The following is a 72089-nucleotide window of genomic DNA, read 5'->3' on the forward strand; positions in this document are numbered from 1 at the left end:
AAATAGATGGTCCCGAGTGACCAAGACGCTCATGCCATAAAGAAGGAGTTAAGGCCGCAAAAGTTGAGGGTGAAGCATTATTGATAGTGGTGGTAAGAGGATAAAGATCGCCCTGACTGTCACACCTCATTAGACGCATTCCCGTCTGATAATCCTTCACAGAAAACCCAAAAGGATCAAATTCAACACAAACAGAGTTATCAGTGGTAAATTTGCGAACAGAAACTAAGTTTTTAATTAATTTGGGAGCATGAAGAACATTTTTAAGAGCTAAAGGTGGGTTAGGGGATGACAAGGTAGTATGACCATAACCAAGAATCGGAATTGACTGACCATTACCAACTAGGATGCCACGACAATTGAAAATAAGAAGAGAGGTTACCTTGTCCCGATGTCATGTGAGAAGTTGCTCCCGTGTCCATGTACCAATTTGAATCAGGAGGTGTGAGACCAAGAGTGTACATAGCGGCCTCAATATCAGTGGCCATAGGCTGCCCCGAATCTGTCACATAGGCCTGACGCCTTGAACCCAACACTCATGGGCCTGAATGCATAGCCGGTGGCCTGGGAACATTTGTGGGCCTAACCCACTGCCCTGTAGAAGGATACGGACAAGGGGGAAACTGCCACCCCCACTACCATGGCCACGGGCCCCATGGCTGCTGCTGCTGTACCTGCTGTCGTGGACCCCCACTGCCACGCCGACCACCGTGGCCACCACCTGAGCCCTGGCCGCCGCCGCGGCCACCAGTCCGACCACCGGATTTTTTTCCTGAATTATTATTAGGACGATTTTGAGGTTTTTTTCCAGTATGATTATAAGGGGAACCATGATTATTATTATCATCCATATCATTAGTGGCAGCCACCATAGCAGTGGTGGAGCCGGTGGTATTAGTTTGAGCAAGTCCGACCTCCTCTAAAATAAGCATAGAACGTGCTTGATAAAATAAGGGAAGAGGAGAAGTTTGACGAATTAACGTACCAACAGTAGAGTATGCCGGAGTGAGACCGAAGACTAATTGAAGAACAAGACGATCATTAGACACAGGGGAGCCCACGTTTTTGAGTTGATCCGAGAGCTCTTTGATGCGTTGGCAATATGCCGACACGGTGGAGAAATCTTCCATTGAGAGATGAGAGAACTCTTGTTCTAGGGCCACTGCACGGGAGTTTTTGTTGTCTTGGAATATATCTCGGAGGCGGTTCCAAGCATCCATGGCGGTGGCATCCGGTTCAATGATGGTGTGAAGGAGGTCAGTAGAAATGGTGGAATAAATCCACTGGAGGACAGTAGCGTCCAAAGTAGCCCACAACTCCGTTTCGGCCGCGGTGGAGACGGTTTCCGACGGTGTCTTAGGTGGTAGTATGTGGTGCAGAACCCGGTGGGATCTAGCATGGACCTTAAACAACTCCGCCCATGTAGCATATTGTACATTTTCCATCTCTAGAGGGATAGGGATATTATTCTTAATATTAGAGACGGCAAGAGCGGGATGAAAAGGAGAAGAAGATTTGGATCCAGCCATGGCAGACGTGAGGAGGCCGGCTGGAACTAGGCGGAAGACGTGAAGAGGAAAGAGAGAAGAGAGGAATCTTCTATTATTGGCTAACTGATACCATGAAAGAATATAATCCCTTGATTATTCTCATTATCATAATTAGTTTATATACATGAGATTAGGAGTCAATCTAGGCTATACATAAGGAAACTAACATATTGTTACCTAAATACAAGGATTACAATTAACCTAGAATATTGACAAAATAATAATAAAATTTACATAGTTATTATTCTAACAGGTTCACTAGTTTTAGGTATGAGGTACGGGTTTGGAATGAATAAAACCCATACCTAGTGTTTGTTTAATTTATTTCTATATTTTAAACCCATACCTCAAACCCATACGGTATGGAGTTTAGAAACCCATGGGGGGAGGTGGGTATGGCTCATACCTTACCTCTAGGTATCAAATAAAAGAAGATTTTTCATTCCTAAATGAAACCAAACACAAGGTATTAAGTATCAAGTTCCAAACCCATACCACTTTAATTTCATTCCTGATTCCAAACCCATACCATTATATGAACCAAACGCCCCCTCAACGGTATCACCACTAAAACGAACTAGAAACAAACACAACTACCACATCAAAGAATAAAATAACACCAAGCTCACTAACTGAAAAAACAGCAAACTAAGCCCAGCAAAAACCACCTATGAGTCGTGACTCCCATCTCACATGAAGTGCCAAAGCCCCCACAATCTTTACTAATAAACCAAGGTATGCTCCATAAATCTGGGTATTAATAACATCAAATTCTGCTGGATTTTACAGCAAGTGCGTAGTCTATAGCAGCATTAACAAATTAGTCAATTCTAGAAACGGTAATGTTATGGTTGATTTTTCAGGTTGATATTAACGCAACGACTCAAAGTCTTTGACGCTGTGACACAGGACCAGCTGCATCAAGATGACATAGAGACTGAGTCAATGAAGCTCAACAAACTTTATTTGCTCCGGGAAAGATGGAGCTAAGTTAGATCGCGTTCTGCCAACGGAATAAAGGGACTTAGTAGTTGCACAAAATAAGGAGTTGGTTACAGTTGAAGGAGCCTTGAACAGAGAATCTCCGAGATTCCGGAAAATAACCGTTGGAGCAGATTTAGTAGGAAGCAGTAGTATTTAAGTAAAGAAAAAGTCATATAAAAGATCACTTGATGCACGAGAGAAAAAATACATAAGAAAAAGGCAACGTCTATTCTTATTTCAATACAATCATTTGTTCATCTTGGACGACGATCATCGATAGTGGACTGGTGGAATCATCTCCACCCGCGGATTTGAGCCACCTTCATTGGGATTTTCCGCGTCACCATTTCCTTGTATCATTCCCTTGTACTTCCCCTTTGCAATAACTTCTTATTCTGCTCATATAAACATCTGGTTGTTGTGTCCCTAACTTCAATTCTGCCGTAAGGCGAATTTTAGCATAAACAATTTGGCGCCCACCGTGGGGTAACAGCCAGATCAATTGCTTTCTCTCAAAATCGACCAAAATGCCTGAAGCAATGAATCTCGACGAGATGCAAAAGCTCTACGATCAAATGAAGGCAGAGATGACATAGATGAAAAAAGCTAATGAATGTTTGTCCTCTGATTTCTCCTCATCCCAAGAAAAAATTCAGAAGCTATAAGAAGAGTTAGCTTCAACCAAGGCATCCAAAGCTAAGCATCGTGCTAGTATGGAGGATATCCCTATCATGATGCAACCCTTCACTGATTCCGACAGCGTCGATTCTGATGGCGACGAGGAGTTCGCAAAGGATGACTCCTTGAACGATCCCGAGAAAGTCAATGAAACAGAAGACGGAGATCCTATGGCGAATCGAATGATCCTGATTGAAAAGAAAAATCATTGCCTGATGAAGCTTATGTCCCAACTTCCAGGGGAACCAACGCCCGGTATTGTCGAGCATCCTGATGGCTATGTAGCGTCGCCGTTCGTGGAAAGGATTTCAAAGGATGCACTTCTGAAAAAGCTCAACCTGCCTGTTCTCATCGCCACATATGATGGTTCAACCGATCCCGGCGAGCATGTCGCCCAATATAAGCAGCGAATGTGGCAAGCGTCTATCACCTGGCATCTCGTGGAAGCCTGCATGTGCAAATCTTTCGAAGCCACGCTGACTGGCCCCGCTCTTAAATGGATCGGATCCCTCAAACTAGGAAGCATCATCAACTTCTCCACCTTGGTCAACAAGTTCTACGATAAGTTCGAAGGCAGCCGCAGCTTGGACAAGCAGACTAGTGATCTATATGGCGTCGTGCAAGGACCAAGAGAATCTGTCCGCAATTATTATAATCGATTTAATAAAGAAATGATTAGTATTAAAGACTTTGACACCTAAACTGCTATCGAATGTTTCAGGAAAGGATTGATTCTCCGATCGAAGCTGTACAATCGCCTGACGAAGTATCCATGCCATACATTCGAAGAAGTCAAAGCCCGAGCAAAGGCGTAAATGCGTGTGGAAGAAGACACTAGTAGAATAAATGCTATTTTCTACGGTGATATTGTTGTGGTTTTACCTATACGCAGCAATATAACACGCAAAAAGAAATAAAAAAAATAGAAATTGACAATATTGTTGCGGTTCCCGCCCAAAACCGCAGCAATATTGTCTAACGGTTATCATTTTAAAAACATGTGGGGCCCTGTACAGCTAATATTGTTGCGGTTTTCACGTAGGACCGCAACAATATCATTAAAAAATATTTTTTTTTAAAAAGTATAAACTATGCAGTATGCGTGCATCGGGTAGGGTTTTTTCAATCTCATTCTTTCATCCTCTCAACTTCTCACACGAGGTTTTACTTCCTCTCAACCTCACCCTTCGCTCAACCTCACACTGCTCTCAACCTCTTATCTCACCGATCCTTCCTCGGTCGTTCTCAACGACTAACACCAGCGCTTCCTTCTCTATCTCTTCCGGTTGTTAGTTCGTCCTTCGTCGACCCTTCTTTCGTTCCACTGAAACTTAAAAACGTTGCCCAAAATATTTAGGGTTTTCTTTTCTCACGCCCTCCGTTCGTTCTTTCGTCGACCGTTCATCGTTCGTTTGTTCTTTCGTCGGTCGTTCATCCTTCATTTGTTCTTTAGTCGGTCGTTCATCGGAATCTGGTTCGTTCTTCGTCGAAATCTGGTTCGTTCTTCGTCGAAACGTGGTTCGTTCTTCGTCGATCTCCTGTTCGTCCTCGCAACACTCGTGGCTCATGGCTCTTCGTCAACACTCGTGGCTCGTGGCTCTTCGTCAACACTCGCTGGTGTTCTTGGCGCCGGTCATCGCGGTAGGTCGCGAGTTTCTTCGATATTTTGGGCGATCTTTCAGTTTCTTAATTTCAGTTTTATTTTAGGATTTTTTTTATTTTTAGTTTCTTGTTTTTTTCATATATTTTTTCTATAATTAGTTATTTAGTTGTAATTCTTGTTTTTTTATTTTACCTTCTAATTTTTTTGTATTATTTATGTAACTAGCTTTTTTGTTTTTATATATTAGAGATTCATATGTCATTTTATTTTGAGTTCATTTGCGAATTGGTGGATAGTGAATGGGTTTGTTGCCTGATTTTAATCTTTCAAATGTGACTGCAAAATGCAAAAATAAATTTTTTTTTTTGGTTACCAGGACCTATTGCTGCGGTTTTGGGCCAAAACCGCAGCAATAGTTGGACATATTGTTGCGGTTTTGGCCCAAAACCGCAGCAATACTATCTGTTAAATAGATAATACATAATAATATTGTTGCGGTTGGCCTAAAAACCGCAACAATATTTGTAGATATTGCTGCGGTTTTAAACCGCAGCAATATTATTATTACCTATTGCTGCCCCCTTAATTGCTGCGCGTGCAAAACCGCAGCAATATGACACTTTTTTACTGCAGCAATAAGCATTTATTCTACTAGTGAGATGATGTTATCCTCAACACCATTTCTAGCCGTTATGCACTCGAGAGTTCAGTAGATCGCAAATTTTACGCCTCAAAGAAGAGCAATTAGCGAAGCCAACCTTACAACCGTCCTGGTCAAGTACATAACGTGAATGATATTGTTGACAATGCAGGAACTAACTCAAAGACAGAGCAACCATCCTATCCCGACCTTGAATCTTATGGATTCTCTGTCGATGTCGGGGGCATAGTAAATGTATTAACCAAGATCGGAGCGCCCGTCCATTGGCCACGAAAGACTGATCGCGCAGACGCACAGAAAGATCAAACCAATTGGTGCCAATTCCATCATGATCACGGTCACAAGACGGAAGAATGTATTGCACTGCGACGCGAAGTCGCGTTCATGCTCAAGAAAGGCTGCAAGACCTACTGAGCGACAAAGGAAATCGTCCTTTGAATGGAATCCAGCCAAACCTATTCCACCTACGTCACCAACGCGTGTTAGGGTAATTAACGTGATTTCAGGTGGATCTGATGTATGTGGACTAACGTATTCCACAGTCAAAAGGCTAGCAAGAGAGGGTCCCGCCTCATCCACTGTTCCTAAATCTTGCAGGTCTGAAGAAGAGTGTAGACTGTAAGCGATGGCAATCACCTTTGACGATGATGATGTGTGCGACGCGGAACATCATGACGGCTTAATTATCTCTTTGACCGTCAGCAATTGCTTGCTACGACGCATGCTAGTCGACGAAGGCAGCTCAGCCAACATTATTTTTAAGAGCACTCTTGAAGGTATGGGTTTATGTGAAAAAGATATAACTAAAAAGTCTATTGTCTTAGTGGGTTTCAATGGAGAAGCCCAGCACACTGTGGGAGAAATCACACTGGCAACCCTGGCCAAAGGCGTCAACTTGCCAACCAGGTTCAATGTCGTAGACTGCCCATCCGCCTATAATATCATCCTTGGAACGCCATGAATTCACAAGATGAACACAAGCCCATCAACATATCATCAGACGCGGAAGTTCCCCACTAAATGCGGGGTCCAAGAGATAAAAGGCGAACAGAAAGCCGCACGAGAGTGCAACAGCTCATCAGTCAAGCTGCCAAAAGCGCTAATCTAGCAATTAGCGGACGGATTAGTGCCCGATGAGCAAGACGTAGACGAAGTGGTGCTCGATCCATCCTTTCCAAACCATGTCGTCCAAATAGGAGCGAAACGATCGCAAGAAATGTGCGACTAGGTAATTAACTTTTTGAAAATTAACAAAGACTGTTTTGCCTGGTCCCACAAAGACATGGCAGGTATCATTCTAGACTTCATCACGCATAAGCTCAATGTTGACTAAGAGCACAAGCCGATCAAGCAGAACCGACGAAAGTTCGCACCAAAGCGCAATGAAATCATTAACGACGAAGTGCAGATACTGATTGACGCAGGTAAGGTGCGCGAAGTAAAGTATCCTGATTGGCTAGCTAACGTTGTAGTCGTAAGCAAGAAGAATGACAAATGAAGGGTCTGCATCGACTTCACGGACCTCAACAAGGCTTGTCCCAAGTATTTATTTCCCTTCCACATATAGACGCTATGGTCGATGCCACGGCAGAACGTGAGCTCCTGACATTTATGGATGCATACTCTGGCTACAACCATATATTAATGCACCCTGATGATCAAGAAAAACGGCTTTCGTCACTGATAAAGGTATCTATTGTTACAAAGTTATGCCGTTTGGACTTAAAAATGCAGGTGCGATGTACCGGCATTTGGTCAACCAAATGTTCAAAGACCAATTAGGCGATACTGTGGAAGTGTACATCGACGATATGCAGGTGAAATCAAAGCAGGTGAATGACCACGTCCAACACCTTTCAGAAGCCTTTAACGTCCTTTGCAAATACAGTATGAAGCTAAACCCTACTAAATGAACATTTGGAATTGCTGCAGGAAAATTTCTGGGCTATGTCGTGACGCAACGCGGAATTGAAGCTAGCCCTGGTCAAATTAAGGCACTAAACAACATTCAATCTCCAAGAAATGTTAAGGAAGTGTAGAAGTTAATTGGACGCGTCGCTGCCCTAAATTGCTCCATATCAAGGTTGGCAGAAAAGTGTCATTTATTCTACGATGTGTTGCGTAAGAACAAAAGTTTCGACTAGATTCAGAAGCATGAGGACGCGTTGCAAGCACTCAAGCAATATCTTGCCTCCCCTCCGTTATTGTCAAAACCCTGCGACGGTGAGACGCTGCAGCTCTACTTAGCAGTCAGCAACATATCTGTCAGCGTCGTCCTGACGCGAGAAGCATAAAATCAGTAGCTTCCGATTTATTACGTCGGTAAGTCTCTATTAGACGCAAAGACCAGGTATTCGTCCTTAGAGAAACTCATTTTAGCTTTAATCACTGCTGTCAAAAAACTAAGATATTATTTTGAACTCACATTGTTGTCGCTATGACTAATTATCCGATAAAGTCTGTCTTGCGACGACCCGAATTAGCAGGTCACATACGCAAGTGGGCGATAGCACTCAGTGGCTATGACATCCAGTACCTTCCTAGAATATCAATCAAGTCGCAAGCGTTAGCCGATTTTGTGGTTGAATTTAACCTTGAGCTAGAGAAACTCGCAGAGGATGAAGTCGCACAGATTAATCAAGTTAGCCATGACGCATGGACCTTATTTGTTGATAGATCTGTCTAACTTTCGTGGTGAAGGTCTAGGTATGGTTCTAAAGTCGTTACAAGGGGACAAGATAGTACGAGCCATCTGTTGCGAGTTTAAAGCGACAAATTATGAGGCTGAATACGAAGCATTAATAGCAGGGATGACCCTGGCAAGCGACTTGGGGGCAAAAGCATTGAAAGTATATAGCGATTAATTATTGATAGTCAGTCAAATCAAGGGCGAATTTGCAGCAAAGGACTCCAAGATGATGTTGTACCTAGAAATCACTCAAGAAAAGTGTAAGATGTTTAATCCTTTTGCAGATTCCCAAGGATTAGAATACTTAAGCTGACGCATTAGCTAATCTCGGATCATCTCTAAGAGACGTATCCTTCAATTCTGCTCCCATCATCCACTTAACAACTCCAGCAATAACTAAAGACGCTAATAACCTTGTCGCGACAACAGAAGAGTGCGTTCAAATTGACGAAGAGGACAACCTTGTTGCTTGCGACAACGACCTAAACGCTGTTGACGATGACGCAGCGACTGGCAATCCTATTGTTGAGGAGTTAACTATTAGTTGGATAAAACCATTTTACGATTACCTTACTAACGACATACTTCCAACAGATAAAGCAGAAACGCGTGAAATTTGCTTCAAGGCGTTAAGATACGTCATCACCCAAGGGGTGTTGTTTAAAAAGTCAGTCGTAGGTCCTTCCTTGCGTTGCTTAGAAAAGAATCGGTGGGACAAAGTCCTAGAAGATCTGTACAAAGGGACATGCGGAAACCATTTAGGAGAATGCAGCATGTTCATTAGAGCATTACGTATGGGTTATCACTGGTCCACAATGAAGCAAGACGCAATCAGGTATCTTACCAAATGTGATAGTTGTCAACGACACGCATGTATGACGCATAAACTTTGTGAAGTTTTGCATCCTTCTTTAACTCCATGGCCTTTCATGAAATGGGGAATGGATATAGTTGGTAAATTACCTCCAGCCCGAGGACAGAAGGTCTTTATGTTAGCACTAACTGACTATTTTTCTAAGTGGATAGAGGCAGACTCCTTTCAGCAAGTACGGGATAAGGAAGTTATTTCTTTTATATATACTAACATTATATGCAGGTTTAGCGTCCCATCCGAAATAATATGAGACAATAGGTTGCAGTTTATTAGCGACAAGACGAAACACTTTTGTGACGAATGGAACGTTACATATTAACATCAACACCTGGATATTCACAAGCTAATGGTCAAGCTGAATCCAGCAACAAGACAGTCATTGACACGTTAAAGAAATGTCTCACTGCAATGAAAGGAAAATGGGCAGAAGCATTACCATCTATCTTGTCGGCAAATCGCACAACGCCACGCACCGCGACAGGACAAACACCATTCTCGCTGGTCTACGGATGCGAAGCTGTCTTGCCAGCTAAGGTAAGTATCCCAACTACTAGATATGGTTTAATGACAGAGCTGCAGAACCTTGACGAGCTGTTCAACGACCTGGATACCATAGAAGAACTGCGAGATGCAGCGCTAGTTCGCATGGCAGCACAACAACAAACAGTGGCATGAAGTTTCAATAAAAACGTCTAAGCCAAGTCTTTCTTCGAAGGCGACTGGGTACTAAGAAAGGTATTTCAGAATATGCAAGAGCTTAATGCTGGTAAGTTAGGACCAAAGTGGGAAGGACCTTACCAGATTAGTAAAGTCATTGGCAACGGTGCCTACCAATTGACCCGACGCGACGGAAGCATGGTACCACATAGCTGGAATGCCACTCACCTTATAAGATACTTCTTCTAGCTAAGAAATCTGTGACATTTTGTTTTGTTTATGTTCATAGATAATAAATGACAAGGTTGTCATCATAGTGTCGCTGATGTTCAGCGACATTGTTTCACCGTGTGTTGATTTTTTTCAGGATGTTTTCTTTATCATCGTTCAAATGTCGTAACATTCTAATGACGTGACAAATAACTATTTACTTTTCCTAGTTCAATAACAACGAATCATGGATGACATCATCAACGATCTCTTTCTTTTCCAATAAGTTCGTTACTATGGCTCTCTTAAATACAATATGCGTCGATTAACCGTAGTGTTCTATGAACCCGCCCTCCTTGTCGCAAGTAAGTACATGTGTTTTTTTTTCGTATGATTAAGTTTGTCACTCCTGGAAGACAGATGGTCTAAACTTGTGCGACAAAGATAGGCTTACTTAGCGCCTGATTTTGCCGTAAGAATGTTAGAAAAACGACATACATTAAATGCATAAATACTTAGATTAACAAAGTAAATTGTAGTCTGGACGACCAAAATCATAAGTGCTAAAGTTATGACCACTCCCATGAGTGGCCCAAAAAGACATAAACATAAGTCATTCTCATGAGTGACCCAAAGCAAAGTATGTTAAAACATTCTAAGGTTCAAAAGACAAACAGATGAAAAAGACTTAAAGACTAAGCGTCTGGAGTCTTGCAAGACTCCTTTTCCATCGACGCAGCAGACAATGGAATGTTAGCCGCCAATTCCTTCTCTGTGTCTAGGCCAGGAGGGATGTCTGACATCGTAAAAGCAGCACAGGACGTAGTCTTTCCATCAACACTTCGAGGAGAATCTGTTGTAGCCATTAGCTCGTCCGGCTTCATCAAATTCTTGATGCCCCCTAGGCACTAAAGGAAAAGATCTATATCTTTTTGTGGTGTCCACGATGCAGTCTTCTTCATCATATGCTGGTACATCAGCTTCGCCTTCACCTTCGTAGTCACCTCAGCTTCGAGCAAATGTAGCTCATTTTTCTGAGCGTCAACCCGAGCCTGAAGTGCCTTAATTTCCAGCGCGACGCTTTCTCCAGGTCGACAGCCTTTTTACTTATCTCCTCTAGATCTTTACCGTTTTTCTTCAGCGTCTCTTCCTTCTTCACCATATCCGCCTGATTTTTCTTCAACTATGCGTCCTTGTTTTTCATTTATTTCGAGCTCGCATTTGTCAGCCTTGAGTTTCATCGTTTGGTGACCTTTCAGTAATGACGACATATCCTTCTTCGCCATAAGAAAGTGTTGCGACGCTTGCGTAACGAAAAATCAAAGGTAAGTAAACAGTTGTGATTTATTCCTAGTGTCAATAAAAGGAAAGAAAAACAAAGAAAACAAATCTGGAAGTTGAGCTCTAGGCCATCTGACATCATGCGAGGGAGAGTATGTTCTTTTGTCCTCTCCTCAACGCAAGGAAAAAGGAATTCTTCCGCCTCTGGCCAAATTGACCTTTCCAATAACATAAAGTCATTGGGCACCGTTACGGTGTACGATGGACCTCCCTTGTATGGGGGAGCCATAAATTCAGTCTTGCGCGCCTTGGGCACAGTTACATGTTCGTCGTCCTCCAATTAGACGACAGTAGTGTTATTCTTGCTTATCGTCGTTGCAGACGTCGTCACATCATACATTTCCCTTTCTCTGTTTCTTCTGCGTAGCGTCTCCGCCAGCACTTGACTGTCCATAGAGCCTCTAGGACACGATTGGGAAGAATCTATAAAAGATGAGAAGTCGTTATGCTTATGAAGTTTACGGCAACGACGAAAGATGAAAAGTGACGCAAGAAAAACTTATCAGTAGCCATGGATGAGCAGCTGTTCTGATTGGCGAAAAGGATCCTCCTGAATTGTCTTTCTTCCTCTGATGCTTCCAAAAACTTCTCGCATAGCCGCGCAGACTCGTCGCAATGAGTCAATAGTTTTGGGTTGTAAGAACAGTGTTAACGACGCGACATGCTAATGAACGATTAAAACATTACTAACCTTATGTATTCCAGCCACCAATTAACGCCTTTCCAATCTCTCCCAGAGAAGACTCTTCACAAAGACCTATCTATTTTTCTAGCCTCTGTCGTTTGATTGGACTCCACCAACCAACGTCTCTAGCCTTGCCTTGGCGTGAAGGCTTATTCTTTTTTTGCTTTAACCCTAATTTCGTAGCACAACAATAGGCCGTGAAGAGTAAAAGCTTCCTCACATGACGTCGTCACTCTATCAACGACGCTCAAGATCCTACGAACTTGGGGCATTATTTGTTGTAGGCTAATCTGATAAATTTGCATGAGGTCCCTAGCTATGGGAGAGAAGGGTAAGAGAAAACCTATCTTAAAAGGATATTCATAGAGGACCACCCAATTGCTTGGGCACATCTCAGGTTATTCGTGGGGCTCTACATTCCTAATCACAGTGTCGGTTGGAAGGTTCCCTAACTCTAAGAATTTCATCATATCTTCCTCAGACATATTGGATTGTGTACCTCATACTCAGTTTTCCTCTCCGCCACTTTCTCCTTTCCCTTCGATTTTTCTTGGTTTTTTACAAAATTCCTAATGCTACGCCTATTAGGAGTCATAAATGAGACTAGAGAAAGAAAAATTGAGAAACAAAGTGCAAGCAACAGCGAAAATTTACCTGGTATTGAAGAACGATTCCGACGAGAAGCAGCGGAGAATTCTATAGTAAAATCGGATGTTTGAGGAGAGAGAAAAAGATGGCGTGTGTTTGAATTGCTTAGGCACGATTTTTATAGCTCTAAAAGTAATCATTAGATTAGCAACAGATAAGTATTAATTGCATGGTTTTTTCTTATCTTTTGTGCGCTGGCCCTTGGTTTACTTTTGATAATTTTTATCAAAATCAATTGCTTGCTCATTATTTCCTATCTGTTAACAGGCATTCTAACGCACTGACATTTGTATTGACCTTTGTGTTTTACATCTGATGAAAATTTGTATTTGACTAACAATTGTCTTATGGATCTTGGACTATCCCCATTTCAACAATTGAGGGCAAACTGTTATGGCTGATTTTTCAGGTTGACATTGACGCAACGACTCAAAGACTTTGACGTTGTGACACAGTACCAGCCGCATCAAGATGACACAGAGACTGAGTCAATGAAGCTCAACAAACAGTCCGAGAAAGATGGAGCTGAGTTAGATCGCGTTTTGCCAACGGGAAAAAAGGGACTTAGTAGCTGCACAAAATAAGGAGTTGGTTACAATTAAAGAAGGCTTGAACGGAGAATCTCCGGGATTCCGGCAAACAATTAATCGTTGGAGCAGATTTAGTAAGAATTAGTAGTATTTAAGTAAAGAAAAAGCCATATAAAAGTGATAGAGTATAAATCTATTCTTGGGGCCTCAACCATCAGCTTAAGCTTTTGGTTGAGTTGGTCCCTTGACATGGTATCGGAGCCAGCGTAACATAAAGGTCACGGGTTCAAATCTCATCCACCCCCTCCTTTCTAAGTGAAACATTTAGCGCCAGGTATGAGAGACCTGTGTTGCATCCACACTTCAAGCCCAAAGGGCTCTTGCGTGAGGGGGCGTGATAGAGTATAAGCTGATGGTTGAGACCCCAAAAATAGATTTATACTCTACCAAAAAGCTAAGATCACTTGATGCACGAGAGAAAAAATACATAACAAATAGGCAACTTTTACTCTCGTTTCAATACAATCATTTGTACTTAGATTTCAGAACTTAGTTTGTAATGATTGTTGTTCATCTTGGACAACGGTCATCGACAGTGGATTGGTGGAATCATCTCCACCCGCGGTTTTTACCCACCTTTATTGGGATTTTCCGCGTCACCATTTTATTGTGTCATTCCCTTAAATTTCCCCTTTGCATTAACTTCTTATTCTGCTCATATAAACATCTGGTTGTTGTGTCCCTAACTTCATTTTTGTTGTAAGGCGAATAGCAAAACGAGCAAAATCTAATGAATAAAAAAGTTGATGTTTAAGTAAACGTTTTGAAAGTGCGCGTGGGATTAGATCGTCGGGTATTTGGTGAATACATACTGAATATGCTTGTCAATCTGAAGTCCTGTGCTCCCTCCGCATTGACCGGCCTTGGTCTCACGACCGTATCTTTGGGGGCCCACTTCTATCTAATTACAACTAGTAGTATTATATTACCTCCTGACTTAGCCACAGTATAGCACAGCTAAATAAATTGATTTAATTACTTAATCAAACAAGTATTTTAGATAAATAAAACAAATAAAGTAAAAGGTCTCTTAACTATTAAAAGAAAGAAGCAAGAAAAAGGTCCGGCCACTAGGCTATACTATTATATATATGAGCATGAAATTCAGAGGACTGCTTATATTTTACAAAAAGAATTAGTATGTAAAATGTCTTATAGTAATAAAGTTTTGGATGTTTATTGGAAAGTATTAATTTAGTGGGGGGCTGTATGACCTTATGTTGATATGTAAACGCAAGTTTCATATGTCATCCTCTTTTAATGAGGCGCTCTAATTTAGATCTAGATATGTTCCTTTACCTTGTGTGATAGGTAATCTAGAAGAATACATACATTTAAAAAAAATTGTGGCGTTCTCTAATTTGATGGTTGAGAATCAAGGAGGTTTTGTTCATGAGGTTTATTGTTCATAATATCATGGTGTGTCAGGATTTTGTGAGACGTTATAGTGGACAAAGAGCTAGGCCTAGTGTATCGTATGAAATTAGATATGAAAAGAGTTGAGACTTTCATCGGGAAATGTTAGAACACCTAAAGTTTTCAAGTCATTTTGTTAAGCTTAGCATGGTTTATGTGAGAACCTCTAAATTCTCTCTTATGATTAATGACTCCTTGCATCGATTTTTTGAAGCAAAAAGGGGACTTAGACAGGGGTTTCTATCTCTCCCCTTTTATTTGTTCTGTGTATGGAATATATGTCTACGATTATGATGAGAGTGTTTAATAATATTCATCAATTCTCTTTTCACCCTTGACGTAAAAATATCAAGCTTAACCACTTGGTGTTTGCTGATGATGTGATACCATGTTGTAAAGGTGATTTTCCTTCCGTGCATTTGATGCTTCAAGCTTTTCAATTATTCTCTGATTCTTCTGGATTAAGAGTCAATGAAATAAAATCTAAATTTTACTCAGTGGGTGTTGACCAATATGACATCCAAAGATTTAAAGATGCTTCTAGGTTTTGGCAAAGCAAGTTGCCTTTTAAATACCTTCGTTTTCCCATTTCTACAAAGAGGGTGTCTATTTCAGAATGTCATGCAATGGTAGAGAAGATGTGTGCCATGATTAAGGTGTGGTAGTCAAGGAACTTGTCATATACTGGTAGATTTCAGTTTATAAACTTTGTGCTCTCAAATATATAGATTTATTGGGCACAAGTTTATATGTTCCCCCATACAGTGTTGTAGGAAATTGAACAAATATGCAGAGCCTACCTATGGCATGGTACTTATTTAGCATGAGGCTGAAAATGTAGCTTGGGGGAGAGTTTGTTGTGATAAAAGAAGCAGGTGGATTGGGAGTGAGAAAAATTCAATTATGGAATTAAAGTTGTTATGATGAAGTAAACAAGATACTTTGTGTATCAAATGGGTCAATAATGTTGTGTATGTCAAGGAAGAAAATTGGTGGAATTATGCTCCCCAATCAGGGTGCAGCTGGTATTTGAAGCAAAATTGTAATTTGAAGGAGGAAGCTAAGTTAATTTACAATGAAACTAATCTTAGGAACATGACTAAGTTCTCTATAAAACAATGCTATGAGAAGTTGTTGGCAGGAGTCGGGTAATTATAGGTTAAAGTCGTATCACCTAATAAAAAATAACATAAGGTCCACTAACCAGTAGTCAGAGAAGTCAGGACCGAATCCACGGTTAGAAAGTTTTATTATTATATATGAACTCTAATATTATACTAAAAAAATCAGATTGAAGATGGTTGTGTTACTGAACTAAGCAAATAACAGAAATAAACACGAAGGTATAAATCAATTAATAAAGTACTAGGATTATGGATCGCTATGCATACAATTCAGGAAATCAGGAACGAATAACAACCACCTAATAAGTCAAATTATCTAGGGCATATGTAATTTCTCTCGAATATTACCTCCCTCAAAGATCACCTAGCCGCTCTCGCATGGTCAAGAGCCACTTTGCCTAATGATTGAAAGCCTATACGATATCTCTCCTCTCCAAGCAGATTAAGTATTGCGATATTAGAAATATAAATCAGGCCTAACTTATAAATCTAGCATGAACGATGCAACCCCAGGAAACAATTAAAATATAAGGCAATTAGACTAATCTATCAATCCCTTATTGCATACATAGAACCCCACAATCCTAGAAATAATAAAACTACTCACTCATAATTATGAAAGCAATAACAAAATCAATATAAAAACACATACTTTGAAACATTGCAAATAACTAAGAAAGTAATCTAATAAACAATAGAGAAAGTAATAAAGAAAGATTACCAAATTGACGAATTGTATTGAACTGTTGAATAATCCAAAAGACCAAAAGTTTGATCTTGAATTGAAAGCATAACGCAATAAACTAGGGTTCTTAAATCACTCTCTAGAGAAAACTAATGTTAAAACTAAGATAGATAATAGAAACTCTAATTTTGCTATCTATTCAAGTCCTAAAACCAATAAGAAAAAGTCTTAAAAAGTAGCTCGGAATTCATAATTAAGCGTGTGGCGGGTCGTCGCCCGACCCGGCCAAGTATACCCTGTGCAATCGGGCTTCAAAAGCAGTAGGAACAACATGAAAAACACAAGCGCCCGATGCAATTGGGCCGACTCGCCCGATCATATCGGGCCGCCTGTAAACTCAGTAGGGTGCGCGACAGCAGCTCCATGGGTGCCCGACGAAGTCGGGCCGAGCCGCCCGATTGGACGTCAATAGCAAATTACGACAGGGCGTGAACGTCCGATCGGGTCCACAACAAAGGTTGCATGTGTCTCTTGGGCGCCTGATCGAGTTAGACCGCCCGATGGGATCGAGCCAGGTCTCTTTTCCTCGTTTCTTGGCTCCAAGTGCCAAGTCTCCAGCTCTTCTTTTGCTCAAGGGTCCCGAAAAGTGTCGTCGAGACCTCAGGACTCAGTATCAACCCTCTCCAATCCAGTGTAGTGATCATATAACAGATGGAAAATAGGGAATAGTTCCCTAAAACTTGCAATTCGACACAAAACAGTAAACTACAACTAGATGGAGAAAGTTAGTACAAAATGGCTCCTAAGAGCATCATAAGCATCCTTTTTAGCATATAAATAAGGGGAAAAAACTCTATATACAATCATAGCACCAGGCAAATATGGGAAAAATAATGGGGGTCCTGTACAATTTTCTTAATAAGGCCCTTCATTTGTAGTTCAAAAAAGATAAAAGTATAAGAATCGTATTTACAGCTGGCTAATGGTGACTATCTTCAAAACTTTAAACAACAAAACTTTGATTAATTTCATGTTCTCATTATTACTTCCCTTACATTTTTACTATTGATCCAAATGTTTTTTTCTTTTGTCTAATATTCAAACAATTAAAAATAGATATATTTTGAGGCCCTCATATTTTGAAGGCCCTATTCTATCGACGTGATTGCATGGGCCAAGAACCATTCCTAATTGTTGGAAATGTTGATAAGGTGCATTGGGACAGATATTTGTGGAATAGGTTGCCAATTCCAAAACAAGGTTTATCTCTTGGCTTATAATGCAAGAAAGGCTCAGAAGTGCTGACAGATTGAAGTGTATTGATTTAAGAAGTGATGATAATTGTATCCTATGCTCTGGGAAGGAATCTCATAGACATCTTTTTTTTTTAATGTGCTTTTGCTAAACAATGTATGTTGATGGTGCAAAGCTGGCTTGGGGTGGCTCACTCCCAGAATTGGTTTAACAGGTTGCTGATCTTCGTGTCTAAAAGACGAGCACAGTTTCAGAGGAGAGTTATTGCTACAGCCTACTGTGCTCTAGCATATACACAGTTTGTTGCTGTTAAGAATATGTTTAATACTGCCTAGGAAGATTTATGTTTCAGATAAGAATTGGTTTGAGGATTCAAAAGCAGATATTGTATAGTTTGTGTTTGTTGCTTGCCCTATATGAAGGGTCCAACTTAATTGGTTCAGTTTTTCTAGGTAGAACTTAGGTTGTATATTGAGTTTTTTGGTGTTAGATAATTTTTCTTACTTAGCGAGAAAAAAAGTTATACTCCATCTATTTTCTTTTGTTGTTTCTACTTGAAATTTTTTTGTAACAGAAAGTTGGTCAAAATACGAAGAACTTTGAAACGGAAGGACTACTAAATATTTATAACAAAAAATTTTATCCTCTATGTTAACTACCTATAAGTTAAATTTGATAATATAATTCCACTCACCATGAATACTTTCTCCTCAACTACGTTAGTACTCTTAGCTTCCGATCTTTTATTATAATCGGGATTCAATTATGAAGGCCGCTTTAATAAACAATAATAACAACAATTCGGTGAGTACTCAATTGTGTAATTTCAAATTTATTGTCAGATTATTCAAAATATACTAGGAGGTCATGTTTTTTCTTTTTACGGGTTAGGGCCTTAGGGGTCATATGTAATACTCCTGTACGAGGGGTTAATCTATTAAAATGATTCTCTATGAGGAGGTATTTATCATAAATAACCCCCTTACAGATTATGTTATTCTCTCCGAGGAGTTATTTATCATAAAATAATCTCATCCATCTTCTCTCAACATTCTCATTTTCTCACTTCTCTCAAACTCTCAAGATGAAGGTATTATATACTCTTGGGAAATATTTATTTAAAGAAATTACCCAATAAACATGTTTTTCATCGAACTAAATATATTAATAAAGCTTAGTTTTAGTTTTTGATTAAACACGGGATATTCCATAGTACTTAGATTAATAGTAAAAGATGCTCCTTTTAACCTAAAGAATAAAGATCATGATATCAACCCGCTGACTACTGAGGGCTCTTTGGGATTAGAAGTCACCTTCCTTTTAAAGATTCAGCTACATGTTGGTTAAAAATTGTAAGCGTCTGACATACTAGTTGAACTAGCGATCTACAAAAAAGCTAATTCAATAGGGTCTTTCTCCTTTCCGAAATACGCATCAATCACCATATTAGTGGTTCAACATCCATTACTACCCATATCTCAACGGTTAACTTTTCAAGAAAATTTTAATTATCTAAAAGCGGTAATTCACCAAAAAGAAAAATTGATAATGAAATTTGCATTAATTAGAAACACAATTATACACTAAAGATAGTACATCCATACTAAAAACAAAGAAACTAATTAAACTGAGCATTACTTACTCTTACATAACAAGTACAATAACATAAATGACCGGGAGAAAATTGCTCGATTTGGAGGACTATGATGTTGGATAACTATGTTGGAGCTCTTCTGATGGTGGTTGACAATCGCCATAAACATGATGGAAGTAGGGGGAGGAGTGGACTGATTACACAACCGAGGCAACAAAGAACAAGCGAGATGTGGATCTCGCAACATGACCAATTCACGTGACCTTCTACCACATGAGATTTTTGGAAGAGTCACATTCCTTTTGTGACTCAATACCCTTTTGAGTGGGTATTTCAGGCTTCTCCTTTGAGGAGAAGCTCAATTGAGTTGACACGCTATAAACCCAAATTGGGGAGCCGCCTTCACATATCTTTTGTCAAGGCAATGATTGTTAGATCTCGAACAATCATCTTATTTTCAAAATCGGAGAAAACAAACCCCAGACATCAATCCTAAAAACAATAAAGCAACAGCAAAAACCTTGACCAACCACACAAATCATACCCAACACCTTGAAGACAAGGACCACCTCCAGCAATTAATAAATTTATCAAGCAGATCGAGTAAGCAAACAACAAACTCATACTAACACAACTCAGTACCAAAAAAAAGAATGCGGATAAATAAACAACTAAAGCCGACACTCAGACGACAGTAAGGATAGTAACTCGACAAAGGGGAAGGGAAAGGGAAAGCCAACAAACACGAATGGGGACGAGGAAGGGGAGACGCACTAAGACACTAAACGGAACAAGGAAAGGAAACACGTACCAACTATTGCTTCCTTAACGAGCCAGGCTAACAGACAATAACTAACATTAGTGAGGGTACGAGGAAGGGGACACTAAACCTCTAAACCTCAAGACTAGAGCAATGGAACGGGAACCTAGAAACTAACTACTTTAGCTTCGAACCGGGGAGCAGGGAAGGAAAACGTAAATCCTAAACCTTGAAACACATAAATCAAGGGGATGAGGAGGGGGAACTACAGTTACTGTGACAAGCTAAAAAGCCGGGGAGGGAAAGTTACCGGCACGCAATTTGATGAAGAAGAACAAAAACCTACAGACCGCAGGTGGTGCGACGGAGAAAAGGAAGCAGGGAAAGGGAAAGGGGAGGTTGAAGCACAAGAAAGAGGAGGGGAAATGGCGGAAGTAGGGCGTCGTGGGGGAACAGTGGGCAGGGGCGACGTGGGATTGGGTGGGGGAAAACAGGAAAAGGGGAAAAACTATCCTAAAACTGACGCTAAACCTATGAAGCACCAACGGGGCTAGGCTCGACAGCAACGAGACTGGACACCAACTACCGACAAGCCTAGAGCAGTAGGCGACGACTGAGATTTAGGTTTAGGTTTTGGACGTGTTTAGAGAGAGGGGGCTTGCACGTGTTTTTAACTGTGCAGTTTTTTTCTATATCAATGAGAATCATGTTGAAGATCAAATATTGTTTGTTGTTTGACAAAAAAAAAATCACTAATGATTTTAGTTTGATTCTTCAACTAAATTCACCAAATTAATTTTGAAGAAAAGGCTTTATATCAACATCATCACTAATTAGTCGTGGCTTTTAGTTTACTTAACTTAACATGATCATAACGTTAATTCATTCCCCTCAAAAAAATACGTTAATTCAATTGTTGTAAAATTCCATAGACAGAAGCATTAGGGCGAGGAAGTTAAAAAAAAAAAACAAAGAAAAGAAAATACGTTAACATAATTACATCCCAAAGTGAGATAAGTAGCAGCAAAATCTCATGATGTAGCTCAATTTCTCTCTAATATAATCTTAGTATTTAGAACAAACTCGCGGTTTCAGAAGAGGATGACCTCACGAGAAGTGTCAAAACTATGGGCGACAAATCTAAAATAATGGTGCAAACATGTACATCAACAAAATCTATATTAAGTATACACCATTACGCTAGCTATACTAATTCGTTAACAGGAATGAGGATGCTTTTAACACGATCGCTGAAAAACGAAGGAAAACAAATTTGCTGAGAAAAATAAATGAAAAAAAGGGAACCCGTTATGTACACCAATCAAAAATAACTTGTCTTAAGAAAAAGCACAACAAAATGCTTATGTGCAAATATAGCCAAGATTTCCTCTATGCTGGATTCAAATCGTGAGAAGCTTGGCCATGCCATCTGCATTTGGATAGTGAAATTGGTAAGCACTTCATATGATTTAGCGCACATATCAACGCAACAGTAAACAAAGAGAATCTAGACTCGCCTTGAGAGCAAAAACCTCGCAAGAGGGCTTATATTAGGATTTGAAAGGAACTCTTTGCCCTGTAGTTTCTTTTTGCTATCAGCTTCTGATAACATATTCTGACTGTGATCATTGTTGCTCCTAGAGAAGATGTGGACTGCCAGCTCCTGCAGATCCCTCAGAGAAGGATCCCTCGAACTGCAAACGTGACATGTATTTGGATGATGCAATGATGGAATTAAACCATTCAGATTTCAGATACTAAGTATACACAAAGCTCAGCGTTTGTACCTTCCAAGCCGATGGAGCAGCCTGCTGACAAGGACTTCGGAAGAACCGGGCTTTGTCCGCTCCATATCAATAAGGGTGTTTCTTACAGCATGACCATACCCTTCTGCGTCATCACCAACTACCTAACTCATATAATGAAACTACTTTGTGAAGATTCTCATGAAAGATTCTAACATATGAAAACAAAATAATCAGTGTTAAAGAATCGGATAGTTGTATAAAACTACCCTTCAAAGAAACCTCAGCTGACACATTCCTGATGGTTCTCAGTAAGCTACAGATGGCTGTAGCTGAGCCACATTATAGTCATATGTACAGCAAACTGTCACTTGGGGAACCACCAATGAACATGATAATAATGGTGTGTGAAAAAACATAATCAAAACCAACCTCCTTTACTGAAGGGATGAGCAGGGCAGATAATGAAGCAGATGATGTCACAGTTGAAATTTTTGCATTTTCTTCATCATCGCTTGTTGGACGTGATCTCAAGAAAGTTTTCTGAGCATCCAGATAGTCACGACCCCTACAACAACAGCGACAATTGTAAGCAAACAGGTACACTAGCAACAAGTAAAAGTGAAAACTTCCAGATGTACCTAGGAGATTCGGAACTATTTGAAATTTGATCTGTTCTTCTGTTTTCCTGCAAATCTTTACTGGCTTTATTCACTACAGGCCTTTCCCGATTAACACCTTTCTTCAAACCTTTTTGCATGGCCGCCTTTGCCTGAAACAACAAGAGAATATCAGGCTGTATGCCAAAACAGCAGTATAATTACACTTCTCCCGCTCCAAAACTAATGCAACACTTGCCTTTTTAGTAGTTTTTTAATTATGGCAACGCTTCTATATATGGAAAAAAGACATCCCTACACATGGACCACTTACACTAAACCACTCTTCTCTCTCCTTATTTTAACAGAAATATTAACACAATACCCCCTACAACCAACTCCCTCCCAAATCTCCGTGCCATATGCAAGTTTTGCATTCTTTGTGGTGTGGACGTAGTATTTGCCAGAAATTTACTCCTGAAAAGTAAACTACAAATTTACAAAAAAAGTTTAGGCCCAAAATACTTTGCCAATTATCATGCTTCTTTTGAGCCAAAAACCAAGACAAAGATATAGGATCCCAAACTTAGCAAAAACGTTCACAAATACTTCTTCCGTTTTTTTTATAATCATACCAATTAGAGTTTCATGCATTTACAATAATACCAATTAGAGTTTCATGCATTTACAATAATACCAACTAGAGTTTCATGCATTAATATACCACTAATATCTTCATTTATTCTTTTGTAAAATTTTAAAAAGCATATATTTTGGAAGTATATATATCACTAATATAATATGATCCCACATGGCCACATGACAATATTCCCCTTAGATATAAATCCCAAAAAAATGGTCAAGGAATGTGTGATTAGTGTAAAAATGCAAATAGTACAATTATAGAAAAACAGAGGAAGTAATACAAAATTTATCAGTTCCCCAAAGCTAAAAACTAATAATGATATTCGTACTAAAAATATGAAAAAGAGGGTAATACAAGAGTATTATATGATAAGTAAAGAACCTCAGACAAATTAGTAGCACTGTCTTCAAAAGAGGAGGTAGAACTTCTCTCTGGCATCCCAAGTCTTGACTTAGGCGTTCGAGGAGATTCTGGGTCATCTCGTTGGCCACGAACAACAAGAGTGCCACTAGTGGAGGCATCCTCATGAGAGGCATAAGTGCTGCCAGACTGCATTATCCATGGAGGAAAAGCTTCTCAAACAAGTACAAGGTAAAAAAAAAAAAAGGATAAATCTATATTAGCCATCAAATAGAACAATTATGATTACAGGTGTGCTTTGATCACTGCGATAAGAAGACGAATGTCGTCCCCTAGGAGTTCTTACAACAACAGTTCCTGATCCAGTAGAAGACCCATCTTCCTGTTAAAGAGGGAATTAACTTGTATGACTTCATTTCTTCGGTGATGAAGCAAAACAGAAGAGGTGTAGGGAGAATAATCAAATGACAGATCCAAAATGTATACTCATGTTGAACTATCCTAAATCAATTCTAAAGGTCATAGATGAACCAGAAAAGTGCATGCATTAAATTTGCTTTCTTATCCCTTCACATCATCCATATATCAATGAGAAGTTAATCAATCAGAATTAGATATCGAACTTTTCCTTAAAATACATAGAATATAAAGACTCCATCACCCTAATTTACCCTCAAAGCATGTATTTGTTGCAGCCTAATTCATGGGCATCTATTCTAGAGGGCCAAAACTCCATAAAATCATTGGCTAATAATCCTAATAGTGTACACTTGTTTGGAACCAGAAAAAAATTGTTGCCTGTACTAATATCCATTTAGAACAAGCAGAAAGAACAGAAAAGGGATTCGATGTCTGGGGAAAAAGCTTTTCAAAGTGCCTTCCTGTGAAATAACTGAATCTGAATAATGAGATAAAATATGATGCAATGTTATTAAAGCAAGTTTGAATAACTGAATATATAAACCATTTATACAACAGAGTGCCACATCCTAGAACACTATCCAGTTGCATTTATAGGCAAAATCCTCATTGACCTTTTTCATTTTCACTTCGAATATTATCAGCGTCTTCAGAAAAGCACATGATGCAAGCAAAGCAACCAGACAACAAAATGCAGATTTCAAGAAAGAGGGTGGTGAAAAGAGAGTTATAACCGTACATATTCAGGGAAACTATTCTGTTTTTCCTCGTCTCCGGAGTATCTACCAAGGGAAACCTCTGATGATTCATACAGCCCATTTCCTGATCCAGATAGCCATTGATTGTCACCATCGTAAGTTTTTCTTGGACTAGGCTCACTATTTGAATTGTCTTCACGCCTTGCCCGCACTGGAGGTGGTCTCACCACACTTCGAACTGTTCCAGTACTTTGTGATCCTCCAATACTGAAGTCCCATCCTGCATTCCTAAATGTTTTTCCCTGATTACTGAGGTAATCAATGTCAGTCAACTGGCATACTGGATAAAGTCAAAGTATGTGACTTAAACTTTCAGCCCACCTGGCTCGAACAGTTTCATCTTTTCTTGGCTCTCTGGTCACCTTAACAGTGTCAGAACCTTCAGCAAAAGCTTTGAAACCATTTCTAACATTTTCACCATCATCCTTTATTTGATACTTGGGGCGTTCTCTACACCAACAAAAAGAAGAGAAAATCAATACACTGCCTAAGCTAAGCAGTAAGCACACAGCACACCAGTTCATAAATTCAGCCACTTCAATTCTATGTCTAATTTTCACGGGAAAGATGTATGGTACTTGTAACATACATATAAGTCATTACATCACAGATAGTAGAACACACCTTATTCTTTCAAGAAGCCTGGGACTTCTCCTGGCATTTCTAATAAACCTGTATTTCAATAGTTCCTTGGCACTAGGCCTCTGAAATCAGAAGGGGAAAAAAACTAAGTACTGATTGCCTGACACAACAATAAACAATATTGAACCATATAATTTGTATCATGAAACATCAACCAAAAAGCCAACGGAAAGCATATCAGGTATTTGCTGCTTAAAAGGGAACTTGCCTCAGCAGGAACTTTCCTCAAACACAAAGATACGAATTCCTTCATGGGACGAGAGAAATGCTCATCCAGCTGCATATCAAAGAAGCAAACATATTAGATTTTGTAAACCTCAGATATTCCATGCTCATAAAAGGAGAAACATAAACTACAAATAACATTGGAAAAAAGATTTTAGCTCCTCGCGGAAAAGGCAACTTTTTATGGGTAAAAGAAAATTGCAATTATCAAATATCAATCCAAATCTATCCCTAACCAAATGTGGTGAGAGTTCAGAAAATAGATATGGCCATATTGGCACAATTGGAAGTCTGTAACTGCAAAAGAATATAAAAATTTATTCTTCTTCACAGTATTCAAAGTAACCAGAACTGAAAGGAATAAAAATTTGAGAATATGCTATTCTATTTATCTAATACTCCCTCCGTCTTTTATTAGTTTACCCCTTTCTTTGGGGAACATTTGCCGAGATACTAATTCGAACCTTAATATCTCTAATTTTCGATAAGCAAAAATTACAAAAAGTTGATATTTGGATAATACACATTGAGACGAATCCAACAAGATCTCATATGACTATATTTTTTCTTAAATACAAATTACAAAAGATAGTCAAAGTCATGTATATGAATAGTGTCAAAAGTCAAAAGGGGTAAACTAATAAAAGACGGAGGGAGTATATTCATTAAGTTAACAAGCACTTAGCAACCTGAGGTGGATTTTCCCGAGGTATTATAAAAAGAACTCTCATGGGATGGAGATCAGCAAGGGGAGGCTCCCCCTTTGCCATTTCAATTGCAGTTATGCCCAGGGACCATATATCCGCCTGCAAATATAATTTCCACAATTGTCAAGAAAAAGAAAGAAACACGCAGATGAAGAAAAAAGGTACTGCATAGGATTTTCAGTGCGCCATAAATAGAAGAATAACATCATTAAGGCTAAGCAAAAACTCATGAGATTACCTTCTCATTGTAGCCTTCTGAATTCTGAATTACTTCTGGAGCCATCCAAAATGGTGTTCCAACAAAAGTCTACCATTAACAGAAATATTTGATCAATATTAGTGATCTATAAATAGAATCTGCCGAAGAAACAAAGTGGCATGCACAACAGCACAAGTAATCAACAAAACAAACAGTACAATGAAGATGCTGATTCAAACAATAAGCAACCATAAGAAAACTGAAGAACATCTTCAAGATGTTAAACCATGTACTCAAAAGCATTCAACATTCTATCTTAAAACTCCAATTTTGAAGCCACATTATCAAGGTATCATTCTCAGAGTCCTTCAAGATAATTCAACATCCAATTCAACCGTTGAAACTTTAAAAGCCTGATGGTTAAAAAGCCTACACAGGATACAGTTTATGGGTTGCGCAAAATAACACAAATAAAATCATCCAGTCTCCAAATGCAGCTAAAATTTAATCAAAATATGCTATGAAATATATCAACCACTTCCCTTAAGACCTAATACAACGCGTAGGTTTGTAGGATGATGAATGGAATGACTAGAACAAATGCAGGAAAAGAACAGATTTGCAAGCAACTTTAACAAACTTTGTCCCCAAAACAAACTTTGTCCCCAAAACCCTTTCAGTCTCCATAATGATACATCTTTGGAAGTATAGTATCATATTTCAAACATGAGGGTGTCGCAATTGTGAACCCTATGGTGAGTATAAATTTCAACCAAAACATTTGAGCATAAGTTGTGAACCTTATAGTTGAAGCTTAATTTAAATGTTCAGGCAACCTATGAGAAAGGCGCTTTTAGCTACATCCTTTTCATCTACATAGTAAACCAACTAAAACTCCGTAAAAAAAAAATTAATCATTATCAGCAGGCATGCAGAAATCAGATAAATGAGTATACAGGGGTTAGTAAATAGTGAGCCATACTCCACGTCGCATAATACCTTTCTCCGTGATATTGTTTTTGTCAATTGTGCAGAAACCCCAAAATCTGCTACCTAAAGACAAGACAAAAGAAGCATAAGAAAATGACAAACTAATAACATCATATACTCCATGTTCCCGCAACAAAGCTTTCTAAAATTTAAACATAGGTATTTGAGAGGATTGATACCTTAACATCACCATTCTCAGACAACAAAATATTTGCGGCTGCCAAAATAAAAATCCTCACTTTGTCAGAACATATAAAAACTCGTAGCACCTGGTCCCTAACTAGTAATAATAAATTCTATACAATACAAATTCCACCATTTCCACCAAGCTCTTCCTACTTTCCATTTTTATCCCTTCCATGAAACTATTCCTACGTTTTCTTGATTACTAATTTGGTCAGTACTTTCTCTTTTATCCTCACCTTTCCCACTAGTTCGCCCCACTTAATTTCAGTCTCTCACACTACATTCTCTCTCCTACTGAAAAAATAAAAAGGTCCTACTTTCATTCTCTCTCCTCCTCGCCTTGATATATGGAGCTACAGTAACCAGGAAGATCTTGGAAGACAGAGGGCCTATTTGGGTAAACAAAATAAAATAAGAACTCGAAGGCCACTTAATAGAGCACTGACCTTTGATATCTCTATGGATCTTTCCTTCAGCATGAAGGTAATCGACAGCATGCAGTAAGTCACGTAAGATGCAGGCTATTGACATTTCATCAAGAGGGGGACCTGACTGCAGCTGCAGAGGCATGATTAAATTCAGCCAAATACAATATGTTTCCAGTAGGAGGACTAAGTCCTACACCGGACAACGAAAAACAGAAACAAAAGTCAATAAACGGACTAATGACTTCCCCATGACACCAGTGAGAGGAATCCAACACTAGCATGTGTTTCCTTAAACCAATATAGAGCAATGATATTAAAAGAATATTTCACTTATTAGTTTAGGACCCTGTAATTGTTCCATTGACCCTGACCAGTATACCAAATACTAAAAAGGACCCCCAAAGGCTTTAGAGTTCATACAGATTACAGAACCATCTCCTTAAGCTTAACTGCTTGAGTCACTGTAACCAAAACAAAAAAGAAAGGTTCGCACATAGACTTTCAAGTCGAGTACCATCAAGCATCTACATAACAATGATGTCTATTTCACGAACACAAACAGAAGTTGATTGTTGGTCCACAGCACTCCACAAAATCCAAACAAACTGGATTCCAGGTGCAACAATTGGATACAAAAACTAAAATCAATTGTAAGTCCTAGAACTAAGAATCAAATAAATCATGTGTAAACCTCATTTTCTGATCAAGAAAATTTTCTCCATTGAAGCAAGAGTCAGAAAACTTCGCCATCAGAATCTCGATAAAATTAACTGCATCACCAACATCCAGAAGAACAAACAAGTAGCAAAGAGACTCAATTTCCTCTACAATATATTTTTTATTTTCAGAAACAGCCAATGACTGGAATTTGTTCAACGAAAAATGGCACATGCAAGGCTGCCTACCAGCTAAAAGCTCCTCGTGTTTCTCCCTTATACTAATAGTTGAACTCATTCTGTTAGAACCTCGTTCCTGTACAGTGCTAATGAATGGGAGATATAGTTGAATTCATTACTATCCAAGCCTATGCTGGTGTGTACATATACAGTACAATTGAATTGGAGAGTTGACATAGCAAAAGATTCAAAAAAGAGGAGAAGACAGACCTACATCACAGAAGCATCTGATTTCAAGCTACATATATAGCAACCTTGAGGTTATTGCATTAGCTTGTTCATAGGTGTTGTACAACCGTGGATCAAGCAAACAAATTACAGCACGATAGAACAATAACAAAACAATTTAATAGCACTGGATTAATGAACATGTAGTTCCGTGTAAAAGTGCATACAAGACCCGACACCCGGAGCATGATGTGCAGTGTGATTTTGAAAGCCCAAACAGTTCAAAGTTTTAAAAAAAAAATACTCTAGAAGATACAGTTCAGAATAAAGTACTTATCTCATCTTCTATCATTAAGAGCATAAAATTCATGATAAAAGAACATGATTGTATAAAGAAAATATCTTTAACCGTGAGCATATTGCACATCATGCTTCTGAGTGTAGGATCTAATACAACTTCTACCTAATTTAACCAGTCTATAGAACGTGCAGCACATGGATAGTCCACAACAATGATGACATTGAAACAGAAAAGAGAAAAAGTAATAATGAAGCAAGAAATAGATAATAGTAACCTACTAGGTCAGCGACAGAGCCACCAGCCATATATTCCATTATTATCCATAATTTTGTTTGGTGGAGATAAGAGCCATAGTACTCAGTGATATACTGCGAGCGGCATTGTGATAGAACTGATATCTCCTGCTTGGTAGAGCAGTATTATAAGATAAATAATAGATAAATGATTGCATATGAAATGTAGTTGCCAAAGTTTGAGCATCTAAGATGTACCTTCTGAATGTCCTCAATATCATCCTCACTGAAAACCCCAACAGAAAATAAAGGGAAAAAAAAAAAGAATCAATCTTATGGAGCATAAAACAAATTTGCGGATCACAATTGGATTGGGCTCAGGAAAATAATAGAAACATATTTAACCAGCAACATGGTATAGCAAGCATGCAGCAGTAAAGCAAGACATATTTCCCATCTCAGCCTGTTTTGTCAGTGCAACAGATGATTTATATAAGGCGAAAAGAATATCACAAAGGTACAATGCACAAACAGAAATACATTATAAAAAAAAAAACTATTTAGCCAACTGGATTATCTGTACAATAGCATCAAAAGCAATCAAACAAGTTAGCATTACACTCAAACACAAGGATTCCTCTTTCTCATATTTGAGAGTTGCTTTCATTCCACAAGCTTGGCCCATTGGCCAGGTAAACGACTTTATAAACTGATAATCGTGTTACTTTCGAAAGAGAAGCCTAAACTACACTTTATCTTAAGCTTTCATAAAAAGCCACACATCATTGCTCTTGACAATATATCACTAAACCACCATTCTTTATGTTGATAAAAAAAAATGTCTCTAAGTCCAAAATTCCAATTACTGACAACACACAAGTCAGGGCAGTAGAGGTTTAGGAGACTACTGATTTTAGAAGAAGTTGGGGGAGGTCAAAACTGATTTTCGAGGAAGTTTGGGGAGTACATTTGACCTTATTCTCATGCAATAACCATCACATACCATTAATGATATCCTAGGGAAAAAAAATATATCAAATAAATAGAGACATCAATTGGTGCCACGACAAGCTGCGAGAAGCCTAGAGAGACAAAAACATTGACGAGGGATGCTACAACATACAGCCACTTATAATACATATCTAGTCCTCAAGGTCTATTGAGTCCTTCACTGAAATCAGTTTTGAAACCCCCCCCCCCCAACTTCTTTTAAAATCAGTAGTCTCCTAAACCTCTACTGCCCTAACTTGTGCACGCTCTAGATGACAGACCATCGTTTCTCTCTAATCTAATCCTCAATGTCTAAAACAACCCTCATTTGAATCATTTCAAATTCTATCTCTTAATGTGTTACCATACATCCATCTCATGCGCTTCACTGCTTCCGCATATTTCTAATAAGATCAATCCTAAATGCCCAACACTGGATTTTACTTTCAAATCTAGACGTATACCGGCCACCGGTTGGACCGACGCGCAACCAGGATATATTGAGAGCAAACACCAATTCTCCTGGCGGGCGAGGGTCCCCCTTGTGACCCCCCTTTGCTTCCCCCCTTAAACAAGCATTTTGACTTCCCCTTGCTCTCTTTCTCTCCCTTTTTGAGTACGAGAAAGGAGCAGGGGCAAAAATAAAGCTAGAGTCTCACAAAATCCGCCCTTCTCCATTCAAGCACTCAAGCTGAATCCTAAGAGTGACATCTTCGTCAGTATCCTCATATTCCTCTATAAGATTGACCAAAGGTATTTACGACACTAACTGATTGGCAACTTATTTCCATCTAAAGTTACCACATCCTCAATTGATACACTCTCATTACTAAAATTGCACTCCATATCAGGGAATTAAAACTCTCCCGTTCCGTTACGGCCGTTCTGTAACGGATTTTGGATTTGCCGTTCCACGAAATCCCGTTACAGAACGCCATAATAAAATTCACGTACTTCTCGCCGCGTTGTCCATTCCGTAACGCGAACTCGCCGCGTTAGAACGATTTTATCCCCGTTACATTCGTTCTTTTCATACATTGGCCAAAAATTTTTAATGATTTAATTATATAGTTGAGGAAACATGATATTCTATTACATTTGATTATATTATGTTGTAATAATGCTTCATAAACTATAAAAATGCAAATAAGGTTAAAACATATTAATGTGAATTTTTTTAAAAAATTCACGCCGCGTCGGCCGCGAAACGTTCTATTTCGCCGTTACAAGCCGTTCCCGCGACAACGTGACCGTTCCCGCGAACGCGTCCGCGAGCGCATTTTTTTCCCTGCTCCATATACTTTGTTTTAGATAATGAAATTGCACTCAAATACCCGCGAGATATTAATCCTTGCCTCTCACGCTCTACTTTTACATTAACCCCATCTCCAGTCTCATCTACCAATCTAATATCATCACCAAAAAAAAGATATAAATAACAATATTTCATCCTAAATATGAAGAGAAAAGGACCAAATACAAATCCTTGATGTAGTCTTGTCGTAATAGGGGAATCATCTTTTACTCCTCCACATATCCTGACATTTGTTTCGCTTCCAAGTACATATCCTTAACTAAGACAATATATTTACAAGATATACTCTTCTTTGATATTGCCCATCAAAGCACGTTTCTCAATAACTTATCATAAGCCTTCTTTAGGTCAACAAAATGATATGCAAATCTTTCTTCCTTGCCTATATTCCATCTTATGTCTCATCAGAAAAATGGCCTCTATATTGGAACTTCTTGGCACAAATCCACATTAATTCTCCAAAATGCTCATACACTTCCACCATCTATATTTTATTATTCTCCCGTAATCTCAGAGTATGACTTATGAGTTTTATCCCCATCAAAGCACGTTTCTCAATAACTTATCATAAGCCTTCTTTAGGTCAACAAAATGATATGCAAATCTTTCTTCCTTGCCTATATTCCATCTTATGTCTCATCAGAAAAATGGCCTCTATATTGGAACTTCTTGGCACAAATCCACATTAATTCTCCAAAATGCTCATACACTTCCACCATCTATATTTTATTATTCTCCCGTAATCTCAGAGTATGACTTATGAGTTTTATCCCCTAATAATTTGAGCAATCTTAGGCATCTTCTTTGTTTTTATAAATTGGTACCAAAGTGTTTTTCCTACAATCCCTGATCCCTCTCTCCTGAGCTAGTGATCCTTCACATAATTTACCATAGGGAGATCCCTGTTTAAAATTGGTCCTATTCTAGCTATTTTATGGACTTCTTTATCATCCTACCTTAAATCTAATTTTTTTCCGTACACCTCGGCTCCCAACAAACCTTTGTCTTTGCTTATTGAATGACTTATTTTGCCTTCTCCTCGACCTCCTAGTGTATTTTCATTTCTACATTTTCCTTGGTCAAGTTGCATTCTCTTTTTCAACCCTTACTTTTACGTCCTTGTCACTTCTAAATAAGGGGTTGAAAAGGTTTCACACTTCTTTGTTACTTATTATATTGATCTTTGGTAATAATTAACAAGTACATGAAGCTTACAAAGACTATCGACCACTCAATGTGTCACAACATATATGACCACCTACAGGGTTACAATGGATCAAATCGACTAACAGAACACTCGGTGATGGCTCGAGTTAGAGCATAACAGAAACCAAACTTGAGTTGCTCAAATTTTCCCCAATTACATCAAGGGTACTAACTTAATCATCATTACAAACTTAATCATCATTACAAGCTAAAGAAAGAAAGTGTGCCAATCCTATACGTTGCAATAAATATGGAACTACGGAAGTATCTCCTTATGACAAAAAGAAAGTGGACTTGTTGAGCAAGTAATCATCATTACAAACTTTAAGTCAAAGCAGCCATCGAACTCAAAAAATTCACGTAAGCTAATTACAAAGAAAAATAAAATATGTTTCAGAAGAGAGTACGATCAAATCATCAAAGATGTTTTAAATCTCGGATTATACACAATGTATTGACCGATAAATGGTTTTTCTCAACTTAAAGAGTCGTAAAGGACTGTTAGTATCAGCAGCTGAATAGATGATAGCCTGATATGGTCTATACACAGCCACTACGGCAGATAAAATGCTAATAATACCAGTATAAACTCATACGCATCATCGTGACGATGCAATAGAGACAAATTAATAAGCAACACTAAACATGACAATGACCATGACCATGATCTACAACCCTATCCCAACCATCAAGTATTTGATAAGAAATCGAATAAATCATAAAAAGGCATAAGTAAACTAAGAGATGATTAAATTCTCCTACACATGATAAATAATTCTAATTTGTGACAATTAAGGATATCAAGAAAGCAACATCTGTAGCAATCATCTTCAGGACCCAAATCATTTCCTTTTTACTATCGCAATGGCCCAGCATATGAGCACTTAAAAGTAGCCACATACTAGTTTAATCTTAATAGCAGGGGTATTAAATATCAGAGGACAAAGTGTATTATGCCACCATACTTGGTTTTTTCCAGACAAACAACCAATTGTCTTACTAGTGACACCAAAATTATCACATGACTTCACAACATAACCAAAGCAACCATTCAACGATCAACACAATCTACAATTCAGCTATCACAAAATAGCATAACATCGTCTCAAGCTTCACATGAAAGCAAACATACAAAGCTAAAATGACACTAACACACTTCACAAGAGAAGAAGTGATGTAGATGAAAGAAGACTCACGATTCCTCCAGGTCAATGACCTTGATAGCAACAACTTTGTTCAGCTCCTTATCAAAGCTGCAAAATGAGACAGAGATAATACACATTTGCAAATCATCAGAAGCAATCATCAGCTTGAAATACCAGCATGTTAAACAAGGTCGCGACACAAAAACACTTAATTTAGTGTTACCAGTTTCTCTTTCCATCTATCACATCTAATACCATACATCCACCACCAATACGGGTGATCCTACAAGTCACAATCTGCCTTCACTGTTTAGGCTAATAATGGTAATAATAGTGTAAATGTTCATCCATTTCTACTACATAATAAGCATTTCGACACAGATAGGAACATAGCATCAAGAGGCTCCGAATTAAACTCTACACTATGTTTATTACTAATCAACATAACAAACAACTACAAACATTTCATCCATTACCACTTTGATCGCGTACTAAAGGATAGTGCTACAAATTCCAATGACATTGTTGCACAACTATTATGCTAATACAAGTTAAATAACTATCAATTGTTCCATACCCTTTGTAAACATCACCAAATGAACCTCTTCCAATCAGCTCCAAATCGCTAAATCTTGACCCGGCAGCTTCGGCGAACGCAGCAATATCCGCCATTGGCACCAGTAGCGTATCCAAGGGGGGTTCAGTGGCTTCAACTGAACCCCCAAAATCTGAATTTTTCTTCTTTTGAGCTAACCAATGCAAAAACAATGACAGAATAAATTCAAAATTCTTGCTCAAATATGTAGAAGATACAAATTTTCTATCGTAAATCTTGTAACTATAAAGTAAAAACAAACCTTCAAATTATTGGAAGATCCGAGTTTCCGATCTCGTCGAATAGGTTTAATCTGCGCGCAATCGTTTTCTCTCTCTTCTTGTCTGTTGGGGGAAAATAATTTGATGATCGAAATGCGAAAATTTGTGTGATAATTGGTAAACTGTTTTAGATGAGAAGGTGGAATGAATGAATCTTGAGAGAAGAAGAGAGTTGGAAATTGTAAATGATAGTTAGAGACAAAAAGGGTTAGAGACTTAATCTTCTTTTCTTTATTTCTTTATCCATTTCTCTTTCTCGATTTTTACTTGTATGATTTACCAGTCTTTTCTCAATTTGCTTATGCATGTGCAATTTGGTACAAAGGGGGGAAAAATTGGTAATTTGGTTTCAACTTTTCTATAAAATCGAATATTACGTGGTCTAGTGGTAAGATAAGACTTGTACATTACAAATATAATTAAATGATTACGGTGACTTCTGGCTTCTTTGGGATCAGGCTCACCAACGACTCTCCCTAACTCTACCCTAGCTATGCCATGAAATGCGCGTACAACGAATTATGACTATCCAATCCGATCACTCTTAATGTTACCCTAACGACCCGTCCGCTCAAAGCAAGTAATAATCAATGAAAAACTATACGAACCTCGACATGTGATTTGGCCCACCCTTACCAAACCCTAATCTAGGGCCAACCCTCCTTTGACCCGGACCACCCTATCTCCTACATATATTAATTCGCAGTTGCCCGTCTCCATATATGTCCTACCCCGGCTCAACCCTTCTTTTGAACACCTCAAGTATTATTGTATTAGTATGTAAGAGAGAAAATAAATGCTGAGAAGAGAGAGTTATGGGATGTGAAAGAAGTTTAGTAATTATTATTTATCTATCGTATAATATCAAGTTAGTGTGAAATCTAATGAATTTTTATTTTAATCAATTTCTTCGAGTGGTCTTGATTTGATAGGATAAAAGAGATGAAAGAGGCAAACAAAAGAAAAAGGCACACGTGCAATTGTCGAATTTATCCAATAAGCCAACAAGATCATAACATGTTCAAATCAAGATATTTTTATTAACTCGCGAAAATCCCTTTTCTATTAGTATTCAAGTATTAACAACCGAGAAGATAATCTTATCATAAAAAAGAGAAGGAACTGAAAGAATTGTATATATATAGAGAGAGATGGGCAAGGTCACATGAAAAGGCTCCTTACATGAGAAATGAGAATGAATCTCAACCACATGATTGGATTAGAGTTATAGCAATTGTTCATTAAAGTTATAGCCCCCTAAAAAAAAAAATCAGCCCAAAAAATTAAAAAAAAAATTGATTTTTTTTTCTAATATTCTTTTTTTTGGAGTTACATCACTTTTTCATAAGAATTATAACGCGTAAAATGCATTCTCATTTCTCATGTAAGTATGGATTCTCATATGAACTCACTTCTAGAGGCAAGATCACATGAGAATACTCCTTATATGAGAAATGAGAATGAATCTCAACCACATGATTGGTTTAGAGTTACAACACTTATTCATTAGAGTTATATTCCTCTAACAAAATTTGAATTCAAAATTGTTTTTTTTGAATTTTTTTTCAAATATTTTATCTTTGGAGTTACATCATTTTTTCATTAGAGTTACATCACTTATTCATAAGAGTTATAGCGTGTAAAATTCATTCTCATTTCTCATATAAGTATGCATTCTCATATGAACTCACTTCTATATATATATATATATATATATATATATATATATATATATATATATATATATATATATATATATAATGTATTCAATCAACTACGCGTTTAATTTAGGACGAAAATCAGTGGATGTGGGAGAAAAACCATAGTTGCTACTTGCTAGGCAAGAGCTAAATCAGTGCATTTGGGAGAAATATATAGTTGCTATGCAGGTTAGCTCTTGCAATTCGCAAAATATGATGAATTTCCTTTATTGCTTCATTGTTGCAATCTTCATAGCAGATATAAGTTAGAGATTGTAATGTACTCCATGAAACACCAAAGTTTGTGAACAGTTGTAATATAGCTGATTGTTAAACGTAAAAGACCACTAGACTTCCTTCCAGATAATATTAGTAAAACCACCTCATGATAAAGATTTGAGAGATACTCAAAGTCTTCAATATCTAGGAACCCTCCTTCAGGTACAACAATATCAACACAATATGTTACTTGCCCTGTACTTCAGCCAAGGTTATTTCTGAGCTAGCCAGCAAAACCTAAACTTTTACTGAATCAACTAAATATGAGAGCTCTACAGTAAAATGTGTATATCTAAAGATAAAATTCAAAATTTGGAGCTTCGAATTCCGAAGTATTTATATACAAACATAATGAGATAAAGAAAATTTCCAACAGTGAATTGATGAAATCCTCATCTCCCTCTTCCTTTCGATAGTTGCTTGGCAGGAGTGAGCTTCCGAAAAGAAGCATGTAACATCATGACTAAAAACAGAAATACATAAACAAATCAGCTTAATTACAAAGCAAATTTCTTTAAAAAAAAAAAAAAACAGGCTCAACCTAGAACCAGAGATGATGTAGTACCTGTGTAACCAACTCCGAGAGTGCAGAAGACAGCCATCTGAACATTGCACCAGAATAGAATGACTGCAACTGCTGCAAGATACAAAATCGCAATTGAAAAATTACGGAAGCTCGGCATAAGCACCATTGACAGCGTAGCAATTTTTTTATTATTGAGCGTAGCATTTATTTTACTCAAATCCTTCAAAGATATTGAACTAGTAAGCCAAGAATAATACAATCCATAAAAATTGGTCATTGATCCAGCTACCACAGAAACCTCCCCCAACATTCACGTGATATGATTCAAATGATGTACGATGTAATGACGCATTGACACCTACGCCTGACTTACCCACTTTGCTCCATTTATTCTTCTGACACACTTGCACAGAGCCATAGAGCTACAACAGCATTCTCTAAGCAAAACCGGTCCTTTTCTGTCTTTCTTAAAGGGGGGGGGGGTATAGAAATGCTGTAGATAACACCAAACAGAGGACCTTATATGTATAGACACCAGGTCCACATACCCTATTCCGGATATGACACCTTAAATTAGCATTAAAACATCATTCATATGTACTAGCATGGATGGTACTAAAACAATTAATAATATATGTAAACAAGTTTGGCTCGATAATTGCAGCTTCATTTTGCAACAGTACAGACATAGTCAACATTTAACAAATAACTAATCAGTTTATCACTAAGATGAGAAGTATAAAGACCTATGTAGCACAGAAACAGCTGAGATTCCATGGAAACCTCAAGTTCCAATTATTTTAGGCTTCATTTGCACGGAAACTGCTGGAATTTCAAGAACGAAAGGTTTTTGATAACAGGCAAACTTCATGTCCCAGAAGTTAAAATTTTTCGTGCTTCATAGATTAAGGCAATGTGATTGAGATTAACTGGACTATGGAAATAAAGTGAGATAGAGGTAAAACGGCTGATACAGGTTAAACAATTTAAAAGAATTTGAGCACACTTCACAAAACAAATTATAATGCTACCCCCATCCCAAATACATCTCACCATTTAAATCATCCCATGTTTTGGGGGTATCTTCTCAATGCAATCCAGAATGCCATTTTTCTATATACAACATGCCCAAAAGGACAAGAAAACCACTTCAAAATTGTTTTGAGAACGCCTATCCAAAACTTGAGAATAATTTAAGAGACGGGCGAAAATTTAATCATGTCAAATTTTTTCCTTGGAAAGATTGATATTCATCTCAGGAAGGATGTATTAGAGAGTACTAGTTTGGCATCTTTAGTGCCTTCAAGCAGAAAGTTAGCTTCAAAACCCACCATCACAATGAAAATCATCCGTCTAATACAGCCAATGTATGTCATAAAATGTAAAAGAAAATTTAACAATCTATGGCTGCTAATGATCAGAAACTCTAGGAAAACATCACCATAAAGTGGTTGTGTCAGGGCATAACAAGCTTCTGCATATCTGTCACTTTGTAACTGGGTTTTAAAAGAAGAAACCTTCACAAGAATTTCAGTTATGTGAGCAAACTCCACACTTAACTTTATGCCAACTTTGTAAATGGCAAAGTACTCACAAACAATCTTACATATGAACAGGTTTATTATAGAAAACTCACCGCACTGAGCAATACGGATTAGAACTTCCCGAATAGCAGATAACCTATGGAATGCCCATCTATCATCACAAAACCTGAACAGTTCCCATAGTACTAAACATGATACCAACCCGACCAAAGCAAGCGGCATTTGATACCTAACATCCAACAATAGTGATTAGAAAACAGTTATTTTTTTAGGCCAATTCGACATAATTAAACGTGGCCACAGAAAAGAAATCACATACAGCATAATCAATGTTAAAGGACTTTCCCATGTTTGGTACTTCTTCGTCCTCGAATAGTTGCAACAAAGGGAAATTATTTGTGAGACATAAAAAACTCCTTTGTTGCAACTAAATGAAAACGCAGGAATTATATAGGTTTCTCATAGGAAAACTGGAAGGAAGTGATGCGAAAAGATTCTTATAAATCTTCCCTTTTCTTTCCTCCCAATCTCCCATAATTGGAGAAATGTGGGAGAAAAAACAAATTAAGAAGCTATCAACTTCCATTTTCCTTTCTCTCCGCTTCGGGTTAATTATAGCTAACCAAACATGAGATTCCATTCACATCCTTCCATCAAACCAAACAATGGAAAATCAAATATTTTCATTTCTCTTCCCTTCCTTTCTAACTCTTTCCTTTACTTACAAAAGTACCAAACAAGCTGCAGTTCCCAAGGTTGTTTTTCTCAAGAATCATTAGTAATAAAACATAAGTAGAGGTTGCCAATTATCATTAGGAGTAGTACAATGAAACTCAATCTAAAAATAGTAAGTCTTATGTAAATCCGTCTTTTACAATCATATAAGTGTAAAACCATCTGACTTTTGATCTCAAAGAGGGTGACTTTGTATGTTATATAGGCCTAGAGGTCATATGTTACTTTAAAGGTGTCATGATCCTTTACGGCCTGTTTGGTAGTCGTTCATAAATTACGATAATGGGAATGAATTTTAAGTGTATTTTTATTAGGGAAGCACCCTTAAAATCTCCATGGGCATGCATTTTTTCTCCATAGGCAAGCAATCTCATCCCTAAACTTGTGTTTTTATCTTCAAGAGGAAGCAATTTTCATTACCACTCATTACCACCTACAAGGTGGTATTGGATGAGAACGAAAATTTAAGAAGGAAAGTGGACACTTTAGGATAAATTAGCATTACTATGGAAATAAACAATGAAATTTTTCACAAATTTACACACAAATCCATTCCCATTATCACCATTTATGACCATAAATTATAGTAAAACAGTCTTATATGAGAATTTGTAATCTAAAAATTAGGCATAAAATACCAATTAACTGAAATTATGGCTCAATCAAGCGAACAATTGCATAAACTAATTGAAATTAGCAACAAACATAGCTAAATTATACTAGTTGAATAAAACCCAGATGAAAGAAAAGAAGACAGCAAGCAACATACAAGGAGCACGCAAAGAAGACGAGAAGAAGAGCAGCATAATTGCGGGCAAAACGCTTAACATTCTCATGAACACGCATCTTAGCTTGAGTAGAAGAAGAAGGAAAAGAGTAAGAATCATAAGAACCAAGAAACCCAGAAGAGGTCCAAGAAGGGGAATTAAGATGAGAGAAATCAGAGGAAGTAAGTTTAGCAAAGGGGTTAAGAGTTAGGAGAGAGAAAATGGTGGTTAAAGATGAGAGAAGAGACATAGTAAGCCCATATGCTATGGCTGTAATTGTGGTCGTGGTGGTTCGTCTGGTGAGTGGGATGGTTCGAGTGGGTGTGGTGGTGGTGGTTGAAGTGGGTGCGGAGGAGTTGAGGTTGTGGACTTGGGTGGTGCGGTGGTCGAGGACTTCCAGGTAGCCGGAATCGCGGAGCCATGACTCGAAGGCTTGCTCGGGGACGCTTAGAGATAAAGGATTCGATGCGAAAGCCATTATTTGCCCTTCTCCCGGGAAAAGCCTGAAGACTGTAGGGTGTATGTAATGACAATTGGGTCAAAAGGTGGGTATGGAAATTGAAACACACTTTCTCTATCAAATGTTAATGTATCTAGATATTAAAATAAACTACAATAATAATTCAAGGAGCACGAGTTGATTGCTTAAAGCAAGCGTAATGATGAACAAAAAAAATAGTTCATAAGCTTGAACCATTATTTTTTCTCTTAATGGTGAATTGCAGAATGGTTCACGCGTGAATCGAGGCTCAACCGAATGGTTCGTGAAAACGAATTACTCGTACACGCTGGCAAAGGAAGGGGAAGAAAACCCCCCAAAAAAAAATCAACATATGTCACCGTATGATTCGCTAAAGTAGCTCACAAAGGACGAAAATGTCCAGCCATCCTCTGACGCGTGCTGCCAGCGCCTGCAGCCTCTCAAAGTGCGCCAAGTGTTTAGTTTCTATTGGTGCTTTTATTATTAACGTTACAATTTTTGTAACGTTAATAATTCAAAAAATACAATTTGAAAAAAAAAATACCAAAATTCATTTTTTTTTTGAGGGGATTCATATTTTTTTATTGTTTATAAATAGACACCAATTTTGCTATACTTTATTCACAATTTCAGTTCTCTCTTCTTTTCCTGTTATCATTTCTTTCATCACATTATTTTGCTTTAACTTACCATCTTTCAGAAAAAAAACTTCATAATTATGGATTCTAATTATCCTAATCATGTACTTAATCCTAGTAGAAGACACAAAAATCGTCTAACAAATCCACAACAAAATACAAACCAAAACCCCATAAATTACCAACAAAATCTTAATAATTACCCCCAAAAATCCCCCAAATTACCCACAAAATCCGTATAATCTTAGCAAAATCCCCCAAATTACCCACAAAATTCAACTCAAAACTATTCTCAAAATTACCCCCAAAATTATCGCCAGCATCAACAAAATTACCAATATAATTCCACCCCTGAGAGTTCCCATAACCCACAAAATTATACACAAAATCAAGATTATGATGATGATAGTGATAAAGATGATGGTGAATTTGAAGTTCCATGTACGCAACAAACCTACACTCAACTTTTGTATGAACCAACACAATTTCAACCAACTCCACAACAAACCCAAGAACCCATTGTAAATGAGAAAAAAAAATTGGTTGAAAGCTGAAAAAGAAGCACTAGTTTCAGCATTTATGAATACGAGTATAGACAGCATTGTTGGAACGCAACAAAAAAAAGGGTGCATTTTGGGGGGAAAGTGATGGAAAAAATTGAGGCAGCTAGAGAAGCCAACACTAGTAGAATAATTGTTTATTGCCGCGGTGATATTGCTGCGGTTTTACCCATACGCAGCAATATATCACGTGAAAAAAAAGAAAAATATAAAGTAAACATATTGATGCGGTTTCCGCCGAAAACCGCGGCAATATGATTTCAAAGGAAAAATTTTGACCATTTAACCAAATATATTGCTGCGGTTTCTGGCAAAAAAGGCAGCAATATATTAAAATAATATAAAAAAATATTACTTGGACCTATGCTGCGGTTCCTACATAAACCGCAGCAATAGACTTTTAAATTAATATAAAAGGGTCCATTTAGGGTTTCCTTATTTCACTCCTCTCCTTCTCCAATTTCACGCCTCTCCCTTTCCTTCTCACTCTCAGTTCCATGCCTCTCCCTCTCCCTCTCAGTTCCACGCTGCCTCATCTTCCTCTCCTCCCCTCATCTTCTCTCTTCCTCTAAACCCTCTCATCCTCTCAATCATTCTGCCGCTCAACAAAATCGATCATCCTCTCAATCATCCGCTTGACAAATTCGCTCATCCTCTCAATCATCTGCTCGACAAAATATGCCGGTGTTCTTCGCTCGTAGCGATTTGTTCGGTTCGTTTGCAGCGATTTGTTCGTCTTCTTTCGCAACGAGTTGAGATCTGGGTCGCGAGGGTAGTCTCGGGTTGCCGGCGACAACTCTTCGTTCGCATCGATTTTTTCGAACTGCGCGCATAACGAAGTTTCGGTTGGTGGCCGGCGACCTCGACCCAATTCATTCGTCACGCGTTTCCTCGACCGCAAGTCGTCGTCGGAGGCGTTAGAGTGTTCGACCGCACGTCGTCGTCGGAGGCGTTAGAGTGTTCGACCGCAAGTCCTCTAAAGCCACCGTTCGCAGAAGTCGCCTCCGACAAGTGTCGGCTTTTCTTCGCTCGACCTCGTCACCGGATATTCTTTCTTTTTTTATTTTAATTTTCGATTTAGATCTAACAATAACTTCTGTAGTTTTTATTTTCTTCATTTTTTATTTTAATTTTCGATTCAGATTTAACAATAATTTCTATATTTTTTATTTTGTTCATTTTTTAATTTAATTTTCGATTTAGATCTAACACTTAACTTTTGTATTTTTTTTTTCTTCATTTTTTTATTTTTGATTTAGATATGATGTTTAGGAGTATGTGGTTGATGTTTTATAAATTTAAATGTTATTGTTGTTGAAATACATCTTCTAGTTGAAATTTGGGTCATGTTTATGCTGTTATGATTTTTCTAAGTAGTATTTTTGCTGGTTGATATGATTTGATGTTTTAGTTATCTTTAATTTTTATTGCATTTTAAGTACTTTAAACATCGAAGATTTTAATTTTTAAATTTTTTTTTTTAAAAAGTACACCTATTGCTGCGGGTTTAGCCCAAAACCGCAGCAATATGTGCACTTTTTTAATATTAAAAAAATGTACATTGCTGCTGTTAATGCTAGGAACTGCAGCAATATGCTGATATATTGTTGCGATTTAAAACCGCAGCAATATAATTATTACCTATTGATGCCCCCTTAATTGCTGCACGCCCAAAACCGCAGCAATAGGCCTCTTTTTTACCGCATAAGCATTTATTCAACTAGTGCAACCCTCATGAAATTCAATTCCGCACTATTGGCAGTATGAAGGGACAATGGTTCAGAATGTCTGAAGCGGTGCTAAAGTGGTGTGGATGCTACGACAAGGCATATGTAAGAAAGAGGAGTAGCCAAAATGATGATGATGTGATCTCTGAAACTCATAAGATATTTGAAAGCACGGGAGATAAATTTCACTTCTATGATGAATGGATTTTGATGAGCAAGTTCGATAAGTACTGTTCAATATTGAGTAACCTGTTTACAAGATAGCACGTGGACGTCCATCGAATACGCCTCAAATGTCTAATTATGTTGGTTCCGGAAGTAGTGGAAAGAGAACAAGGTCTGAAGATGGAGGCTCCACACCAACCACGCCCACAAGCGGAGATGTTCGGGATGATCACTCGCCTTGTCCAGATGGCAACAAGAAAGTTAAGGCTAGACTCAAGGGTAAGAGCCAAACCAGTGAAGCTATTGAAGCTTTTTCATCGTTTGGAAGGGATTAGATATCGATATACAACATGAGAAACTACAGTTTCTTAAGCAAAAGGAAGCAAAGAAGCAAGGGCAACTCGAGCTGGAAGAGATAAGCAGGCAATGGCAAATGGAATTAGAGGAGAAAAACTTAAAGATGCAACAATATCAGGTGAATTGGCAAATGCTTCAATCATTAATCTCTAAGGAAAATCGCCTACCATGGGAAGATGAAATGATCAATAATCTGCAAATATACTTTAACAACTTTGGGGCAATGTAGAATTTACGTTCAATGTAATATGTTTAAGCTTTTAGTGTCTATGTAATATGTTTTAGGTGTGAGTGTTATTAATTATATTAGGTGAATTGGCAAATGCTCCAATCATTAATCTCTAAGGAAAATTGCCTACCATGGGAAGATGAAATAATCAACAACCTGCAAATATACTTTAACAACTTTGGGGCACTGTAGAATTTACGTTCGATATAATATGTTTAAGCTTTTAGTGTCTATGTAATATGTTTTAGGTGTGAGTGTTATTAATTATATTATGTTGTACGTTTGAGTGTTAATGTTTTATGTTTTAGTTTAATTTGAGTGTTTGAGTATTATTAATGTTTTAAGTTTTTGTTGTAATGTCACTCATGTAATAAAAGTATAAGTATTTTATCCATTACCTACGATCCATTACTCCTTTTCAGATAACCCATATGATGTTGTATCTGAAGAGACATCTCTATGATCACATACTACTTTTCAGAGAACCCATGTGATGCTTTATTTGAAGAGACACCTCTATGATTCCATACTACTTTTCAGAAAATTCATGTGATGCTTTATCTGGACACCTCTATGATCCCTACTACTTTTCATAAAACCCATGTGATACTCTCTCTGGAAAAGTATCTCTATGATCTCATACTACTTTTCAGAAAACCCATGTGATACTCTCACTGAAAAAGTATCTTTATGATCCCATCCTACTTTCTAGAAAACCCATGTGATAATGTCTCTAAAAGACATTATTACCTACTCCTTTTCAGAGAATCCATGTGATGATACACTTCCTACTTTATAATAGATCTTATGCTCCTCCATTAGTGTATATAAAAAGAATCAGAGTTCTACAATTCTCTGCAACAATCTCCCCTACCAAAATCAGATATCTTACAAATCTAAAATGAATTCATACAAATTTAATATCAGTTCAACTTCCTCTTCTTCTTCCGATGATTCAGAAGAGAAAACGAGGGATATGGAAAACAAAGAAGTAGATGACATGATCGACAATGTCACTCATACTTATCTCCCATTCCTTGTGTCGGCGGTCACTCCTAGAATGAGACCGGGTGGACGTAATCGACCTCGGGCTGATATGGGTCGAGAAGAAGGTCATTTAAGATTATGCAATGACTATTTTGCAGAAAATCCAGTTTCTCAAGTAGGTTGTTTCGACGTAGATTTCGTATGCAAAAGCATGTTTTTGAGCGTATCATCAATGAAGTTATGAGGAACGACAAGTTCGATCAAAAGAGGGATTGCACCGGTCGTTTTGGCTTGTCGCCGCTGCAAAAGTGTACTGCAGCAATACGACAATTAGCTTATGGGTGTGCTTTTGACGCTTGCAATGAGTACATACGTATTAGTGATAGTACGACAAGATTGACAGTTCAGAGATTCATTGATGGCGTCAACCAATTTAGTAATGTATACTTAAGACAACCGAATGAAACCGATCTGAGGAGGCTGTTACGAATTGGAGAAAAACGTGGATTTCCTGGCATGATTGGTAGCATCGATTGTATGCATTGGGAGTGGAAGAATTGTCCAACAACATGGAGAGGGCAATATCAAGGAAGGGCAGGGGTAGCTACACTTGTGCTTGAAGCTTGTAGCTGATAGGGACTTGTGGATTTGGCATTCTTTTTTCGGAATGCCGGGAAGTTGCAACGATTTGAACGTGCTTCATAGATCTCCTGTGTTTTAAGATGTTTTAGAAGGTCGAGCTCCGGTTGTTAATTTCGTTGTAAATGACCATCAATATAACAAAGGATATTACCTTACTGATGGTATCTACCCCAAATGGGCTACTTTTGTGAAGTCCATAACAAGTCCACAATCTCATAAAGACAGACTCTTTGCAAGACATCAAGAAGCAACAAGGAAAGATGTGGAACAAGCATTTGGAGTGCTACAAGCTCAATTTGCTATTATTCGGATGCCATCCTTTGCTTGGGATGTGAACATACTTCATAAGATTATGTTGGCGTGCATAATCATGCACAACATGATAGTTGAAGATTCCGCTGCGAGTAAATATTTAATTCTAGTTTTATTAAGTGTTGATTGAGATTTATAAATGTTAAGTGAAATTAGTTAGTAGCTCGGAAGTGCGGGCTGTTGCAAACGGAAACTAAAAAAAACGGGATTTTAGTTTTTTATTTTAGTGTTGCATTTAATTTCCATGTCTTCTTTTCATTTGATTTTTATGTAATATGTTTTGAATGGATGCATCTTTTTTAGTATTTGTCAACTAATATTAATTAATTTTCAAAAAATATAATTAATTAGGTTACGATAATTAATTACTCCTCGATAATTATTATATAATAAAAATTAGTATTTATAAATTTATTAATTATAAGAGTTAATTATAATTAATTAGAGTAAAGTCGTTTTACATTAATTAATACAACTTCATAGAATGATTTAAAAAGAGAGAAAATATGGTGGGTAGGAAAAAAGAATGAGAAATAGTAATGAACCATTATTTTTGGGTTCATGGTTAAGAGTGAAATTGAAAATGGTTTGTGAGAATGATGTGGAGGAGAGAGAAAAGAGGAGAGAGAAGGATGAACCATTTATTTGGGTTCATTGATAAACAATGCTCTTACTAAATTTATTTCCGACTAAAAAGAATTTCTTGTTATTTCGCATTAGAGTTTGTCTTGTAAGAGACAACCTATTTTTAAATTAAAATAGGCAATAATAAGCCTAATGTCAAAAAGAGAATTAACTCAATAGTGACTAGGTTAATTTCTTTCAGTGACTAGTTTAATCCATTTAATGACTAGATCTAGTTTTATATTAAAATTAGACCGTTTCTTTTAATATTTTTTGTTCATATTATCATGTGCCTCGATATGTGTGCCTCACGATTTTTATGAATGAATTAGGGTTAAAGTTTATGACCAAAAGCCACAGGCTTGTTTTAAACATCATTGTCTCTATTATATAAGTGAAGGGAAGGTATGGCGTCCTCCTGAGAAAATACCTCTATACGCTTCACTTAACATTTTAAAAACAAATTATTGAAACTTTTACATTGATTCCTAATTTATAATTATTTTAAAAACTACCTTTATTAATCTTCAATCAATCTCTTAAATGATCCAATTAAAAAAAAAAACCCAATGCTACATTCTTCAATTAGTCCTTATGTAAGTCCTTAATTGATTCAATTAATCAATCAAGTAACTTTTTTCTAAATAAAAAAACATGCCAAATTAGTAATTTTAATTAACAAATCCATCCTTAATTTATCAATTGACCCCTCTATTCATGAATTTTCTCATGCACAAGTAAATAATGTTTTAACGATTCATAGAAATCTTCTCATAAATTCATGAATACCACTTACTTGATGGGTTTATAAATGTCCATGTTCTCTTCTTCTATTCCAATATCAAACCTCTCTCTCCTCTTTTTTTTCCCCCCTTTTTCTATCTTAGTCGGAGATAACTCTTATTCCTAGGAAACACTATGTTATAAAACATCATCGTCGTCATCAATTATTACAATCACCATTGTTATTTCCCTAGGAACACTACAAGAGGGGGGGTGAATTGTAGGTGTAGAAATAAACGTAACTTTTTGCGGAAATTAAAACTTAAACGAATAAACAAGCTAAAGGAACACAAGGGATTTTTACGAGGAAAAACTTCTTGGGCCCAACAAGAAGAAACAACCTCGACCACTAGGGATTTTAAACTCAACACTTTCACTAATTAGGCCAAACAACTCTGTTACAACCTAATTCTAACTCGAGCCCTACCTTGAGTTCCTAAACTCAAGTTCCTGAACCACTGTTCCCTTAACAGCAGTTCCTCTCAACTTCACTCGAAGTTTTCTCACACATACAAGCTTCACTCAAAGCCTTTCTCTTACAGAACTTCACTCAAAGTTCCCTTACCCCAAAAACCAAAATACAATTGATCGAAATAAGCTTAGTGGAATTAGAGTAAGAAGGCAAAGAACAAATGGCTATTATGAGAGAATGAAGGCACTGACACTTAATAAGTTAAACTCACTTAATTACTTAGTCAGACACAATTTGGAACTTATCTAGACTTCTATATTTATAGTGTAATCATGAAGAACGTGGGATTAATGTTAGAGTTCACGTTTTAATCCATTTACCCATGATGTTCCTTCCCCTAAGGAACACGTTTTACATCATGTCCCATGATCCCATGAACTTAAATGAACGTGGATAAAATGCAGCCATTACTCCTAAATAATAGGAGTTCCTTCACATTATCCGAAAATCAGTTTTTATAAACTCTTTTTATCTTTAAATCTGAATTTCTAATCTTTAAGAAAATAATATCTTTGAAATAAATCTTTCTAACAACCGGATATTTATTTTCTTATTTTCCGAAAAATAATATCTTTTCCAAAACGATTTTCTTTTTTAAAACTGATTTTATCATTTGAAATTAGAAATAACTAATTTCCTATAATCTAGGCATGACTTACTCCATTATCTTTTAACCGTTACACGCCTAAGTCTAGTTCCTTATATTAGTTCAGTTCCTTTAACATATTTACTAAGTGCCACTGAGTTTGTTCCTTACAGAGGAACAAACGCTTCATTCTCAAATATTCTGCCACAGTTCCTTACCATTCTTTCTTTGTTCCTTTACATTGGAACTAGAAAAAAAAACGCCTAGCTTCTATTATTCTTGATCCAATGCTTGCTCCAGTATCAACATAGAAACTTCTTTACTTAGCCTTTGAAATCCTCTCTTGACTTCTTCATTGACTTGTATTCTCCCAGTTCCTTGCATTGATACCTTAGACACCATACACTTAAATAATTCATTAGTTCACTACTTAGTTTGTTCCTTTGTTTCTTTGTCATTATAAAACTAGGGTTCAACAATTTCCCCCTTTTTGATGATGACAACAAAGGTACAAACTAAGGAAAATAACAAATAATATAAGTGAATGAAAATAAAAACATAAAGAAGAAAATGAAAAATAAAACACAATTATATGAGTAACTGAAGTTTTTGATTTTTCATTTACCTTAACCTATTTTTGATTTTTCATTTACCTTATCCAATTTTTAATTTTTTCAATTTCATTTTTTTAAGTTTATGTACAGTTTGTTCCTTAAATCCTTTTCCCCCTTTGTCATCCTCAAAAAGAATAGACTCTGCATGAATTGATGAATTGATTTAACACCTTAAGACCAATATGCAAGCACCATTAGTGGTTAAGTTAGAAAATCAAAGAGTAAACTTGCTCAAACATCAATCACATAATACTAGCCATTCCAAGGAAGAAATTATGCAAAGCATTTAGAAACATAGACAATATAGCAAAAGTCATTGATTATATAGCACTTGTTCCATAACAAAACAAAGAAAGAAAAGAAAAAGAAGAAACAAAAGTTGTGTTCCTTGATGAAAGAAACAGGAACAACAAAACAACAATAAAGAAACTAAGAAAGGGAAGGGGAATGGTGTTCCTCTACAACTTCTTCTTCAACCACATCCTCCAACTTTTTCATCACCACCCCATGATGTAGTTCAACCTGTTCCTTCAGCTCCTCCAAGTACGAGCCATAGTGTCCATCTTCTTTTGCTGCGCAACCACGTATCACTCAATTTCTTCATAAGACTTATCATAGTATCAGTTTTGGCATCCAAAGTCCAATGAAGATGATTGTAAAATTTTATCATATGTTGTGCAGGAAGGCAGACTTCATTAACCCAGTTAGTGTCATCCGGATTTTCCTGTTCCTTACCCTTGGAACTAGAGGCAGATGGGGGATGTGTGAAGGAACTGGGAGGTTTGAGTGGAAGGCTCATCTGTTCCAGGAATGGAAACAGAAGGTGAAGGGTGATAAATGGGAGGAAGAAATGGTGGTGTGGGTGGAAGAGTTGTGGAGGTGGAAGCAAAAGGATTTGGTCCTTTTATTTCATCCTTCAACTGCTCAAAACTGAAGGAACAGAGAAGGACGAAGGTGAAATGGAGGGTATTTTGTGAAGGAACAGAGAGTTTGGGAGATGGTGGAGGTATGGTTCCTTGAGAGTGAGGGTACCTGTTCCTCATTATCCGAAAGGACTAAAGGAGAGTCCTCTTGGAAGGAACAGGAACAGGAGCAATTTTTCGACGAGTGCTCTTTCTCACTCTCAAAGGAACAGAGGGTTTAGGCTTAGTGGCAATGTGTTTGCGCCTCTTAGGTTTGGTTCCTCGGTTAGGAACAGGAACAGGTTATCCAAATTACATCATTTCCTCTTCTAATCTAGTTGAGGCGTTTTCTTTTTCCTGAGGAACTGGAACCATTTTCCTTGAATGAGAACACCTTCTTGGACAGACAAGCCAAGTCCATTTAGGGTCTTCTCATTCAAGATGTTCCCTTGTTTGATCCTATGGTGGTCCAACCGATAAGTCTTACTTCAAATGATGAAGTAAGAAGTTATATAGGCACCGTACCAACACACAATGTTTTCAATACAGTGGTTAAATGTTGAATGAAGAGGGAAGGGAAATTGATTTGTATGTGGTGGTCAAGCAAAACATGTAACACATATCCAAGAGACCCACTTCATTCCTCTTTTCAGTTCGAGGAATGAGTGCTCTCCAAACCAAGTTAAACATACTTTGTGAAGGGGAGAGAGTAGGTTATGGTTAATTTGTTTTGGCCAGCTGTTCCTCCAAAATATTCTAAGATTTTGTCTTGAGGAAAATTCGGAAAGGAAACAGTTCCTTTCCTTTTAAAATACAAATCAGTTCCTTTGCAAGGAACTTCCCATACTTTGCTTAAAGTTGCTTGATTAAACCTTATTTTCTTGCCTCTAACTTCAGTTGTGCAAGTTCCATTAGTATTAACAAATTTGCACAAAACTCTCCATAGCTAGAGGAACAAGAGCATTATTAAAGGCGAATTCAAACAAGAATTCCATGCCTTGTTCCTTTAGAATGGGTTAATTCTAGAAATTCAATTTTATTTGCCCATTCTAAATCGACGCAAAAGCCCAAGACATACCTAGATTCACTTCGTTCGACCCTTTTCTTGGAAGACGAAGAAACAGTTCCTTTGGAAGGAACAGGTGCAATTTCTTCTTCTTCCCCCTGAGATTGTTCCGGGGTTTCTTCTTCATCATCTTCCCCAATCAATTTTCTTCTTCTCATGCTCCTTCTAGGAGATTCTAATTGCTGTTCCTCTATGGGGTTTTCTTGAATTATGTCGGTTTCAAGGGTTTTAGTTGGAGATGAAGAAATTTCCATTTTTGAAGTGTCGGTTGTTTTTGGTGTTGGAAAAGGTGAGTTTCTTGAAGTTTTTGCCATGATTTATGAAGGTTTGGAGGTTTTTATGGAGTATCAAAGGGTGTGATGAGGTTTCGGATTTGGTGAAGATGAAGCGTTTGAGAGGAACACGGTTTCCTTAGATGAATTGAAGAAGGGAGTTTTGCATGTAATAGTAATTATGACACGCGGGAAAGAAATAAAGCAAAAGAAAAATAAAAATAAAAATAAAAGAAAGAAAACGAAAAGATAAAAAGAACCAAGATTTAATTAAACTGGTTCCCCTTAATTTTTGGGATTTTATCGGATTTTTCGGATTTTTATGAATTTTAATTTTTGAAAGAAAATAAATGCTAAGGAACTTGTGCTATAGGAACAACTAATGCTACATATCAATATCCTTCATACTATGCATGTTTCTTGACCTTAGGAACAGTAAGGGGAGTATTATGTGACATTTGTGAGTTGTTTAGTTTCTTTGACTTCATGTTATGTTTTGCAACATTCCAATTTGCAATGGTCTTAGGCAATTAAACACAATTATTTTTAGCACACAAAGTCACTCAAATTGATTCAAACATGGGGGAATTGACATAGGAACAATCACTTAATTTTTATTAAGCCTAACTCAAGCCTTAATTTTCATATCTATCTCTTTGCAAAGGCTTAGTTAGGATATCAGCAATCTGATAATCAGTTTGACAAAACTCAAGTTTGATCAAACCTTTTTCGACATTTTCTCTTAAAAAGTGATGTCTAATATGTATATGCTTTACTCTAGAATGATGCACTGGATCTTTAGATATACTTATAGCACTTGTATTGTCACAATAAATAGGAACACATTCAAAGTTTATTCCATAGTCACTAAGTTGTTGTTTTATCCAAAGCATTTGAGAGCAACATGCAGCAGCAGCTACATATTCTGCTTCAGCAGTGGATAAAGCAACTGTGTTTTGTTTCTTGGTACTCCAAGAAACTAAACTATGACCAAGGAATTGTGCCATACCTGAGGTGCTTTTCCTATTAACAAGATCTCCAGCATAATCTGCATCTGCATATCCTTTTAGTTCGAATGTATCACTTCTTGGATAGTAGAGTCCAAGATCATCTGTTCCTTTAAGGTATCTAAGAATTCTCTTCACAGCAGTGAGGTGAGACTCCTTTGGATTTGCTTGAAATCTAGCACACAAACCAACACTGAAAGCTATGTCTGGACGACTAGCAGTTAGATAAAAGTGAACCAATCATTCCTCTAATTTTGTTTGATCAACACTTGTTCCTATGGAGTCTTCATCTAATCTAGTTGAAGTTCCCATAGGAGTGTGATTTATCTTTGAATTTTCGAGGCCATATTTCTTTAATAGTTCCTTTATGTATTTTTGTTGGTGAACAATTATACCTTTTTCAGTTTGTTTGATTTGTAGTCCAAGAAAGAAATTTAACTCCCATCATACTCATTTCAAATTCATTGCTCATGAGATTGAGAATTCTTTGCACAATGTTTCATTAGTAGCTCCGAATATGATGTCATCAACATATATTTGAACAAGCAAAATATCAGTTCCTTTAGATTTTAGGAACAAGGTTTTATCAACCTTTCCTCTTTTAAAGTTATTTTCTAAAAGGAACTTAGATAATCTCTCATACCATGATCTAGGTGCTTGTTTTAACCCATAAAGAGCTTTATCAAGCTTGTAGACATGATTTGGGAGATTGTTATTTTCGAAACCAGGGGGTTGTTCAACATATACATCTTCTTTAGATAGCCATTTAAAAATGCACACTTAACATCCATTTGATATAATTTAAATCCCATGTAAGCAGCAAATGCAATTAAGATTCTAATGGCTTCTAATCTAGCTACAGGAGCAAAGGTTTCTTCATAATCAATTCCTTCTTGTTGGTTATAACCTTTTACTACAAGTCTAGCTTTGTTTCTTACAATGGTTCCATATTCATCTAGTTTGTTTCTAAACACCCATTTTAAGCCAATTACTTTTTGTTGTTTAGATGAAGGAACTAGATGCCATACCTTGTTTCTTTCAAACTCATTTAATTCAGCTTGCATTGCAATAATCCAATCAGAGTCAGTTAAGGCTTCTTCATGATTTCTTGGTTCCATCATTGATAGGAACGCATGAAATGCACAAAAGTTCCTTAACTGAGATCTAGTTTGCGTACCTTTGGATATGTCGCTGATTATGAGTTCCACAGGATGTGACTTTTGTAATCTCCAAGGTTTTGGTTGAAACTCTCTTATAGGAACATGTTGTTCCTCATGAGTTCCTTGAGTGGATGAGGAACTCTGCTCAGTTGTTCCTCTGTTAGCCTCGGTGGACTCAGTTCCTTCATTTAGAGGAACAGGAGTATCTTCTCCTCCTTGAGGAACAGGAATTCATTGATCTCATATTTTGAATTCCTCGTTCCTTTCCTCTTTCACTTCTTCTTCTTCTTGTGAATCTGTGTTCCTTGACTAGGTTGCGCTAACCCTATCTCATAGTCATCAACCTGTATGCTTGGATTATGTTTGTCAGATTCATCAAAGATTACATGAAACTTTCTTCAACACACATAGTTCTTTGTTATATACTCTATAAGCTTTACTATGTGAGGAGTATCCTAAAAATGTTGCTTCATCACTCCTTGCATCAAATTTTCCAAGATTATCTTTTCCATTATTATGCACATAACATTTGCATCCAAATGTTCTAAATAGGTGATATTGGTTTCTTTCCAAAGTAAAGTTCATAAGGAGTTTTATTAATGATAGGTCTCATCATGGCACGATTAATTATGTGACAAGCAGTATTAACAGCTTCAGCCCAAAAGTTCCTTGGAAGTTCACTAGCAATTAACATGGTTCTAGACATTTCCTCCAAAGTTCTATTTTTCCTTTCTACAACACCATTTTGTTGTGGTGTTCTAGGGGCAGAAAAATTATGATCTAGGCCATTATCTCTGCTTAGGTCATCAAATTTATAATTTTCGAATTCCTTGCCATGATCTGATCTAATGTGCATTATTTTATGTCCACTTAGGTTTTGAACTCTTTTAGCAAAGACAAGGAACTCATCATAAGTTTCATCTTTACTAGAGAGAAAAATAACCCAAGTGTACCTAGATTAGTCATCTACAATCACAAGTACATACCTCTTTCCACTTCTGCTTTGAATTCTCATGGTCCACATAAGTCCATATGAATTAACTCTAATGGTTTAGTGGTACTTACAATCGTTTTAGATTTGAAAGAGGATCTTACTTGTTTACCTCGTGCACATGCATCACAAACTTGATCAATATGAAATTTTATGGATGGTAATCCTAAAACAAGGTCTTTTGATCTAAGTTTCTCAAGTAATGAAAAGCTAGCATGTCCTAGACGCTTGTGCCATAGAAGTGAATCATCTTCAATAACACTAAGACAAGTTAAATTGATTTGAGGAACAAGGTCTAGATCCACAATGTATGTGTTCCCTTTCCTTGTTCCTTCCAAATAACCTTCTTAGTTTTAATGTTGATGATTAAGCATTTTTCTTATCAAATTTTACAGTATTTCCTTTGTCACAGAATTGAGAAATGCTTAATAGATTATGTTTTAGACCTTCAACTAAAAATACATTTTCAATGGAGTGTAATGGTGACTTACCGACCTTACCCATAGCAACAATGTTACCTTTCTTATTATCACCAAATGTTACACTGCCACCTTCATAGGTTGTGAGTGAGAGAAACTTCGTTTTGTCTCCTGTCATGTGCTTGGAACAACCACTATCGAGATACCAAGTGTTGTTCCCCCTCACTCCAACCTGCAAAAATCAACTAGTTGTTAGTTGAAGGAACCCCATCTTTCGTGGGTTCCTGTTCTTGACTAGGATTTGTTTTGACAACCCATTTTTTCTTACTTATTGTCACATTTTTCCCAATCATCTCAGATTTTATTGACATTGATTTATGTAATGACCTACCTTGCCACAATACATACAGAACTTATCACTAGGTAGATCAACATATTTCTTTGTCTTGTTCCTTTTCTTGTAGTTTTCAAAACCAAGACCTTCCTTCCTTTTGGTCTGTGGTTTCTCAATCCACTTAGGAACTTTCATGATTTTGCCTCTGTTCCTTGCGACAACCAGTTCCTTTTTAAGATTACAGATCTGTTCCTTTAAAAATTTTTCTCTTTATTTATTTTTTCAATCTCAGATCTGTATCCTTTCAAAGGGGTTGATCTTATATCAAAGGAACTCAGAACAGGGACAAATTCCTTCAAGTGTGAAATCTCTAAATTAATTAGATAATTTTCATTTTTCAAACTCTCATAACATTCTTTGATTTTTAAGTTTTTATCAAACAAATCAAAAATCTAGTTTCGACATCAGTTCTCATTTTCTTAAGCCATTCTATGTGTTCCTTGCAAACCTTTAAGGCTTGTTCCGTTTGTTCACGTTTTTCACGTTCATCTCTACATTCAAGAATTGCATCATAAAGAAGATCATATATTTCAGTCCTAGTTTTACCATCTAGTTCTGACTCAAGTCCATGTTGACTTACCTCAATTTTTCTTCATCTTCTTTTTCGTCGATGTTTGCCATTAGGCAAAGGTTTGCTGTTTCTTCAGTTGGTTGTTCCTCTTCTTCTTCCGTCTCTGAATCTCCCCAAGCAGCTATCATAGCTTTGCGCACATTTGCCTTAGAGAAAGGTGCTTTTGATTCTTTGTTCCTTTCAGCAAAGCGTTCCTTGTTCCTTTCTTTGGTTTTGTCGTTTTCCCAAAGAGGACATTCTTTGATGAAGTGATCTGTACTTCCACATTTATGACAAGCAGCTTTGTTAGAAAATTTCTTAGTTTTACCTTTGAAGTTTCCATTCTTCATGTTCCTGTACATCTTTCGAAATTTTCGAACCATGAGGGCTGCTTCTTCTTCTTCAGAGTCCGAATCATCTTCATCATCTGCTTTGAGAGCAATTGATTTTGATTTGGAGCTTTCACCATATTCAGTATCAAGGTGAAGCTCATGAGTCATAAGTGACCCTGCCAGCTGTTCTAAGTTGAACTTAGTGAAGTCTTTTGTTTCTTGAAGAGCGTGACTTTAGCCATCCATCTGTCCTTAGGAAGACTCCTAAGAACTTTCGAACCTGTTCCTCAGATGAAATAAACTTTCCAAGAGAAGCCAACTCATTTATAATGTTAGTAAAACGAGTAAACATGTCTCGGATGCTTTCTTTGGATTTCATGCAGAACAGTTCATATTGATTCATAAGTAAATCAATTTTCGATCTTTTAACTTCATTAGTTCCTTCGTGGGTTACTTCTAGTAAATCCCATATTTGCTTTGCGGATTTGCATCCCATGATCCTATTATGTTCATGGGGTCCAAGTCCACAATGCAATAGTTTAATAGCCATGGCATTTACTTCCATTTTTTCAAAATCAGATTTTCATAATCAGAGAGGGGTTTAAGAGTTACCTCATTTTTGTCATTTGTAGTTGTGACTTCGAAATCACCAACTTCAATGACTCTCCATACCTGATAGTTTTCAGCCTTGATGAATATCTCCATGCGGTTCTTCCAATAGTTGTAGTACTTCCCATTGAACATAGGAGGCCTTTGAGTGGAATAACCTTCTTCAAGTTTCTCGGTGGTATTCATTGTTCCTTGGATCTTTTCCTCAATAGGGTTTCCTATCTTACGTGAGTTCTAGCTCTGATACCAATTGTTATTTCCCTAGGAACACTACAAGAGGGGGGGTGAATTGTAGGTGTAGAAATAAACGTAACTTTTTGCGGAAATTAAAACTTAAACGAATAAACAAGCTAAAGGAACACAAGGGATTTTTACGAGGAAAAACTTCTTGGGCCCAACAAGAAGAAACAACCTCGACCACTAGGGATTTTAAACTCAACACTTTCACTAATTAGGCCAAACAACTCTGTTACAACCTAATTCTAACTCGAGCCCTACCTTGAGTTCCTAAACTCAAGTTCCTGAACCACTGTTCCCTTAACAGCAGTTCCTCTCAACTTCACTCGAAGTTTTCTCACACATACAAGCTTCACTCAAAGCCTTTCTCTTACAGAACTTCACTCAAAGTTCCCTTACCCCAAAAACCAAAATACAATTGATCGAAATAAGCTTAGTGGAATTAGAGTAAGAAGGCAAAGAACAAATGGCTATTATGAGAGAATGAAGGCACTGACACTTAATAAGTTAAACTCACTTAATTACTTAGTCAGACACAATTTGGAACTTATCTAGACTTCTATATTTATGGTAATCATGAAGAACGTGGGAGTAATGTTAGAGTACACGTTTTAATCCATTTACCCATGATGTTCCTTCCCCTAAGGAACACGTTTATACATCATGTCCCATGATCCCATGAACTCTAAATGTACGTGGATAAAATGCAGCCATTACTCCTAAATAATAGGAGTTCCTTCAACATTATCCGAAAATCAGTTTTTATAAACTCTTTTTATCTTTAAATCTGAATTTCAATCTTTAAGAAAATAATATCTTTGAAATAAATCTTTCTAACAACCGGATATTTATTTTCTTATTTTCCGAAAAATAAAATCTTTTCCAAAACAGATTTTCTTTTTAAAACTGATTTTATCATTTGAAATTAGAAATAACTAATTTCCTATAATCTAGGCATGACTTACTCCATTATCTTTTAACGTTTACACGCCTAAGTCTAGTTCCTTATATTAGTTCAGTTCCTTTAACATATTTACTAAGTGCCACTGAGTTTGTTCCTTACAGAGAACAAACGCTTCATTCTCAAATATTCTGCCACAGTTCCTTACCATTCTTTCTTTGTTCCTTTACATTGGAACTAGAAAATAAAACGCCTAGCTTCTATTATTCTTGATCCAATGCTTGCTCCAGTATCAACATAGAAACTTCTTTACTTAGCCTTTGAAATCCTCTCTTGACTTCTTCATTGACTTTGTATTCTCCCAGTTCCTTGCATTGATACCTTAGACACCATACACTTAAATAATTCATTAGTTCACTACTTAGTTTGTTCCTTTGTTTCTTTGTCATTATCAAAACTAGGGTTCAACAACCATCACATATGTGTTGACCTTATTTCACACTCTTAATCCATCATTTTTTTAGTTTTTAATGACTTTGTAACTTTGTATTTTGTAAATTTCTTTTTAATTTTTGGCAATTTAAAATCATCATTTGTTTCTCATTATCTCAATGTGTTGTAATTTTTATTTTTTTACATGAAATTTCATCAATCAACATTACTATTTTTAACACTTAAATTTTAGTACTAATAATACAAAGTTATCTCACACATTGCGCGCAAATTAGGCTATATCTCTATTATATATGACAACAGGGGTCAGACATAAAAAAAACAGAAAAAAATAAAAAGAGAAATAAAAAGAGATATAATTACCTAATCAAAAAAAAAAAAGATAAAGAAGGCAGAACAAAAATAAAGAAGTAAAAATTTACAAGACACATTTACTTCCCTCTTAACTAAATTTTTGGAAAAATAATAAATCCATGATTTAGTGCGACAAATTGACTAAAAAATTTAAAAAATCATAATTTATTAGATGTAGTTAACAATTAATTTAATTTTTTACATGTTTTCGCACGCATCGCGTGTATATAAGGCTAGTGTGATATAATGGAACACAAAGCTTTATAAAACAATCAAACTAAAATCTATTTATCTAATTGTGTACTATAGGAAACCATGTCATTAGCACCCATTATCCTACGAACACCAAAGACACTGATGATATAGAAAGGTGATTATTATTCTTTCAAAATTGATCTTCAATTGTTATTTTGGGCTCTCAAATCATATACTACTTTAACACATGGATCACTAATGTAATGGGATGAACACACTCATCTGAGTGACATATATCTTTTTTTTATCTTATAGCTTTTTTTGAAGGGAAACGGTGAAACATTTTATTAAATCATATCCATCTCCGCCAAGGCTAACACACCTTGCGGAAAAGAACCAACAAACAATTGTTCAATACCATTAAGGTTGCGTTTGGATACCCATATTTTATTTCAAATAGTGCAATTCAATTTCGGAATTCCAATTTCTGGAATTCAATTCCAAGTCTAGTGTTTGGGAAACTTAGGAATTTCAAATTCCAATAAGTTGTTTGGGAATTCATAGAATTTCAAATGTTGAATTTCAAATTCAAATGCTGTTTGGCAAACCAAGTAAAGTTTGGAATTGTAATTCGATCCTACAACCAACAAAATAGAACTACTAATCACTAACACATAATAAAATCCAGTGTAATTTTTTCTCCTCCGGTAGATGTTTTAACATATCGAACTCATTCACCGGCCCGTTCATAAACCTCTTCACAGCTTGAAGCACCTGTTGACTCGAAAGCCCAAGAACGCTAGAGACTACGTCGTAGATCTCTTGGGAACTTGGTTTCATATTAGGAGTATGTTCAAACCAATCCTAGCAAAAGTCGGCCAGAAACATAATACTGTGAGTAGGTATTCAAGGCAAACAGAAATTGGTAAAATGTTTTTGCTATATTTAAGCTATTCATGTGAGATTAATGTCTATGTTGAAGATAAGTACCCAGTGTGTGATGCCAGTATACTAGCCTAAAACTCGCACATATACATGCCCTCTTATCAGCTAAAGCATAAAACTTGTAATATGAGTTCAAAAATAAATGCGAACACAACAGAATAACTAGAACAAATCCTAATTTGACTGACAGGAAGCCCCTAATAAAAACTAATACATCATCACCAAGTCACTGAAAGGGAAGCTTCTTGTTGATACTCAGTAACCAATTGCAAATACTAAAAAAAAACCCTAATTAATCGCAATATATAAATAAATAATATATAGAATCGAAAATTCAATCAATTACACATTCTAACCTAAAACAATATTTATAACTCAACCATAAACAATCTCGCAGCAAATTCATGGTAAAAAATTTAAGAATTGAGAAACTAACCTTCAATATAAGATTTCGCAATGTAGGAGGAGAGACAAAGCTCGCGATGTGTTGAGGAGAGAGAAAGCTTGAGGGAGACAATGAAAAGGAGAAACCGAAGAACCGATGTAGCTTGTGAAACCAGATAATCGACCTTGAAAAATCTCCAATGGAAGAGAGAGAAAATGAGTAGAGAGTTTTGTCGTGATGTTTTGAGGATGAACAGATGAAGTTTGGATTTCAAATGACAGTAATTTACTATGGATTTGAAATGATATGGGCTGAGGTATCTTTAATATGTGTAGGGAATTGGGCCCAAATCCAATTCCAAATACTTTGAATTGCCAAACATGTGAATTGGCCCAATTCCAGCATTTCAAATGAAATGTTTGTATCCAAACAGGCCATAACTGGATTACATTTAGCAACTAGATGAGCCACCGTGCTCCCACCCCTTTTAACATGAGAAATAGAGAAAGAGGAAAAATCAACCCCTAACATAAGAACATCTTCATATAAGAGCTCAATGGGGGACCGACCAAACTTTTTCGAATCATCCGCTTTTGCCAAGTTCAACGCATCAGTTTCAAGTTCTACATGTGAGTATGCCAAACCTTGGGCCACTTTAAGCCCGAAAATGGCAGCTTGAGCTTCGGCCATAGCTGCAGGCCATCGAGCTTGGCATATTCGCACAGCCACTGCTAGCAACATTCCACCGGAGTCTCTCATCACCACCCCCAGCCGAACACCCAAGCCATCCATCACAGCCGCATTAATATTAATTCTAATCCTCGCTGCTCTAGGCGGCACCCATTGAGATCGAGACAGCATCGACGTCGTACCACCCGAGTGAACCACCACAACCATCAAATACTCCTTAAAATCCAACACCAAACGCATAAAACCCAGCACACCTACCTCTTTATTTCTCCATGGTTCCTCGTGCAACACAGAATTACAGTAAGTCCACGCTGCCCATGAACGCCCAACAAAGGCCAATAAATCCGAGCATGATAAGTGTGAATGCATCCACATGAACAACTCAATGAAGGATGCTGATGGTGTGTCTCCAAGATGTTGAGAAAAAGGTGAGGAATCCCATATAGACGCCACAATAGAACACTTGAAAATCGCATGAATAATAGAGTCGTCTTGACCCACACAATGTCTACACAACCCATCATCCACAATGTGCCTATCTTATAGCTCATTCAAGCATATATTGTATTATAGAGTGAAACACGGACTATGTAGCATGAATTAGGCATAGGAATTTGTAAATTACCCCAACGTCATGATCCCCGTGTAGCATGCATGCTGATGCCTGATGGAAACTCATGAACCTCCTTCCCTAACCTCAATAATAATACTTCGGAAAAACCAATCGAAAACGATAAGTATAAGCATAATGAGGATATGCACATCACATCTAGTAGCAAAACTACAAAGCAATTCCCTTGACAGCCTACGGGCCAATGACCCTAGTAACGCTACTTTGACTTGTGGCTTCTATCATACCTCAACCAAGTAATTATGAGCCCACAAATTTTGCAAGTCAAACCATCTTTCATGGAGGGTAATTTCGCAAGTCAAGCTAGATGTAGTATATGTATCCCCTCATACTATAAGAAAGATTCCATTTGTCGATATTTTTCTTCTAATAGGACCTATTCGATAAAAATGGGTGCAAATTTATTTCAATGTTTGCCCTCCCTAGAAAGTAGATTTTTTGCGTGGATTTGGAAACCTAATATCCTCCTAAGATTTAGTATTTTTTTTTTAAAAAAAAAACTTATGTAAAAAATGTGTATTGATGGACTTCCAACTAACAATAAACTACAAATAAGCCATGTATTACCTCAAGATTGTGTTTTCTGCCAACACCTCTTTAGATTTTGAATCATTTGTTTCTTTCTTGCCCCTTTACCAAAGAAGTTTTAATCTTGTGTTTGAGAAAAATCATTTGGCTTCCTCTTCCAGACTCTCTCTTAATGACTCAGTTATTAAAAAAGTTTCTCATTTAGAAAAGGTTTTTGAGGGGTATCTACAAAGTTAGTATAGCCTGGTGTTTTGTTTGGTTTACTAGAAATATAATAAGTCCCAACAACGAAAGTCTCTCCCCTACCAATTTTTTTCTATTTTCTTCAAGGATTGATCATCTAACTAGCAAAGAAGAGTTAATGACATTTATCTCTTATTCTCCATATATTGCTAAGCCTTCCTCCTCCCTTCCTCAAGAAATTGGGTGGTCTATTCCCTTGTTACAATCACCTCAAGTTTAATTTTTGATGGTTATAAATAATCAATCTCCGTTCGATTTTGTCATACGAGATAATATGTATAATATAAAGTTTGTCTTTCATGGGTTAGCTGATTTCTTCTTCTTGCAACATTCCAATTTATAGTGATAAAAGCTTGAGGGTTCAAAGAAGGAATTAAAGTTGTCCTTTTGTTAGGATCCATTTTTTTTGAAATTGAGAATGTTAATTTCTTGGTGATCAATTTCCTTAAAAACATTCAGAAAATTTCATATGGTAAAATAATTAGTCCTATTATTCTGGGTGCAGGAGAAGATTCAAAAGAAGGTGTATTCCATCTCCATCAACCATTTTTTCAGGTACGTTAACAAGTAGCAGATTTTATAATGCACCTAGGACACAAGTCTTGTTCTCTTTGCTATTGTTTTTTTTCTCTAACCCTCTGTTTCTCTCTCAATTATTCGTAAGTAAGAATGCTTTAGGATGATCCTTTGTTCGAAACAATTTCTAATTTTCTTTTCCGAAAAATTATAGACGACGAAGTTGCAAATGTATAAACTTTTTTTGTTGAAAGAACAAATGTATTAACTTTATATATGTACTAAGCTTAGCTTGGCTCACTTGGTACGAATTTCACATTATGACCTCAAGATCAGGAGTTCAAATCCCACCAAGTGAAGGCACTTGGAGGATAATTCCCCTTATAATTCCCCATCCTACCAAGTACCTAGGCTTATGGATTGGGCCCTGTGTGAGGGCGGCCTAGAGGTTATTATATTCTATCTTTAAAAAAGAACTTTATACTTCCTCCGTTTTTTTTACTTGCAATACTTTTTTAAAAGGGAAATAATTAATTTCTTGCAACACTTTCTATTTTTGCTTTTCTTTTATCTCTATCTCTCTCCAATCACATGAGGCCTTTTTTTTTTTCTCTCTACTTCTCTTCCACCTAAATTTTTCATTGAAATTGATGGAAAAAAAAGGTGTCGCAAGTAAAAAAAAAGTATATGTATTAGGCAGCCCAAAATTAGAATTATCAAGAGATTTTGAGAACTCCTTTTTTCTTTTGTGAGAGGAATTATTAGGGAGAACTTGAGAAGCCATTAATTTTTGGTTTGTTGAGAAACAGTGGAATGAAAAATTCCACTGTTCACATATATGTGAAGTCCACATTTCTTGCATGCATTTAATGCATGTCTGGGAATTTTTATTCCACGTTGCTTTTTACAATTGTGCACATTAGAAAATTTTGTTTATAAATACCATCGATGTAAGAAATTAGTTTACACATCAATACGAATACAATACTCTCTGATATATTTACATAGTCTCTCTCTCTCCATATTTCTCACAACACTTTATCAGCATGAGTGTTCTACCAAAAAAAAAATTTAAAGGTATCTTTAAAATCTTTACATCCATTCTGTTTTAAGCTTTTTTTTTTTCTCCAAGCCCAATTACTATCCGAACATGGATCAACAAAGTAACGGGATTAACATTGTTTTATACAATGTCTCTGTCTCGAGTGTTTATTTTCGGATAGAGCGAAACAATGTGTCATTTACTACCAACCCACGAGGGGAACTGTAATACAGTCCCGACCCAGTAACCGTAACAACGATACAAATACCCATACCAGAGAAAACCCACAAACCCCTGTTCCCAACACCAATAATATCCCTCCTATCAACCACTGAAAATCAACCTCCGCCAAGTAATAAAAGAGATAGAGATGAAAGAAGAAACTAGTAGTAAACGTCACCATACTACTAACGCAGAAAACAAATAATTTTTAACGCCACCTTCATGGAGGGAAGGACATTTTATTTACGTTATTTTATTTCATTTTCTCTTGAACCGCCTATACGGACAGGTTATTTTTTTTATTGCCACCTATATGGACGGCCTAGTGAAGTGATACATTATTATTGTCTTATATGTGCAATAATGTTATGTATGCAGGGAACAAACATTCAGAACACTATTATATATTATTGTCTCTAACCTTCTATTTTTTTATTTATAGTTACATATATTATATTACCTATTTACCAGCATGCTCTAATATATATTTTTCAATCTTAGAATTTTATTGCGTTGTATATTTTTGACTGTACATGAACTGCACAGTTAGGGATAACCCTCTATAAAAGCGGATTACCATCCCCATTTTCACCACACATTCCCTTATCTTCTTCCGATTTTTTTCTCTAAACCCACAAATTTTTTCTTCTTCTTCCTCAACCTTCCGGCCACCATGTTTAACACCGACGACAACCGTCCTCCACCCTCATCTTCTCTTTTGAAGAGGATTTTAGGAAAATAAAACTCTACTTATTTCTTATAGCCGGTTTTTTTTCCTCTCATGCATTAATGATATATCTCCTAATACATAAATAGGAGACAAAAAAAAAATTTCCTCCCCGGAAGAATGCGAAAAATGCACATGAATATCAATTTTTTTTGTCTTTAAGTGCATTTTAGGAAGTTTTTTTTGTTTATTCACTTGTTGTATTTTGTTTCTGGTATTTTTGTTTTTTGTTTTGCTTCATTATTTTGTACGCTATTTTTAGTTTTTTTTGTTTGTATTATTTATCTAATAATAATGATATAAATCAGGGGAGATAATATATATATGTGATTTATCATCATTACTAATTTCAAATATTTACCTTTTGTAGTCAAAAGAATGGGAGATCTAGTGAAAAGACAATTTAACATACTAGATCTATCTGGGCAAAAGTTTTTAGAATGGACGGTGGACGCCCAAATGAATTTAAAGGCCCAAGGACTGGAACATACAATTAAAGATGTGACAACCCAACAAGGGGATGCAACTACAACAGCGCATCAGTTAAAATTGCGACTGTACAAGAAAAGGCAAAAGCCTTAGTCCTCCTAAGACATCATTTACATGAAAGTTTAAAAAGTGAATATCTACTTGTGGATGATCCAAAAGAACTATGGGATAGCCTAAATGAAAGATATGGGCATAAAAAATGTGCTCCAAAGGCACATTATGACTGGACCAATCTGAGGTTCCAGGATTTTAAAACGGTCAGTGATTACAATTCAACATTGTTTAGAATTGTATCATTGTTAAGATATTGTGATCATCCCATCACAGAAGAGCAAATGATAAACAAAACGCTCTCCACTTTCCACGCCTCTAATAACATATTGGCAGAACAATACAGGTTCAGAGCTTTCAAAAAGTACTCTGAGCTAATCTCAGTACTACTTGTGGCTGAACAAAATAATGATCTTTTGCTGAAAAATCATAATCTTAGACCTACGGGGTCTTCAGCCACTCATGAGATAAATGCAATAGAAAGCTCTAATCCACCAGAAGCAAATGTTATACATAGTGGTGGACGCGGTAATTACAACGGTCGTGGGAGAGGACGTGGTAATTACCGTGGCCGAGGGCGTGGACGTGGAAGAGGCCGATTTTCCCCAAGAAATAATAATTTTAAACATTCTGATAAAAATTGGAGACAATCATCTGGAAATCAGAGGTGGACATCTTATAAAGGAAATGATACTGGGGCCGCACATGTCGTACTGCCAAACATTTGGTAGACCTATATCAAGCTTCAATAGAAAACAAAGAAAAAAATGCTGAAGCAAACTTTGTTAATGAAACTACTACATCCATCCCAGCCTTGATGTTTCAGTTTTTTTTTGGATGATGCTGAAGATGAAAATAATTTGTTTAGATCACAATCATTAATGTGCTTATTTATCTGCTTCAATATCCACTTTCATGTATTTGTTCCTTATTATTAATAAAAATAGTATTTTTCTTATACTAATCATCGTATTTATTATTTATGAAGATATGAATTCATCAGAAGTTGGAACAAAGAACAATGTCTCCTGGACAGTGGGACAACACACACCATATTGAAAAATAAAGAGTATTTTTCAAAACTTACAATATTCCAAGCAAATGTTAGTACAATTTCTGGGACAGCCAAGCTAATTGAAGGCTCTGGAAAAGCTTGCATTATATTTCCAAATGGGAATGACGCATTATATTCGAGTAAATCTCGAAGGAACCTCATAAGTTTCAAAGATGTACGTCAGAATGGTTACCATTTGGAAACAATGACGTGAACAAAGAGGAATTCATATGCCTAACGGCAGAGAAAAACGGCAAGAAATACATCTATGAAAAATTGCCAGCAATTTCCTCGGGACTATATCGCATAGATATACGTCCGATTGAAATTAATATGATATCTAACCAGAAGTTAGATAATAGAAAATCATTTACTCTATGGCATGACCGATTAGGCCATCCCGGCACAGGAATGATGCATAGAATCATTGAAAACTCAAATGGACACTCTATAAAGAATGTCAAAATTCCTCGGTCAAATGAATTAACATGCTCTGCATGCTCACTTGGCAAATTGATAATCAGACCATCTATAAATAAGATTGCCACTGAATCTCCAATGTTTTTAGAAAGAATTCAAGGAGATATTTGTGGGCCTATTCACCTGCATGGACCATTTCGTTATTTCATGGTATTAATTGATGCCTCTACTCGATGGTCACATGTGAGCCTTCTGTCAAGCAGAAATGTTGCATTTGCAAAACTTTTGGCTCAAATAATTCGATTAAGAACTCAATTCCCAGATCATACAATAAAGAAAATAAGATTAGACAATGCTGGGGAATTTACATCCCAAACATTTAATGACTATTGCATGTCTATTGGGATTATTGTTGAGCACCCTGTACCTCATGTACATACACAAAATGGTCTTGCTGAATCATTAATCAAAAGACTACAATTAATTGCAAGACCATTAATAATGAGGTCAAAATTGCCATCTACTACTTGGGTCATGCTATATTACATGCGGCAACATTGATAAGATTAAGGCCGACAGCCTATCACAAATTCTCACCATTACAATTAGTATCTGGTCGAGAACCGAATATCTCACATTTGAGAATTTTTGGGTGCGCTGTACATGTACCTATTGCTCCGCCCCAACGTACTAAAATGGGTCCACAAAGAAGGATGGGAATATATGTTGGATTTGAATCTCCATCAATTATCAAATATTTAGAGCCAACAACTGGTGATCTATTTACGGCTCGATTTGCCGACTGTCATTTTAATGAGTCGGTATTCCCATCCTTAGGGGAGAGAAAGTGGACCCACAAAATATAAAATCGGAAATTACATGGAACGCATCGCAAATGTCGTTTCTGGACCCGAGAACAAATTCATGTGAACAAGAAGTCAAGAAAATTGTTCATCTGCAAAGTATTGCAAACCAATTGCCAGATGCATTCACAGATTCTAAGAAAGTGACAAAGTCACATGTACCTGCTGCGAATGCTCCGGAACGGATTGAAATTCCTAATGACAATAAGGCAATTGAAAATGAGTCAATAGCACGTCGAAAACGTGGCAGACCACCCGGTTCTAAAGATTTAAAACCGAGAAAAATGAAAAGGCAAGGGGAGACAACGAACGAAATTAATATAAATCTCCAACGAGCATGATGACATATGAAAACAAAAATGAAGAAAACGTGTTCCAGAAGAAAAGGAACATGAAAGCTAGACAACAATGAAACTTCAATTAATTATGTTTCTACAAAGAGACAATGGAATCGAAAAGATGTTGTCTTGAATGAAATTTTTGCTTACTCGATAGCGGTTGAAATGACATACGATGAAAATGATGTAGAGCAAAATACAGTTGATGAATGTCGCCGTAGAAAAGATTGGCCAAAATGGAAAGAGGCAATTCAAGCAGAATTGAGATCACTTGAAAAACGTGAAGTATTCGGTCAAATAACCCAAATACCAAAAGGTGTAAAACCAGTTGGGTACAAATGGGTATTCGTGAGAAAACGAAATGAGAAAAATGAGGTTACTAGATATAAGGCAAGATTAGTAGCCCAAGGCTTCTCGCAAATGCCAGGGATTGATTATGATGAGACATATTCTCCAGTAGTCGATGCAACTACACTAAGATTTCTGGTAAGTTTATCAGTTTCGAAAGGATTGCAAATGAGATTGATGGATGTAGTGACCGCATATTTGTATGGCTCACTTGACACAGATATTTATATGAAAGTTCCTAAGGACTAAAACTACCAGAAAATTCATGCCCAAAGAGATGTTTCTCAATAAAATTGAAAAATCACTCTATGGGTTAAAACAATCTGGAAGAATGTGGTATAATCGTCTTAGTGAATACCTATTGAAAGAAGGATTCAAAAATAATCAAATCAGTCCCTGTGTTTTCATTAAGCGATCTAAATCAGGATTCGCGATCATTGCTGTATATGTCGATGATTTGAACATTATCGGAACTCCTAGAGAACTTGAAGCGACTGCAAAATACTTGATGAAAGAATTTGAGATGAAAGATCTCGGGAAGACAAAATTTTGCCTTGGCCTGCAAATGGAACATCTAAGAAATGGGATTTTTGTCCATCAATCAAACTATACAGAAAAAATCCTGAAACGTTTTTTCATGGACAAAGCCCACCCAATAAGTTCTCCAATGGTAGTGCGTTCCCTGAATGAGAAAGATGATCCATTCAGACCACGAGAAGAAAACGAAGAAGATTCTTGGTCCTGAAGTACCATATCTAAGTGCAATTGGTGCCTTAATGTACGTGGCTAATAATACTCGACCTGACATAGCTTTTTCAATAAACTTGTTAGCTAGATACAGCAATGCACCAAGACACTTATTACGTTATCTTCGAGGAACACAAGATCTCGGATTACTATCAGTCAAGACCGAATGCGTCACTCATTGGATATGCAGATGTTGGCTACCTATCAGACCCACAAAGGCTAAGTCTCAATCCGGATATTATTCACTTATGGAGGTACTGCAATATCTTGGAAATCACGAAGCAGACTTTGACGGCCACATCATCAAATCATGCAGAATTAATTGCTCTTTATGAAGCTGGAAGGGAATGTGTATGGCTAAGGTCAATGATCAAGAATATCCAAGAAGAATGTGGGATGGAAACAATAACAACAAATCCAACTATCATCTACGAAGACAATACTGCATGCATCACCCAAGTAAGCGAAGGGTACATCAAAGGAGACAGAACTAAACATTTATCACCAAAGCTCTTCTTCACTCATGACCTCCAAAAGGAAGGGACGATCAACATCCGACAAATCCAATCATGTGAGAATCTTGCAGATTTATTCACCAAATCCCTTCCGGCGAAGAAATTTGAAGAATTAGTCCGAAAAATTGGAATGCGTCATCTTCGTGATGTATGCTAAATTCAGAGGGGTATTATATGCGCTGCACTCTTTTTTTTCCTTCGACCAGGTTTTTATCCCACCGGGTTTTCCCTGACAAGGTTTTTAATGAGGCAGTTGATTTTAAACATATTAGGATACATAATAGTTGTACTTTTTCCCTAGTTATGGATTTTTCCCACAAGATTTTTCATAACAAAGATTCTTAATGAGACAATGTCTATTATGAGTTATAAGTGGACATTCAAGGGGGAGTGTTGAGAAACAGTGGAATGAAAAATTCCACTGTTCACATATATGTGAAGTCCACATTTCCTACATGCATTTAATGCATGTCAGATAATTTTTCTTCCGCGTTGATTTTTACAATTGTGCACAGTAGAAAATTTTATTTATAAATACCATCGAGGTAAGAAATCAGTTTACACCTCAATACAAATACAATACTCTCTTATATATTTACATAGTCTCTCTCCATATTTCGGTTCAATATTTCCAATTTCCACATATTTTCTCCTAAAATTTCACTCTTATTTTCCCCCAAACCCGAATACGAAATTGCCGCCTTTGATCGAACCGGCTTTTGGAGGGTGAAAAAGAAGCCTTTTGCTTTCAAACCCCAGCTACTGTTTCATCATCTCTTCCACTAGGTATTCAAAATTATTCTTTGGTATAATTTTGGGCATTAGGGTTTTTATTTGCAGAATGAATTGTAGGAATTGAAAAGAAAGACACTTGTTTGATTTCTCTATTGGTATGATTTGCATTTGTTTGATTTATATGATTGTTCCTGTTCAATTGACTATTTACGTGTAATTGGGTTTATTGGGAACAGTTTGATGCAAAAGAAGGAATAAGATAATAATCAAAGCACTCCCGGTTTCTGTTGCAATGCTTTGGTGTTGTTACTTACACTTTGTTTGGTTTTTTTTTTTTGGTAAAGGAAGAGAAAAGAAAGGAAGAGAAAGGTAAAAGAAGAGAAAAGAAGATACATATAGTTTCCAATGTTTGGTATAATGGGTGGATTTGAGAGGAATCACATGTTTGGTTGCAATTAGTAAAAGAAAGGAAGGAAATTAAAAAAACATGGGTAAAAGCTTGTTAGCTTTCTTTCTTGTTTTTCCGATTTTGGGAGGAAAGGAAATCAAGGATTTAGGAGTATTTTTTTTCCTTCCACTTCCTCTCCTTTCCAATTAAACCCCTCTTATTTTCTTTTACCAAACATGAGAGTTTATTTTTACTTTTCCTTTATTTTCCATCCAAATCCTTCCTACCAAACAATTAGCGTATGTTACTTGGACACTTACCTCAAGTGTCACATGTCGATTCGTGTTGTATCATGTCGGATACAACATGACACTTACGACTTATTTGGTAGAAAGGATTTGGAAGGAAATGAAAGGAAGCGCAAGGAATTTGTTAGTTTCCAATGTTTGGTTTTAAAAAAATTTAGTGAAAGGAAATGTAAGGAATTGAAAGGAAAGACTCTTTAATAAATTCACTTTTCGAGAAAATTTAAACAAGACATGGGAAGTTAAGGTTTTCGTTTCTCTTACTTTCCTTTACCAAAAATGAACCAAACAGCTGTTAG

General features: G+C 36.9%; 5 protein-coding genes across 7 annotated transcripts in view; 2 read left to right on the forward strand and 3 right to left on the reverse strand.

Annotated features, from left to right (window-relative positions):
• Positions 1 to 635: 635 nt before the first annotated feature.
• Positions 636 to 1529, reverse strand: LOC104891544 (uncharacterized). The gene has a single exon (XM_010677250.2). The coding sequence runs from the start codon at positions 1527 to 1529 to the stop codon at positions 636 to 638; it is 894 nt and encodes a 297-aa protein (XP_010675552.2).
• Positions 1530 to 21042: 19513 nt separating this feature from the next.
• On the reverse strand, positions 21043 to 35276 carry LOC104891490 (uncharacterized). Of its 3 annotated transcripts, XM_010677189.4 has the most exons (21): positions 35020 to 35275; positions 34740 to 34911; positions 34214 to 34270; positions 29765 to 29792; positions 29552 to 29674; positions 27927 to 28038; positions 27474 to 27511; positions 27304 to 27357; positions 26344 to 26412; positions 26088 to 26204; positions 25382 to 25450; positions 25156 to 25235; positions 24853 to 24981; positions 24513 to 24780; positions 23643 to 23735; positions 23375 to 23542; positions 22390 to 22520; positions 22181 to 22316; positions 21791 to 21912; positions 21521 to 21697; positions 21043 to 21432 (listed from the first exon to the last, which is right to left on the reverse strand). In XM_010677189.4, the coding sequence occupies exons 2-21, from the start codon at positions 34832 to 34834 to the stop codon at positions 21393 to 21395; spliced, it is 2106 nt and encodes a 701-aa protein (XP_010675491.2). In that variant the 5' UTR covers positions 34835 to 34911; positions 35020 to 35275; the 3' UTR covers positions 21043 to 21392. The 3 variants fall into 3 exon arrangements, with proteins under 3 accessions (XP_010675491.2, XP_010675492.1, XP_010675493.2); XM_010677190.4 differs by lacking the exon at positions 23643 to 23735 and having other exon boundaries at positions 35020 to 35276; XM_010677191.3 differs by lacking the exons at positions 29765 to 29792; positions 34214 to 34270; positions 34740 to 34911; positions 35020 to 35275 and having other exon boundaries at positions 29548 to 29674.
• Positions 35277 to 37102: 1826 nt separating this feature from the next.
• On the reverse strand, positions 37103 to 41160 carry LOC104891489 (PRA1 family protein H). The gene is made up of 4 exons (XM_010677187.4): positions 40592 to 41160; positions 39180 to 39316; positions 37583 to 37654; positions 37103 to 37480 (listed from the first exon to the last, which is right to left on the reverse strand). The coding sequence occupies exons 1-4, from the start codon at positions 41065 to 41067 to the stop codon at positions 37410 to 37412; spliced, it is 756 nt and encodes a 251-aa protein (XP_010675489.2). The 5' UTR covers positions 41068 to 41160; the 3' UTR covers positions 37103 to 37409.
• A 3128-nt stretch (positions 41161 to 44288) lies between these two features.
• LOC125496487 (uncharacterized) lies at positions 44289 to 46366 on the forward strand. Its single transcript, XM_048641958.1, has 2 exons — positions 44289 to 44479; positions 45892 to 46366. The coding sequence occupies exons 1-2, from the start codon at positions 44289 to 44291 to the stop codon at positions 46364 to 46366; spliced, it is 666 nt and encodes a 221-aa protein (XP_048497915.1).
• Positions 46367 to 70973: 24607 nt separating this feature from the next.
• Positions 70974 to 72089, forward strand: part of LOC104891488 (hypothetical protein) — a 5087-nt gene continuing 3971 nt past the window's right edge. The window contains exon 1 of the mRNA XM_010677185.4: positions 70974 to 71148. The gene's annotated coding sequence lies outside the window, so the exon portion shown is untranslated. The remainder of the gene's footprint in view (positions 71149 to 72089) is intronic.

The sequence above is a fragment of the Beta vulgaris genome, chromosome 4 (genome assembly GCF_026745355.1).
Source record: "Beta vulgaris subsp. vulgaris cultivar EL10 chromosome 4, EL10.2, whole genome shotgun sequence".
Lineage (NCBI taxonomy): Eukaryota > Viridiplantae > Streptophyta > Magnoliopsida > Caryophyllales > Amaranthaceae > Beta > Beta vulgaris.

What these genes read in the sequence shown, in the direction of transcription:
- LOC104891490 (XM_010677189.4), bottom strand. Translation starts at nt 34,834, where the DNA reads ATGGCGGATATTGCTGCGTTCGCCGAAGCTGCCGGGTCAAGATTTAGC. An exon ending in GTCATTGACCTGGAGGAATC is followed by an intron (nt 29,793 to 34,213) that starts GTGAGTCTTCTT and finishes TGGGGTTTTCAG; the next exon opens with TGAGGATGATATTGAGGACA. An exon ending in AATAGTTCCGAATCTCCTAG is followed by an intron (nt 22,317 to 22,389) that starts GTACATCTGGAA and finishes CTGTTGTTGTAG; the next exon opens with GGGTCGTGACTATCTGGATG.
- LOC125496487 (XM_048641958.1), top strand. Translation starts at nt 44,289, where the DNA reads ATGTCTAATTATGTTGGTTCCGGAAGTAGTGGAAAGAGAACAAGGTCT. An exon ending in GCTATTGAAGCTTTTTCATC is followed by an intron (nt 44,480 to 45,891) that starts GTTTGGAAGGGA and finishes ACTATTTTGCAG; the next exon opens with AAAATCCAGTTTCTCAAGTA.
- LOC104891489 (XM_010677187.4), bottom strand. Translation starts at nt 41,067, where the DNA reads ATGGCTTTCGCATCGAATCCTTTATCTCTAAGCGTCCCCGAGCAAGCC. An exon ending in GTCTTCTTTGCGTGCTCCTT is followed by an intron (nt 39,317 to 40,591) that starts GTATGTTGCTTG and finishes GTTGGATGTTAG; the next exon opens with GTATCAAATGCCGCTTGCTT. An exon ending in AATCCGTATTGCTCAGTGCG is followed by an intron (nt 37,655 to 39,179) that starts GTGAGTTTTCTA and finishes TGTATCTTGCAG; the next exon opens with CAGTTGCAGTCATTCTATTC.
- LOC104891544 (XM_010677250.2), bottom strand. Translation starts at nt 1,529, where the DNA reads ATGGCTGGATCCAAATCTTCTTCTCCTTTTCATCCCGCTCTTGCCGTC.